The following is a 72,089-nucleotide window of genomic DNA, read 5'->3' on the forward strand; positions in this document are numbered from 1 at the left end:
ACACACAATGGAATGCTACACAGCCAGGAATAGGAATGAAGGTCAGAGGCAGGATGCAGCGTGGACGAACATTCAAGACCTCAGGCCTAGTGAGAGAAGAGACACACAATGGAATACTACACAGCCAGGGAAAGAAATGAGGGTCAGACACAGGCTGCAGTGTTAGTGAACCTGGAAGACATCAGGCCCAGTAAGAGAAGACACACACAATGGAATGCTATACAGCCAGTAAAAAGAATGACGGTCAGACACAGGCTGCAGTGTTAATGAACCTTGAAGACATCAGACCCAATGAGAGAAGAGACACATAATGGAATGCTATACAGCCAGGAAAAGGAAAGAGGTCCAGATGCAGGCTGCAGAGTGAAGGAAATTTGAATACATCAGGCCCAGTGAGAGAAGAGACACGCAATGGAATACTACACAGCCAGGAAAAAGAATGAGGGTCAGAAGCAGGCTGCGGCATGGGTGAACCTTGAAGACAAAAGGCCCAGTGAGAAAAGAGACATAAAAAGGAATACTATATGGCCAGCAAAAACGAATGAGGCTCAGATGCAGGCTGCAGTGTGAATGAACCTTTAAGATCTCAGGCCCAGTGAAGGAAGAGACACACAATGGAATACCATAGAGCAAGGAAAAGGAAAGAGGTTCAGAAGCAGGCTGCGGCATGGGTGAACATTGAAGACATTAGGCCCAGTGAGAGAAGAGACACACAATGGAATACTATACAGCCAGGAAAAGGAATGAGGGTCAGACGCCGGATGCAATGTGAATGAAACTTGAAGACATCAGGCCCTGTAAGAGAAGAGACACTCAATGGAATACTACAGATCCAGGAAAGGGAATGAGGGTCAGATGCAGGCTGCAGCATGGATGAACCTTCAAGACCTCAGGCCTAGTGAGAGAAGAGACACACAATGGAATACTAAACAGCCAGGAAAAGGAATGAGGGTCAGACTCAGGATGCAGTGTGAGTGAACCTGGAAGACATCAGGCCCAGTAAGAGAAGAGACACACAATGGAATACTATACAGCCAGGAAAAGGAATGAGGGTCAGATGCAGGCTGCGGCATGGGTGAACCTTGAAAACATCGGGCCCGGTGGGAGAAGAGACACACAATGGAATACTATATGGCCAGCTAAAACGAATGAGGGTCAGATGCAGGCTGCAGTGTGAATAAACCGGGAAGATCTCAGGCCCAGTGAAGGAAGAGACACACAATGGAATACCATACAGCCAGGAAAGGGAATGAGGGTCAGACGCAGGCTGCGGCATGGGTGAACCTTGAAGACATCAGGCCCAGTGGGAGAAGAGACACACAAAGGAATATCATATACGCAGGAAAAGGAATGAGGGTCAGACGCATGCTGCGGCACGTGTGAACCTTGAAGAAATCAGGCCCAGTGGGAGAAGAGACAAACAATGGAAAACTATACAGCCAGGAAAAGGAACAAGGGTCAGACACAGGCTGCAGTGTGGATGAACCTTGAAGAAAACAGGTCCAGTGAGAGAAAAGACACACAATGGAATACTATACAGCCAGGAAAAGGAATGTGTGTCAGATATAGGCTGCGGCATGGGTCAACTTTGAAGACATCAGGCCCAGTGGGAGAGGAGACACAGAGTGGAATATTATATGGCCAGCAAAAACGAATGAGGGTCAGATGTAGGCTGCAGTGTGAATGAACCTGGAAGATTTCAGGCCCAGTGAAGGAAGAGACACACAATGGAATACCATACAGCCAGGAAAAGGAATGAGTGTCAGATGCAGTCTGCAGTGTGAATGAACCTGGAAGACATGAGGCCCAGTGAGAGAAGAGACACAGAATGGAATACTATACAGGCAGGAAAAGGAATGAGGGTCAGACGCAGGCTGCTGTGTGAATGAACCTTGAAGACATCAGGCCCAGTGGTAGAAGAGACATAAAATGGAATACTATACAGCCAGGAAAAGGAATGAGGGTTACACCCAGGCTCAGCATGGGTGAACGGTGAAGATATCAGGCCCAGTGGGAGAAGAAACACACAGTGGAATACTATACAGCCAGGAAAAGGAATGAGGGTCAGATGCAGGCTGCAGTGTGAATGAACCTGGAAGATCTCAGGCCCAGTGAGAGAAGAGACACACAGTGTAATACCATACAGCCAGGAAAAGGAATGAGTGTCAGATGCAGGATGCAGTGTGAATGAACCTGGAAGACATAAGTCCCAGTGAGAGAAGAGACACACCATGGAATACTATATGGCCTGGAAAAGGAATGAGAGTCAGATACAGACTGCAGTGTGAATGAACGTTGAAGACATCAGGCCCATTATGAGAAGAGACACACAATGGATTTCTATACAGCCAGGAAAAGGAATGAGGGTCAGATGCAGGCTGCCGCATGGATGAAACTTCAAGACCTCATGCCTAGTGAGAGAAGAGACACACAATGGAATACTACCCAGCCAATAAAAGGAATGAGGGTCAGACACAGGCTGCAGTGTGAGTGAACCTGGAAGACACCAGGCCCATTAAGAGAAGAAACACACAAGGGAATACTATACAGCCAGGTAAAAGAATGAGGGTCAGACCCAAGCTACAGTGTGAATGAACCTTGAAGACATCCGGCCCAGTGAGAGAAGAGACACAAAATGGAATACTATACAGCCAGGATAAGGAATGAGGGTCAGATGAAGGCTGCAGCGTGAATGAACCTTGAATTCATCAGGCCCAGTGAGAGAAGAGACACACAATGGAATACTACGCAGTCAGGAAGAGGAATGAGGGTCAGACGCAGGCTGCGGCATGGGTGAACCTTGAAGACATCAGGCCCTGTGAGAGAAGATACACACAATGGAATACTATACAGCCAGGAAAAGGAATGAGGGTCAGACGCAGGCTGTGGCATAGGTGAACTTTGAAGGCATCAGGCCCAGTGAGAGAAGAGACGCACAGTGGAATACTATACAGCCAGGAAAAGGAATGAGGGTCAGATGCAGGCTGCAGGGTGAATGAACCTTGAAGACATCAGGCCCAGTGAGAGAAGAGGCACACAATGGAATACTACACAGCCAAGAAAAGGAATGAGGGTCAGATGCAGGCTGCAGTGTGAATGAACCTGGAAGATCTCAGGCCCAGTGAGAGAAGAGACACAGAGAGGAATACTATGCAGCCAAGAAAAGGAATGAGGGTCAGACGCACGTTGCGGCATGGGTGAAGTTTGAAGACATCAGGCCCAGTGGGAGAAGAGAGAAACAATGGAATACCATAAAGCCAGGAAAAGGAATGAAGGTCAGACGCAGGCTGCGGCATGGGTGAACCTTGAAGACATCAGGCCCAGTGGTAGAAGGGACACACAATGGAATACTATACATCCAGGAAAAGGAATGAAGGTCAGACGCAGGCTGCGGTATGGGTGAACTTTGAAGACATCAGGCCCAGTTAGAGAAGAGACACACAGTGGAATACTATACATCCAGGAAAAGGAATGAGGGTCAGATGCAGGCTGCAGTGTGAATGAACCTGGAAGACATCAGGCCCAGTAAGAGAACAGACACACAATGGAATACTATACAGACAGGAAAAGGAATGAGGGTCAGACGCAGGCTACAGTGTGAATGAAACTTGAAGTCATCAGGCCCAGTAAGAGAATAAACAGTCAATGGAATACTATACAGCCAGGAAAAGGAATGAGGGTCAGAGGCAGGCTGCGGCATGGGTGAAAAGTGAAGACATCATGCACAGTGGGAGAAGAGACACACAACGAAATAGCATATAGCCAGGAAAAGGAATGAGGGTCAGACACAGGCTGCAGTGTGGATGAACCTTGAAGGCATCAGGCCCAGTGAGACAAGAGACACACTATGGAATACTATAGAGCCAGGAAAAGGAATGAGGGTCAGACGCAGGCTACAGTGTGAATGAAACTTGAAGACATCAGGCCCAGTAAGAGAATACACACTCAATGGAATACTATACAGCCAGGAAAAGGAATGAGGGTCAGACGCAGGCTGCGGCATGGGTGAAAAGTGAAGACATCGCGCTCAGTGGCAGAAGAGACACACAACGAAATACCATATAGCCAGGAAAAGGAATGAGGGTCAGATGCAGGCTGCAGTGTGAATGAAACAGGAAGATCTCAGGCACAGTGAGAGAAGAGACACAAAGTGGAATACTATACAGCCAGGAAAAGGAATGAGGGTCAGATGCAGGCTGCAGTGTGAATGAAACAGGAAGATCTCAGGCACAGTGAGAAAAGAGACACACAGTGGAATACTATACAGCCAGGAAAAGGAATGAGGGTCAGATGCAGGCTGCAGTGTGAATGAACCTGGAAGACATCAGGCCCAGTAAGAGAAGAGACACACAATGGAATACTATATTGCCAGGAAAAGAAATGAATGTCAGATGCAGGCTGCAGTGTGAATGAAGGTTGAACACATCAGGCCCAGTGAGAGAAGAGACACACAATGGAATACTACACAGCCAGGAATAGGAATGAAGGTCAGAGGCAGGATGCAACGTGGACGAACATTCAAGACCTCAGGCCTAGTGAGAGAAGAGACACACAATGGAATACTACACAGCCAGGGAAAGAAATGAGGGTCAGACACAGGCTGCAGTGTTAGTGAACCTGGAAGACATCAGGCCCAGTAAGAGAAGACACACACAATGGAATGCTATACAGCCAGTAAAAAGAATGACGGTCAGACACAGGCTGCAGTGTTAATGAACCTTGAAGACATCAGACCCAATGAGAGAAGAGACACATAATGGAATGCTATACAGCCAGGAAAAGGAAAGAGGTCCAGATGCAGGCTGCAGAGTGAAGGAAATTTGAATACATCAGGCCCAGTGAGAGAAGAGACACGCAATGGAATACTACACAGCCAGGAAAAAGAATGAGGGTCAGAAGCAGGCTGCGGCATGGGTGAACCTTGAAGACAAAAGGCCCAGTGAGAAAAGAGACATACAATGGAATACTATACAGCCAGGAAAAGGAATGAGGGTCAGATGCAGGCTGCGGCATGGGTGAACCTTGCAGACATCAGGCCCGGTGGGAGAAGAGACACACAATGGAATACTATATGGCCAGCAAAAACGAATGAGGCTCAGATGCAGGCTGCAGTGTGAATGAACCTTTAAGATCTCAGGCCCAGTGAAGGAAGAGACACACAATGGAATACCATAGAGCAAGGAAAAGGAAAGAGGTTCAGAAGCAGGCTGCGGCATGGGTGAACATTGAAGACATTAGGCCCAGTGAGAGAAGAGACACACAATGGAATACTATACAGCCAGGAAAAGGAATGAGGGTCAGACGCCGGATGCAATGTGAATGAAACTTGAAGACATCAGGCCCTGTAAGAGAAGAGACACTCAATGGAATACTACAGATCCAGGAAAGGGAATGAGGGTCAGATGCAGGCTGCAGCATGGATGAACCTTCAAGACCTCAGGCCTAGTGAGAGAAGAGACACACAATGGAATACTAAACAGCCAGGAAAAGGAATGAGGGTCAGACTCAGGATGCAGTGTGAGTGAACCTGGAAGACATCAGGCCCAGTAAGAGAAGAGACACACAATGGAATACTATACAGCCAGGAAAAGGAATGAGGGTCAGATGCAGGCTGCGGCATGGGTGAACCTTGAAAACATCGGGCCCAGTGGGAGAAGAGACACACAATGGAATACTATATGGCCAGCTAAAACGAATGAGGGTCAGATGCAGGCTGCAGTGTGAATAAACCTGGAAGATCTCAGGCCCAGTGAAGGAAGAGACACACAATGGAATACCATACAGCCAGGAAAAGGAATGAGGGTCAGATGCAGGCTGCAGTGTGAATGAACCTGGAAGACATCAGGCCCAGTAAGAGAAGAGACACACAAAGGAATATCATATACGCAGGAAAAGGAATGAGGGTCAGACGCATGCTGCGGCACGTGTGAACGTTGAAGAAATCAGGCCCAGTGGGAGAAGAGACAAACAATGGAATACTATACAGCCAGGAAAAGGAACAAGGGTCAGACACAGGCTGCAGTGTGGATGAAACTGGAAGACAACAGGTCCAGTGAGAGAAGAGACACACAATGGAATACTATACAGCCAGGAAAAGGAATGTGTGTCAGATATAGGCTGCGGCATGTGTGAACTTTGAAGACATCAGGCCCAGTGGGAGAGGAGACACAGAGTGGAATACTATATGGCCAGCAAAAACGAATGAGGGTCAGATGTAGGCAGCAGTGTGAATGAACCTGGAAGATTTCAGGCCCAGTGAAGGAAGAGACACACAATGGAATACCATACAGCCAGGAAAAGGAATGAGTGTCAGATGCAGTCTGCAGTGTGAATGAACCTGGAAGACATGAGGCACAGTGAGAGAAGAGACACAGAATGGAATACTATACAGGCAGGAAAAGGAATGAGGGTCAGACAAAGGCTGCTGTGTGAATGAACCTTGAAGACATCAGGCCCAGTGGTAGAAGAGACATAGAATGGAATACTATACAGAAAGGAAAAGGAATGAGGGTTACACCCAGGCTGCAGCATGGGTGAACGGTGAAGTTATCAGGCCCAGTGGGAGAAGAAACACACAGTGGAATACTATACAGCCAGGAAAAGGAATCAGGGTCAGATGCAGGCTGCAGTGTGAATGAACCTGGAAAGTCTCAGTCCCAGTGAGAGAAGAGACACACAGTGTAATACCATACAGCCAGGAAAAGGAATGAGTGTCAGATGCAGGATGCAGTGTGAATGAACATGGAAGACATAAGTCCCAGTGAGAGAAGAGACACACAATGGAATAATATATGGCCAGGAAAAGGAATGAGAGTCAGATGCAGACTGCAGTGTGAATGAACGTTGAAGACATCAGGCCCATTGCGAGAAGAGACACACAATGGATTTCTATACAGCCAGGAAAAGGAATGAGGGTCAGATGCAGGCTGCCGCATGGATGAAACTTCAAGACCTCATGCCTAGTGAGAGAAGAGACACACAATGGAATACTACCCAGCCAATAAAAGGAATGAGGGTCAGACACAGGCTGCAGTGTGAGTGAACCTGGAAGACACCAGGCCCATTAAGAGAAGAAACACACAAGGGAATACTATACAGCCAGGTAAAAGAATGAGGGTCAGACCCAAGCTACAGTGTGAATGAACCTTGAAGACATCCGGCCCAGTGAGAGAAGAGACACAAAATGGAATACTATACAGCCAGGATAAGGAATGAGGGTCAGATGAAGGCTGCAGCGTGAATGAACCTTGAATTCATCAGGCCCAGTGAGAGAAGAGACACACAATGGAATACTACGCAGTCAGGAAGAGGAATGAGGGTCAGACGCAGGCTGCGGCATGGGTGAACCTTGAAGACATCAGGCCCAGTGAGAGAAGAGACACACAATGGAATACTATACAGCCAGGAAAAGGAATGAGGGTCAGACGCAGGCTGCGGCATAGGTGAACTTTGAAGGCATCAGGCCCAGTGAGAGAAGAGACGCACAGTGGAATACTATACAGCCAGGAAAAGGAATGAGGGTCAGATGCAGGCTGCAGTGTGAATGAACCTTGAAGACATCAGGCCCAGTGAGAGAAGAGGCACACAATGGAATACTACACAGCCAAGAAAAGGAATGAGTGTCAGATGCAGGCTGCAGTGTGAATGAACCTGGAAGACATCAGGCCCAGTAAGAGAACAGACACACAATGGAATACTATACAGACAGGAAAAGGAATGAGGGTCAGACGCAGGCTACAGTGTGAATGAAACTTGAAGTCATCAGGCCCAGTAAGAGAATAAACAGTCAATGGAATACTATACAGCCAGGAAAAGGAATGAGGGTCAGATGCAGGCTGCAGTGTGAATGAACCTTGAAGACATCAGGCCCAGTGAGAGAAGAGGCACACAATGGAATACTACACAGCCAAGAAAAGAATGAGGGTCAGATGCAGGCTACAGTGTGAATGAACCTGGAAGATCTCAGGCCCAGTGAGAGAAGAGACACAGAGAGGAATACTATACAGCCAAGAAAAGGAATGAGGGTCAGACGCACGTTGCGGCATGGGTGAAGTTTGAAGACATCAGGCCCAGTGGGAGAAGAGACAAACAATGGAATACCATAAAGCCAGGAAAAGGAATGAAGGTCAGACGCAGGCTGCGGCATGGGTGAACCTTGAAGACATCAGGCCCAGTGGTAGAAGAGACACACAATGGAATACTATACATCCAGGAAAAGGAATGAGGGTCAGACGCAGGCTGCGGCATGGGTGAACTTTGAAGACATCAGGCCCAGTTAGAGAAGAGACACACAATGGAATACTATACATCCAGGAAAAGGAATGAGGGTCAGATGCAGGCTGCAGTGTGAATGAACCTGGAAGACATCAGGCCCAGTAAGAGAACAGACACACAATGGAATACTATAGAGACAGGAAAAGGAATGAGGGTCAGACGCAGGCTACAGTGTGAATGAAACTTGAAGTCATCAGGCCCAGTAAGAGTATAAACAGCCAATGGAATGCTATACAGCCAGGAAAAGGAATGAGGGTCAGAGGCAGGCTGCGGTATGGGTGAAAAGTGAAGACATCATGCACAGTGGAAGAAGAGACACACAACGAAATAGCATATAGCCAGGAAAAGGAATGAGGGTCAGACACAGGCTGCAGTGTGGATGAACCTTGAAGGCATCAGGCCCAGTGAGACAAGAGACACACTATGGAATACTATAGAGCCAGGAAAAGGAATGAGGGTCAGACGCAGGCTACAGTGTGAATGAAACTTGAAGACATCAGGCCCAGTAAGAGAATACACACTCAATGGAATACTATACAGCCAGGAAAAGGAATGAGGGTCAGACGCAGGCTGCGGCATGGGTGAAAAGTGAAGACATCGCGCTCAGTGGCAGAAGAGACACACAACGAAATACCATATAGCCAGGAAAAGGAATGAGGGTCAGATGCAGGCTGCAGTGTGAATGAAACAGGAAGATCTCAGGCACAGTGAGAGAAGAGACACAAAGTGGAATACTATACAGCCAGGAAAAGGAATGAGGGTCAGATGCAGGCTGCAGTGTGAATGAAACAGGAAGATCTCAGGCACAGTGAGAAAAGAGACACACAGTGGAATACTATACAGCCAGGAAAAGGAATGAGGGTCAGATGCAGGCTGCAGTGTGAATGAACCTGGAAGACATCAGGCCCAGTAAGAGAAGAGACACACAATGGAATACTATATTGCCAGGAAAAGAAATGAATGTCAGATGCAGGCTGCAGTGTGAATGAAGGTTGAACACATCAGGCCCAGTGAGAGAAGAGACACACAATGGAATACTACACAGCCAGGAATAGGAATGAAGGTCAGAGGCAGGATGCAGCGTGGACGAACATTCAAGACCTCAGGCCTAGTGAGAGAAGAGACACACAATGGAATACTACACAGCCAGGGAAAGAAATGAGGGTCAGACACAGGCTGCAGTGTTAGTGAACCTGGAAGACATCAGGCCCAGTAAGAGAAGACACACACAATGGAATGCTATACAGCCAGTAAAAAGAATGACGGTCAGACACAGGCTGCAGTGCTAATGAACCTTGAAGACATCAGACCCAATGAGAGAAGAGACACATAATGGAATGCTATACAGCCAGGAAAAGGAAAGAGGTCCAGATGCAGGCTGCAGAGTGAAGGAAATTTGAATACATCAGGCCCAGTGAGAGAAGAGACACGCAATGGAATACTACACAGCCAGGAAAAAGAATGAGGGTCAGAAGCAGGCTGCGGCATGGGTGAACCTTGAAGACAAAAGGCCCAGTGAGAAAAGAGACATACAATGGAATACTATACAGCCAGGAAAAAGAATGAGGGTCAGAAGCAGGCTGCGGCATGGGTGAACCTTGAAGACAAAAGGCCCAGTGAGAAAAGAGACATACAAAGGAATACTATATGGCCAGCAAAAACGAATGAGGCTCAGATGCAGGCTGCAGTGTGAATGAACCTTTAAGATCTCAGGCCCAGTGAAGGAAGAGACACACAATGGAATACCATAGAGCAAGGAAAAGGAAAGAGGTTCAGAAGCAGGCTGCGGCATGGGTGAACATTGAAGACATTAGGCCCAGTGAGAGAAGAGACACAAAATGGAATACTATACAGCCAGGAAAAGGAATGAGGGTCAGACGCCGGATGCAATGTGAATGAAACTTGAAGACATCAGGCCCTGTAAGAGAAGAGACACTCAATGGAATACTACAGATCCAGGAAAGGGAATGAGGGTCAGATGCAGGCTGCAGCATGGATGAACCTTCAAGACCTCAGGCCTAGTGAGAGAAGAGACACACAATGGAATACTAAACAGCCAGGAAAAGGAATGAGGGTCAGACTCAGGATGCAGTGTGAGTGAACCTGGAAGACATCAGGCCCAGTAAGAGAAGAGACACACAATGGAATACTATACAGCCAGGAAAAGGAATGAGGGTCAGATGCAGGCTGCGGCATGGGTGAACCTTGAAAACATCGGGCCCGGTGGGAGAAGAGACACACAATGGAATACTATATGGCCAGCTAAAACGAATGAGGGTCAGATGCAGGCTGCAGTGTGAATAAACCTGGAAGATCTCAGGCCCAGTGAAGGAAGAGACACACAATGGAATACCATACAGCCAGGAAAAGGAATGAGGGTCAGATGCAGGCTGCAGTGTGAATGAACCTGGAAGACATCAGGCCCAGTAAGAGAAGAGACACACAAAGGAATATGATATACGCAGGAAAAGGAAAGAGGGTCAGACGCATGCTGCGGCACGTGTGAACGTTGAAGAAATCAGGCCCAGTGGGAGAAGAGACAAACAATGGAATACTATACAGCCAGGAAAAGGAACAAGGGTCAGACACAGGCTGCAGTGTGGATGAACCTTGAAGACAACAGGTCCAGTGAGAGAAGAGACAAACAATGGAATACTATACAGCCAGGAAAAGGAATGTGTGTCAGATATAGGCTGCGGCATGGGTGAACTTTGAAGACATCAGGCCCAGTGGGAGAGGAGACACAGAGTGGAATACTATATGGCCAGCAAAAACGAATGAGGGTCAGATGTAGGCTGCAGTGTGAATGAACCTGGAAGATTTCAGGCCCAGTGAAGGAAGAGACACACAATGGAATACCATACAGCCAGGAAAAGGAATGAGTGTAAGATGCAGTCTGCAGTGTGAATGAACCTGGAAGACATGAGGCCCAGTGAGAGAAGAGACACAGAATGGAATACTATACAGGCAGGAAAAGGAATGAGGGTCAGACAAAGGCTGCTGTGTGAATGAACCTTGAAGACATCAGGCCCAGTGGTAGAAGAGACATACAATGGAATACTATACAGCCAGGAAAAGGAATGAGGGTTACACCCAGGCTGCAGCATGGGTGAACGGTGAAGATATCAGGCCCAGTGGGAGAAGAAACACACAGTGGAATACTATACAGCCAGGAAAAGGAATGAGGGTCAGATGCAGGCTGCAGTGTGAATGAACCTGGAAGATCTCAGTCCCAGTGAGAGAAGAGACACACAGTGTAATACCATACAGCCAGGAAAAGGAATGAGTGTCAGATGCAGGATGCAGTGTGAATGAACCTGGAAGACATAAGTCCCAGTGAGAGAAGAGACACACAATGGAATACTATATGGCCAGGAAAAGGAATGAGAGTCAGATACAGACTGCAGTGTGAATGAACGTTGAAGACATCAGGCCCATTGCGAGAAGAGACACACAATGGATTTCTATACAGCCAGGAAAAGGAATGAGGGTCAGATGCAGGCTGCCGCATGGATGAAACTTCAAGACCTCATGCCTAGTGAGAGAAGAGACACACAATGGAATACTACCCAGCCAATAAAAGGAATGAGCGTCAGACACAGGCTGCAGTGTGAGTGAACCTGGAAGACACCAGGCCCATTAAGAGAAGAAACACACAAGGGAATACTATACAGCCAGGTAAAAGAATGAGGGTCAGACCCAAGCTACAGTGTGAATGAACCTTGAAGACATCCGGCCCAGTGAGAGAAGAGACACAAAATGGAATACTATACAGCCAGGATAAGGAATGAGGGTCAGATGAAGGCTGCAGCGTGAATGAACCTTGAATTCATCAGGCCCAGTGAGAGAAGAGACACACAATGGAATACTACGCAGTCAGGAAGAGGAATGAGGGTCAGACGCAGGCTGCGGCATGGGTGAACCTTGAAGACAACAGGCCCAGTGAGAGAAGAGACACACAATGGAATACTATACAGCCAGGAAAAGGAATGAGGGTCAGACGCAGGCTGCGGCATAGGTGAACTTTGAAGGCATCAGGCCCAGTGAGAGAAGAGACGCACAGTGGAATACTATACAGCCAGGAAAAGGAATGAGGGTCAGATGCAGGCTGCAGTGTGAATGAACCTTGAAGACATCAGGCCCAGTGAGAGAAGAGGCACACAATGGAATACTACACAGCTAAGAAAAGGAATGAGGGTCAGATGCAGGCTGCAGTGTGAATGAACCTGGAAGACATCAGGCCCAGTAAGAGAACAGACACACAATGGAATACTATACAGACAGGAAAAGGAATGAGGGTCAGACGCAGGCTACAGTGTGAATGAAACTTGAAGTCATCAGGCCCAGTAAGAGAATGAACAGTCAATGGAATACTATACAGCCAGGAAAAGGAATGAGGGTCAGATGCAGGCTGCAGTGTGAATGAACCTTGAAGACATCAGGCCTAGTGAGAGAAGAGGCACACAATGGAATACTACACAGCCAAGAAAAGAATGAGGGTCAGATGCAGGCTACAGTGTGAATGAACCTGGAAGATCTCAGGCCCAGTGAGAGAAGAGACACAGAGAGGAATACTATACAGCCAAGAAAAGGAATGAGGGTCAGACGCACGTTGCGGCATGGGTGAAGTTTGAAGATATCAGGCCCAGTGGGAGAAGAGACAAACAATGGAATACCATAAAGCCAGGAAAAGGAATGAAGGTCAGACGCAGGCTGCGGCATGGGTGAACCTTGAAGACATCAGGCCCAGTGGTAGAAGAGACACACAATGGAATACTATACATCCAGGAAAAGGAATGAGGGTCAGACGCAGGCTGCGGCATGGGTGAACTTTGAAGACATCAGGCCCAGTTAGAGAAGAGACACACAATGGAATACTATACATCCAGGAAAAGGAATGAGGGTCAGATGCAGGCTGCAGTGTGAATGAACCTGGAAGACATCAGGCCCAGTAAGAGAACAGACACACAATGGAATACTATAGAGACAGGAAAAGGAATGAGGGTCAGACGCAGGCTACAGTGTGAATGAAACTTGAAGTCATCAGGCCCAGTAAGAGTATAAACAGCCAATGGAATGCTATACAGCCAGGAAAAGGAATGAGGGTCAGAGGCAGGCTGCGGTATGGGTGAAAAGTGAAGACATCATGCACAGTGGGAGAAGAGACACACAACGAAATAGCATATAGCCAGGAAAAGGAATGAGGGTCAGACACAGGCTGCAGTGTGGATGAACCTTGAAGGCATCAGGCCCAGTGAGACAAGAGACACACTATGGAATACTATAGAGCCAGGAAAAGGAATGAGGGTCAGACGCAGGCTACAGTGTGAATGAAACTTGAAGACATCAGGCCCAGTAAGAGAATACACACTCAATGGAATACTATACAGCCAGGAAAAGGAATGAGGGTCAGACGCAGGCTGCGGCATGGGTGAAAAGTGAAGACATCGCGCTCAGTGGCAGAAGAGACACACAACGAAATACCATATAGCCAGGAAAAGGAATGAGGGTCAGATGCAGGCTGCAGTGTGAATGAAACAGGAAGATCTCAGGCACAGTGAGAGAAGAGACACAAAGTGGAATACTATACAGCCAGGAAAAGGAATGAGGGTCAGATGCAGGCTGCAGTGTGAATGAAACAGGAAGATCTCAGGCACAGTGAGAAAAGAGACACACAGTGGAATACTATACAGCCAGGAAAAGGAATGAGGGTCAGATGCAGGCTGCAGTGTGAATGAACCTGGAAGACATCAGGCCCAGTAAGAGAAGAGACACACAATGGAATACTATATTGCCAGGAAAAGAAATGAATGTCAGATGCAGGCTGCAGTGTGAATGAAGGTTGAACACATCAGGCCCAGTGAGAGAAGAGACACACAATGGAATACTACACAGCCAGGAATAGGAATGAAGGTCAGAGGCAGGATGCAGCGTGGACGAACATTCAAGACCTCAGGCCTAGTGAGAGAAGAGACACACAATGGAATACTACACAGCCAGGGAAAGAAATGAGGGTCAGACACAGGCTGCAGTGTTAGTGAACCTGGAAGACATCAGGCCCAGTAAGAGAAGACACACACAATGGAATGTTATACAGCCAGTAAAAAGAATGACGGTCAGACACAGGCTGCAGTGTTAATGAACCTTGAAGACATCAGACCCAATGAGAGAAGAGACACATAATGGAATGCTATACAGCCAGGAAAAGGAAAGAGGTCCAGATGCAGGCTGCAGAGTGAAGGAAATTTGAATACATCAGGCCCAGTGAGAGAAGAGACACGCAATGGAATACTACACAGCCAGGAAAAAGAATGATGGTCAGAAGCAGGCTGCGGCATGGGTGAACCTTGAAGACAAAAGGCCCAGTGAGAAAAGAGACATACAAAGGAATACTATATGGCCAGCAAAAACGAATGAGGCTCAGATGCAGGCTGCAGTGTGAATGAACCTTTAAGATCTCAGGCCCAGTGAAGGAAGAGACACACAATGGAATACCATAGAGCAAGGAAAAGGAAAGAGGTTCAGAAGCAGGCTGCGGCATGGGTGAACATTGAAGACATTAGCCCCAGTGAGAGAAGAGACACACAATGGAATACTATACAGCCAGGAAAAGGAATGAGGGTCAGACGCCGGATGCAATGTGAATGAAACTTGAAGACATCAGGCCCTGTAAGAGAAGAGACACTCAATGGAATACTACAGATCCAGGAAAGGGAATGAGGGTCAGATGCAGGCTGCGGCATGGGTGAACCTTGAAAACGTCAGGCCCGGTGGGAGGAGAGACACACAATGGAATACTATATGGCCAGCTAAAACGAATGAGGGTCAGATGCAGGCTGCAGTGTGAATAAACCTGGAAGATCTCAGGCCCAGTGAAGGAAGAGACACACAATCGAATACCATACAGCCAGAAAAAGGAATGAGGGTCAGACGCAGGCTGCGGCATGGGTGAACCTTGAAGACATCAGGCCCAGTGGGAGAAGAGACACACAAAGGAATATCATATACGCAGGAAAAGGAATGGGGGTCAGACGCATGCTGTGGCACGTGTGAACCTTGAAGAAATCAGGCCCAGTGGGAGAAGAGACAAACAATGGAATACTATACAGCCAGGAAAAGGAACAAGGGTCAGACACAGGCTGCAGTGTGGATGAACCTTGAAGACAACAGGTCCAGTGAGAGAAAAGACACACAATGGAATACTATACAGCCAGGAAAAGGAATGTGTGTCAGATATAGGCTGCGGCATGGGTGAACTTTGAAGACATCAGGCCCAGTGGGAGAGGAGACACAGAGTGGAATACTATATGGCCAGCAAAAACGAATGAGGGTCAGATGTAGGCTGCAGTGTGAATGAACCCGGAAGATTTCAGGCCCAGTGAAGGAAGAGACACACAATGGAATACCATACAGCCAGGAAAAGGAATGAGTGTCAGATGCAGTCTGCAGTGTGAATGAACCTGGAAGACATGAGGCCCAGTGAGAGAAGAGACACAGAATGGAATACTATACAGGCAGGAAAAGGAATGAGGGTCAGACGCAGGCTGCTGTGTGAATGAATCTTGAAGACATCAGGCCCAGTGGTAGAAGAGACATACAATGGAATACTATACAGCCAGGAAAAGGAATGAGGGTTACACCCAGGCTGCAGCATGGGTGAACGGTGAAGATATCAGGCCCAGTGGGAGAAGAAACACACAGTGGAATACTATACAGCCAGGAAAAGGAATGAGGGTCAGATGCAGGCTGCAGTGTGAATGAACCTGGAAGATCTCAGGCCCAGTGAGAGAAGAGACACACAGTGTAATACCATAGAGCCAGGAAAAGGAATGAGTGTCAGATGCAGGATGCAGTGTGAATGAACCTGGAAGACATAAGTCCCAGTGAGAGAAGAGACACACAATGGAATACTATATGGCCAGGAAAAGGAATGAGAGTCAGATACAGACTGCAGTGTGAATGAACGTTGAAGACATCAGGCCCATTGCGAGAAGAGACACACAATGGATTTCTATACAGCCAGGAAAAGGAATGAGGGTCAGATGCAGGCTGCCGCATGGATGAAACTTCAAGACCTCATGCCTAGTGAGAGAAGAGACACACAATGGAATACTACCCAGCCAGTAAAAGGAATGAGCGTCAGACACAGGCTGCAGTGTGAGTGAACCTGGAAGACACCAGGCCCATTAAGAGAAGAAACACACAAGGGAATACTATACAGCCAGGTAAAAGAATGAGGGTCAGACCCAAGCTACAGTGTGAATGAACCTTGAAGACATCCGGCCCAGTGAGAGAAGAGACACAAAATGGAATAATATACACCCAGGATAAGGAATGAGGGTCAGATGAAGGCTGCAGCGTGAATGAACCTTGAATTCATCAGGCCCAGTGAGAGAAGAGACACACAATGGAATACTACGCAGCCAGGAAGAGGAATGAGGGTAAGACGCAGGCTGCGGCATGGGTGAACCTTGAACACATCAGGCCCTGTGAGAGAAGAGACACACAATGGAATACTATACAGACAGGAAAAGGAATGAGGGTCAGACGCAGGCTACAGTGTGAATGAAACTTGAAGTCATCAGGCCCAGTAAGGGAATAAACAGTCAATGGAATACTATACAGCCAGGAAAAGGAATGAGGGTCAGATGCAGGCTGCAGTGTGAATGAACCTTGAAGACATCAGGCCCAGTGAGAGAAGAGGCACACAATGGAATACTACACAGCCAAGAAAAGAATGAGGGTCAGATGCAGGCTACAGTGTGAATGAACCTGGAAGATCTCAGGCCCAGTGAGAGAAGAGACACAGAGAGGAATACTATACAGCCAAGAAAAGGAATGAGGGTCAGACGCACGTTGCGGCATGGGTGAAGTTTGAAGACATCAGGCCCAGTGGGAGAAGAGACAAACAATGGAATACCATAAAGCCAGGAAAAGGAATGAAGGTCAGACGCAGGCTGCGGCATGGGTGAACCTTGAAGACATCAGGCCCAGTGGTAGAAGAGACACACAATGGAATACTATACATCCAGGAAAAGGAATGAGGGTCAGACGCAGGCTGCGGCATGGGTGAACTTTGAAGACATCAGGCCCAGTTAGAGAAGAGACACACAATGGAATACTATACATCCAGGAAAAGGAATGAGGGTCAGATGCAGGCTGCAGTGTGAATGAACCTGGAAGACATCAGGCCCAGTAAGAGAACAGACACACAATGGAATACTATAGAGACAGGAAAAGGAATGAGGGTCAGACGCAGGCTACAGTGTGAATGAAACTTGAAGTCATCAGGCCCAGTAAGAGTATAAACAGCCAATGGAATGCTATACAGCCAGGAAAAGGAATGAGGGTCAGAGGCAGGCTGCGGTATGGGTGAAAAGTGAAGACATCATGCACAGTGGAAGAAGAGACACACAACGAAATAGCATATAGCCAGGAAAAGGAATGAGGGTCAGACACAGGCTGCAGTGTGGATGAACCTTGAAGGCATCAGGCCCAGTGAGACAAGAGACACACTATGGAATACTATAGAGCCAGGAAAAGGAATGAGGGTCAGACGCAGGCTACAGTGTGAATGAAACTTGAAGACATCAGGCCCAGTAAGAGAATACACACTCAATGGAATACTATACAGCCAGGAAAAGGAATGAGGGTCAGACGCAGGCTGCGGCATGGGTGAAAAGTGAAGACATCGCGCTCAGTGGCAGAAGAGACACACAACGAAATACCATATAGCCAGGAAAAGGAATGAGGGTCAGATGCAGGCTGCAGTGTGAATGAAACAGGAAGATCTCAGGCACAGTGAGAGAAGAGACACAAAGTGGAATACTATACAGCCAGGAAAAGGAATGAGGGTCAGATGCAGGCTGCAGTGTGAATGAAACAGGAAGATCTCAGGCACAGTGAGAAAAGAGACACACAGTGGAATACTATACAGCCAGGAAAAGGAATGAGGGTCAGATGCAGGCTGCAGTGTGAATGAACCTGGAAGACATCAGGCCCAGTAAGAGAAGAGACACACAATGGAATACTATATTGCCAGGAAAAGAAATGAATGTCAGATGCAGGCTGCAGTGTGAATGAAGGTTGAACACATCAGGCCCAGTGAGAGAAGAGACACACAATGGAATACTACACAGCCAGGAATAGGAATGAAGGTCAGAGGCAGGATGCAGCGTGGACGAACATTCAAGACCTCAGGCCTAGTGAGAGAAGAGACACACAATGGAATACTACACAGCCAGGGAAAGAAATGAGGGTCAGACACAGGCTGCAGTGTTAGTGAACCTGGAAGACATCAGGCCCAGTAAGAGAAGACACACACAATGGAATGCTATACAGCCAGTAAAAAGAATGACGGTCAGACACAGGCTGCAGTGCTAATGAACCTTGAAGACATCAGACCCAATGAGAGAAGAGACACATAATGGAATGCTATACAGCCAGGAAAAGGAAAGAGGTCCAGATGCAGGCTGCAGAGTGAAGGAAATTTGAATACATCAGGCCCAGTGAGAGAAGAGACACGCAATGGAATACTACACAGCCAGGAAAAAGAATGAGGGTCAGAAGCAGGCTGCGGCATGGGTGAACCTTGAAGACAAAAGGCCCAGTGAGAAAAGAGACATACAAAGGAATACTATATGGCCAGCAAAAACGAATGAGGCTCAGATGCAGGCTGCAGTGTGAATGAACCTTTAAGATCTCAGGCCCAGTGAAGGAAGAGACACACAATGGAATACCATAGAGCAAGGAAAAGGAAAGAGGTTCAGAAGCAGGCTGCGGCATGGGTGAACATTGAAGACATTAGGCCCAGTGAGAGAAGAGACACAAAATGGAATACTATACAGCCAGGAAAAGGAATGAGGGTCAGACGCCGGATGCAATGTGAATGAAACTTGAAGACATCAGGCCCTGTAAGAGAAGAGACACTCAATGGAATACTACAGATCCAGGAAAGGGAATGAGGGTCAGATGCAGGCTGCAGCATGGATGAACCTTCAAGACCTCAGGCCTAGTGAGAGAAGAGACACACAATGGAATACTAAACAGCCAGGAAAAGGAATGAGGGTCAGACTCAGGATGCAGTGTGAGTGAACCTGGAAGACATCAGGCCCAGTAAGAGAAGAGACACACAATGGAATACTATACAGCCAGGAAAAGGAATGAGGGTCAGATGCAGGCTGCGGCATGGGTGAACCTTGAAAACATCGGGCCCGGTGGGAGAAGAGACACACAATGGAATACTATATGGCCAGCTAAAACGAATGAGGGTCAGATGCAGGCTGCAGTGTGAATAAACCTGGAAGATCTCAGGCCCAGTGAAGGAAGAGACACACAATGGAATACCATACAGCCAGGAAAAGGAATGAGGGTCAGATGCAGGCTGCAGTGTGAATGAACCTGGAAGACATCAGGCCCAGTAAGAGAAGAGACACACAAAGGAATATCATATACGCAGGAAAAGGAATGAGGGTCAGACGCATGCTGCGGCACGTGTGAACGTTGAAGAAATCAGGCCCAGTGGGAGAAGAGACAAACAATGGAATACTATACAGCCAGGAAAAGGAACAAGGGTCAGACACAGGCTGCAGTGTGGATGAACCTTGAAGACAACAGGTCCAGTGAGAGAAGAGACAAACAATGGAATACTATACAGCCAGGAAAAGGAATGTGTGTCAGATATAGGCTGCGGCATGGGTGAACTTTGAAGACATCAGGCCCAGTGGGAGAGGAGACACAGAGTGGAATACTATATGGCCAGCAAAAACGAATGAGGGTCAGATGTAGGCTGCAGTGTGAATGAACCTGGAAGATTTCAGGCCCAGTGAAGGAAGAGACACACAATGGAATACCATACAGCCAGGAAAAGGAATGAGTGTAAGATGCAGTCTGCAGTGTGAATGAACCTGGAAGACATGAGGCCCAGTGAGAGAAGAGACACAGAATGGAATACTATACAGGCAGGAAAAGGAATGAGGGTCAGACAAAAGCTGCTGTGTGAATGAACCTTGAAGACATCAGGCCCAGTGGTAGAAGAGACATACAATGGAATACTATACAGCCAGGAAAAGGAATGAGGGTTACACCCAGGCTGCAGCATGGGTGAACGGTGAAGATATCAGGCCCAGTGGGAGAAGAAACACACAGTGGAATACTATACAGCCAGGAAAAGGAATGAGGGTCAGATGCAGGCTGCAGTGTGAATGAACCTGGAAGATCTCAGTCCCAGTGAGAGAAGAGACACACAGTGTAATACCATACAGCCAGGAAAAGGAATGAGTGTCAGATGCAGGATGCAGTGTGAATGAACCTGGAAGACATAAGTCCCAGTGAGAGAAGAGACACACAATGGAATACTATATGGCCAGGAAAAGGAATGAGAGTCAGATACAGACTGCAGTGTGAATGAACGTTGAAGACATCAGGCCCATTGCGAGAAGAGACACACAATGGATTTCTATACAGCCAGGAAAAGGAATGAGGGTCAGATGCAGGCTGCCGCATGGATGAAACTTCAAGACCTCATGCCTAGTGAGAGAAGAGACACACAATGGAATACTACCCAGCCAATAAAAGGAATGAGCGTCAGACACAGGCTGCAGTGTGAGTGAACCTGGAAGACACCAGGCCCATTAAGAGAAGAAACACACAAGGGAATACTATACAGCCAGGTAAAAGAATGAGGGTCAGACCCAAGCTACAGTGTGAATGAACCTTGAAGACATCCGGCCCAGTGAGAGAAGAGACACAAAATGGAATACTATACAGCCAGGATAAGGAATGAGGGTCAGATGAAGGCTGCAGCGTGAATGAACCTTGAATTCATCAGGCCCAGTGAGAGAAGAGACACACAATGGAATACTACGCAGTCAGGAAGAGGAATGAGGGTCAGACGCAGGCTGCGGCATGGGTGAACCTTGAAGACATCAGGCCCAGTGAGAGAAGAGACACACAATGGAATACTATACAGCCAGGAAAAGGAATGAGGGTCAGACGCAGGCTGCGGCATAGGTGAACTTTGAAGGCATCAGGCCCAGTGAGAGAAGAGACGCACAGTGGAATACTATACAGCCAGGAAAAGGAATGAGGGTCAGATGCAGGCTGCAGTGTGAATGAACCTTGAAGACATCAGGCCCAGTGAGAGAAGAGGCACACAATGGAATACTACACAGCTAAGAAAAGGAATGAGGGTCAGATGCAGGCTGCAGTGTGAATGAACCTGGAAGACATCAGGCCCAGTAAGAGAACAGACACACAATGGAATACTATACAGACAGGAAAAGGAATGAGGGTCAGACGCAGGCTACAGTATGAATGAAACCTGAAGTCATCAGGCCCAGTAAGAGAATGAACAGTCAATGGAATACTATACAGCCAGGAAAAGGAATGAGGGTCAGATGCAGGCTGCAGTGTGAATGAACCTTGAAGACATCAGGCCTAGTGTGAGAAGAGGCACACAATGGAATACTACACAGCCAAGAAAAGAATGAGGGTCAGATGCAGGCTACAGTGTGAATGAACCTGGAAGATCTCAGGCCCAGTGAGAGAAGAGACACAGAGAGGAATACTATACAGCCAAGAAAAGGAATGAGGGTCAGACGCACGTTGCGGCATGGGTGAAGTTTGAAGACATCAGGCCCAGTGGGAGAAGAGACAAACAATGGAATACCATAAAGCCAGGAAAAGGAATGAAGGTCAGACGCAGGCTGCGGCATGGGTGAACCTTGAAGACATCAGGCCCAGTGGTAGAAGAGACACACAATGGAATACTATACATCCAGGAAAAGGAATGAGGGTCAGACGCAGGCTGCGGCATGGGTGAACTTTGAAGACATCAGGCCCAGTTAGAGAAGAGACACACAATGGAATACTATACATCCAGGAAAAGGAATGAGGGTCAGATGCAGGCTGCAGTGTGAATGAACCTGGAAGACATCAGGCCCAGTAAGAGAACAGACACACAATGGAATACTATAGAGACAGGAAAAGGAATGAGGGTCAGACGCAGGCTACAGTGTGAATGAAACTTGAAGTCATCAGGCCCAGTAAGAGTATAAACAGCCAATGGAATGCTATACAGCCAGGAAAAGGAATGAGGGTCAGAGGCAGGCTGCGGTATGGGTGAAAAGTGAAGACATCATGCACAGTGGGAGAAGAGACACACAACGAAATAGCATATAGCCAGGAAAAGGAATGAGGGTCAGACACAGGCTGCAGTGTGGATGAACCTTGAAGGCATCAGGCCCAGTGAGACAAGAGACACACTATGGAATACTATAGAGCCAGGAAAAGGAATGAGGGTCAGACGCAGGCTACAGTGTGAATGAAACTTGAAGACATCAGGCCCAGTAAGAGAATACACACTCAATGGAATACTATACAGCCAGGAAAAGGAATGAGGGTCAGACGCAGGCTGCGGCATGGGTGAAAAGTGAAGACATCGCGCTCAGTGGCAGAAGAGACACACAACGAAATACCATATAGCCAGGAAAAGGAATGAGGGTCAGATGCAGGCTGCAGTGTGAATGAAACAGGAAGATCTCAGGCACAGTGAGAGAAGAGACACAAAGTGGAATACTATACAGCCAGGAAAAGGAATGAGGGTCAGATGCAGGCTGCAGTGTGAATGAAACAGGAAGATCTCAGGCACAGTGAGAAAAGAGACACACAGTGGAATACTATACAGCCAGGAAAAGGAATGAGGGTCAGATGCAGGCTGCAGTGTGAATGAACCTGGAAGACATCAGGCCCAGTAAGAGAAGAGACACACAATGGAATACTATATTGCCAGGAAAAGAAATGAATGTCAGATGCAGGCTGCAGTGTGAATGAAGGTTGAACACATCAGGCCCAGTGAGAGAAGAGACACACAATGGAATACTACACAGCCAGGAATAGGAATGAAGGTCAGAGGCAGGATGCAGCGTGGACGAACATTCAAGACCTCAGGCCTAGTGAGAGAAGAGACACACAATGGAATACTACACAGCCAGGGAAAGAAATGAGGGTCAGACACAGGCTGCAGTGTTAGTGAACCTGGAAGACATCAGGCCCAGTAAGAGAAGACACACACAATGGAATGTTATACAGCCAGTAAAAAGAATGACGGTCAGACACAGGCTGCAGTGTTAATGAACCTTGAAGACATCAGACCCAATGAGAGAAGAGACACATAATGGAATGCTATACAGCCAGGAAAAGGAAAGAGGTCCAGATGCAGGCTGCAGAGTGAAGGAAATTTGAATACATCAGGCCCAGTGAGAGAAGAGACACGCAATGGAATACTACACAGCCAGGAAAAAGAATGATGGTCAGAAGCAGGCTGCGGCATGGGTGAACCTTGAAGACAAAAGGCCCAGTGAGAAAAGAGACATACAAAGGAATACTATATGGCCAGCAAAAACGAATGAGGCTCAGATGCAGGCTGCAGTGTGAATGAACCTTTAAGATCTCAGGCCCAGTGAAGGAAGAGACACACAATGGAATACCATAGAGCAAGGAAAAGGAAAGAGGTTCAGAAGCAGGCTGCGGCATGGGTGAACATTGAAGACATTAGGCCCAGTGAGAGAAGAGACACACAATGGAATACTATACAGCCAGGAAAAGGAATGAGGGTCAGACGCCGGATGCAATGTGAATGAAACTTGAAGACATCAGGCCCTGTAAGAGAAGAGACACTCAATGGAATACTACAGATCCAGGAAAGGGAATGAGGGTCAGATGCAGGCTGCGGCATGGGTGAACCTTGAAAACGTCAGGCCCGGTGGGAGGAGAGACACACAATGGAATACTATATGGCCAGCTAAAACGAATGAGGGTCAGATGCAGGCTGCAGTGTGAATAAACCTGGAAGATCTCAGGCCCAGTGAAGGAAGAGACACACAATGGAATACCATACAGCCAGGAAAAGGAATGAGGGTCAGACGCAGGCTGCGGCATGGGTGAACCTTGAAGACATCAGGCCCAGTGGGAGAAGAGACACACAAAGGAATATCATATACGCAGGAAAAGGAATGGGGGTCAGACGCATGCTGTGGCACGTGTGAACCTTGAAGAAATCAGGCCCAGTGGGAGAAGAGACAAACAATGGAATACTATACAGCCAGGAAAAGGAACAAGGGTCAGACACAGGCTGCAGTGTGGATGAACCTTGAAGACAACAGGTCCAGTGAGAGAAAAGACACACAATGGAATACTATACAGCCAGGAAAAGGAATGTGTGTCAGATATAGGCTGCGGCATGGGTGAACTTTGAAGACATCAGGCCCAGTGGGAGAGGAGACACAGAGTGGAATACTATATGGCCAGCAAAAACGAATGAGGGTCAGATGTAGGCTGCAGTGTGAATGAACCCGGAAGATTTCAGGCCCAGTGAAGGAAGAGACACACAATGGAATACCATACAGCCAGGAAAAGGAATGAGTGTCAGATGCAGTCTGCAGTGTGAATGAACCTGGAAGACATGAGGCCCAGTGAGAGAAGAGACACAGAATGGAATACTATACAGGCAGGAAAAGGAATGAGGGTCAGACGCAGGCTGCTGTGTGAATGAATCTTGAAGACATCAGGCCCAGTGGTAGAAGAGACATACAATGGAATACTATACAGCCAGGAAAAGGAATGAGGGTTACACCCAGGCTGCAGCATGGGTGAACGGTGAAGATATCAGGCCCAGTGGGAGAAGAAACACACAGTGGAATACTATACAGCCAGGAAAAGGAATGAGGGTCAGATGCAGGCTGCAGTGTGAATGAACCTGGAAGATCTCAGGCCCAGTGAGAGAAGAGACACACAGTGTAATACCATAGAGCCAGGAAAAGGAATGAGTGTCAGATGCAGGATGCAGTGTGAATGAACCTGGAAGACATAAGTCCCAGTGAGAGAAGAGACACACAATGGAATACTATATGGCCAGGAAAAGGAATGAGAGTCAGATACAGACTGCAGTGTGAATGAACGTTGAAGACATCAGGCCCATTGCGAGAAGAGACACACAATGGATTTCTATACAGCCAGGAAAAGGAATGAGGGTCAGATGCAGGCTGCCGCATGGATGAAACTTCAAGACCTCATGCCTAGTGAGAGAAGAGACACACAATGGAATACTACCCAGCCAGTAAAAGGAATGAGCGTCAGACACAGGCTGCAGTGTGAGTGAACCTGGAAGACACCAGGCCCATTAAGAGAAGAAACACACAAGGGAATACTATACAGCCAGGTAAAAGAATGAGGGTCAGACCCAAGCTACAGTGTGAATGAACCTTGAAGACATCCGGCCCAGTGAGAGAAGAGACACAAAATGGAATAATATACAGCCAGGATAAGGAATGAGGGTCAGATGAAGGCTGCAGCGTGAATGAACCTTGAATTCATCAGGCCCAGTGAGAGAAGAGACACACAATGGAATACTACGCAGCCAGGAAGAGGAATGAGGGTAAGACGCAGGCTGCGGCATGGGTGAACCTTGAACACATCAGGCCCTGTGAGAGAAGAGACACACAATGGAATACTATACAGCCAGGAAAAGGAATGAGGGTCAGACGCAGGCTGTGGCATAGGTGAACTTTGAAGGCATCAGGCCCAGTGAGAGAAGAGACGCACAGTGGAATACTATACAGCCAGGAAAAGGAATGAGGGTCAGATGCAGGCTGCAGTGTGAATGAACCTTGAAGACATCAGGCCCAGTGAGAGAAGAGGCACACAATGGAATACTACACTGCCAAGAAAAGGAATGAGGGTCAGATGCAGGCTGCAGTGTGAATGAACCTGGAAGATCTCAGGCCCAGTGAGAGAAGAGACACAGAGAGGAATACTATACAGCCAAGAAAAGGAATGAGGGTCAGACGCACGTTGCGGCATGGGTGAAGTTTGAAGACATCAGGCCCAGTGGGAGAAGAGACAAACAATGGAATACCATAAAGCCAGGAAAAGGAATGAAGTTCAGACGCAGGCTGCGGCATGGGTGAACCTTGAAGACATCAGGCCCAGTGGTAGAAGAGACACACAATGGAATACTATACATCCAGGAAAAGGAATGAGGGTCAGACGCAGGCTGCGGCATGGGTGAACTTTGAAGACATCAGGCCCAGTTAGAGAAGAGACACACAATGGAATACTATACATCCAGGAAAAGGAATGAGGGTCAGATGCAGGCTGCAGTGTGAATGAACCTGGAAGACATCAGGCCCAGTAAGAGAACAGACACACAATGGAATACTATACAGACAGGAAAAGGAATGAGGGTCAGACGCAGGCTACAGTGTGAATGAAACTTGAAGTCATCAGGCCCAGTAAGAGAATAAACAGTCAATGGAATACTATACAGCCAGGAAAAGGAATGAGGGTCAGATGCAGGCTGCGGCATGGGTGAAAATTGAAGACATCATGCACAGTGGGAGAAGAGACACACAACGAAATAGCATATAGCCAGGAAAAGGAATGAGGGTCAGACACAGGCTGCAGTGTGGATGAACCTTGAAGGCATCAGGCCCAGTGAGACAAGAGACACACTATGGAATACTATACAGCCAGGGAAAGGAATGAGGGTCAGACGCAGGCTACAGTGTGAATGAAACTTGAAGACATCAGGCCCAGTAAGAGAATACACACTCAATGGAATACTATACAGCCAGGAAAAGGAATGAGGGTCAGACGCAGGCTGCGGCATGGGTGAAAAGTGAAGACATCGCGCTCAGTGGCAGAAGAGACACACAACGAAATACCATATAGCCAGGAAAAGGAATGAGGGTCAGATGCAGGCTGCAGTGTGAATGAAACAGGAAGATCTCAGGCACAGTGAGAGAAGAGACACAAAGTGGAATACTATACAGCCAGGAAAAGGAATGAGGGTCAGATGCAGGCTGCAGTGTGAATGAAACAGGAAGATCTCAGGCACAGTGAGAAAAGAGACACACAGTGGAATACTATACAGCCAGGAAAAGGAATGAGGGTCAGATGCAGGCTGCAGTGTGAATAAACCTGGAAGACATCAGGCCCAGTAAGAGAAGAGACACACAATGGAATACTATATTGCCAGGAAAAGAAATGAATGTCAGATGCAGGCTGCAGTGTGAATGAAGGTTGAACACATCAGGCCCAGTGAGAGAAGAGACACACGATGGAATACTACACAGCCAGGAATAGGAATGAAGGTCAGAGGCAGGATGCAGCGTGGACGAACATTCAAGACCCCAGGCCTAGTGAGAGAAGAGACACACAATGGAATACTACACAGCCAGGGAAAGAAATGAGGGTCAGACACAGGCTGCAGTGTTAGTGAACCTGGAAGACATCAGGCCCAGTAAGAGAAGACACACACAATGGAATGCTATACAGCCAGTAAAAAGAATGACGGTCAGACACAGGCTGCAGTGTTAATGAACCTTGAAGACATCAGACCCAATGAGAGAAGAGACACATAATGGAATGCTATACAGCCAGGAAAAGGAAAGAGGTCCAGATGCAGGCTGCAGAGTGAAGGAAATTTGAATACATCAGGCCCAGTGAGAGAAGAGACACGCAATGGAATACTACACAGCCAGGAAAAAGAATGAGGGTCAGAAGCAGGCTGCGGCATGGGTGAACCTTGAAGACAAAAGGCCCAGTGAGAAAAGAGACATACAATGGAATACTATACAGCCAGGAAAAGGAATGAGGGTCAGATGCAGGCTGCGGCATGGGTGAACCTTGAAGACATCAGGCCCGGTGGGAGAAGAGACACACAATGGAATACTATATGGCCAGCAAAAACGAATGAGGCTCAGATGCAGGCTGCAGTGTGAATGAACCTTTAAGATCTCAGGCCCAGTGAAGGAAGAGACACACAATGGAATACCATAGAGCAAGGAAAAGGAAAGAGGTTCAGAAGCAGGCTGCGGCATGGGTGAACATTGAAGACATTAGGCCCAGTGAGAGAAGAGACACACAATGGAATACTATACAGCCAGGAAAAGGAATGAGGGTCAGACGCCGGATGCAATGTGAATGAAACTTGAAGACATCAGGCCCTGTAAGAGAAGAGACACTCAATGGAATACTACAGATCCAGGAAAGGGAATGAGGGTCAGATGCAGGCTGCAGCATGGATGAACCTTCAAGACCTCAGGCCTAGTGAGAGAAGAGACACACAATGGAATACTAAACAGCCAGGAAAAGGAATGAGGGTCAGACTCAGGATGCAGTGTGAGTGAACCTGGAAGACATCAGGCCCAGTAAGAGAAGAGACACACAATGGAATACTATACAGCCAGGAAAAGGAATGAGGGTCAGATGCAGGCTGCGGCATGGGTGAAGCTTGAAAACATCGGGCCCGGTGGGAGAAGAGACACACAATGGAATACTATATGGCCAGCTAAAACGAATGAGGGTCAGATGCAGGCTGCAGTGTGAATAAACCTGGAAGATCTCAGGCCCAGTGAAGGAAGAGACACACAATGGAATACCATACAGCCAGGAAAAGGAATGAGGGTCAGATGCAGGCTGCAGTGTGAATGAACCTGGAAGACATCAGGCCCAGTAAGAGAAGAGACACACAAAGGAATATCATATACGCAGGAAAAGGAATGAGGGTCAGACGCATGCTGCGGCACGTGTGAACGTTGAAGAAATCAGGCCCAGTGGGAGAAGAGACAAACAATGGAATACTATACAGCCAGGAAAAGGAACAAGGGTCAGACACAGGCTGCAGTGTGGATGAACCTTGAAGACAACAGGTCCAGTGAGAGAAGAGACACACAATGGAATACTATACAGCCAGGAAAAGGAATGTGTGTCAGATATAGGCTGCGGCATGTGTGAACTTTGAAGACATCAGGCCCAGTGGGAGAGGAGACACAGAGTGGAATACTATATGGCCAGCAAAAACGAATGAGGGTCAGATGTAGGCTGCAGTGTGAATGAATCTGGAAGATTTCAGGCCCAGTGAAGGAAGAGACACACAATGGAATACCATACAGCCAGGAAAAGGAATGAGTGTCAGATGCAGTCTGCAGTGTGAATGAACCTGGAAGACATGAGGCACAGTGAGAGAAGAGACACAGAATGGAATACTATACAGGCAGGAAAAGGAATGAGGGTCAGACAAAGGCTGCTGTGTGAATGAACCTTGAAGACATCAGGCCCAGTGGTAGAAGAGACATAGAATGGAATACTATACAGCCAGGAAAAGGAATGAGGGTTACACCCAGGCTGCAGCATGGGTGAACGGTGAAGATATCAGGCCCAGTGGGAGAAGAAACACACAGTGGAATACTATACAGCCAGGAAAAGGAATGAGGGTCAGATGCAGGCTGCAGTGTGAATGAACCTGGAAGATCTCAGTCCCAGTGAGAGAAGAGACACACAGTGTAATACCATACAGCCAGGAAAAGGAATGAGTGTCAGATGCAGGATGCAGTGTGAATGAACATGGAAGACATAAGTCCCAGTGAGAGAAGAGACACACAATGGAATAATATATGGCCAGGAAAAGGAATGAGAGTCAGATGCAGACTGCAGTGTGAATGAACGTTGAAGACATCAGGCCCATTGCGAGAAGAGACACACAATGGATTTCTATACAGCCAGGAAAAGGAATGAGGGTCAGATGCAGGCTGCCGCATGGATGAAACTTCAAGACCTCATTCCTAGTGAGAGAAGAGACACACAATGGAATACTACCCAGCCAATAAAAGGAATGAGGGTCAGACACAGGCTGCAGTGTGAGTGAACCTGGAAGACACCAGGCCCATTAAGAGAAGAAACACACAAGGGAATACTATACAGCCAGGTAAAAGAATGAGGGTCAGACCCAAGCTACAGTGTGAATGAACCTTGAAGACATCCGGCCCAGTGAGAGAAGAGACACAAAATGGAATACTATACAGCCAGGATAAGGAATGAGGGTCAGATGAAGGCTGCAGCGTGAATGAACCTTGAATTCATCAGGCCCAGTGAGAGAAGAGACACACAATGGAATACTACGCAGTCAGGAAGAGGAATGAGGGTCAGACGCAGGCTGCGGCATGGGTGAACCTTGAAGACATCAGGCCCAGTGAGAGAAGAGACACACAATGGAATACTATACAGCCAGGAAAAGGAATGAGGGTCAGACTCAGGCTGCGGCATAGGTGAACTTTGAAGGCATCAGGCCCAGTGAGAGAAGAGACGCACAGTGGAATACTATACAGCCAGGAAAAGGAATGAGGGTCAGATGCAGGCTGCAGTGTGAATGAACCTTGAAGACATCAGGCCCAGTGAGAGAAGAGGCACACAATGGAATACTACACAGCCAAGAAAAGGAATGAGTGTCAGATGCAGGCTGCAGTGTGAATGAACCTGGAAGACATCAGGCCCAGTAAGAGAACAGACACACAATGGAATACTATACAGACAGGAAAAGGAATGAGGGTCAGACGCAGGCTACAGTGTGAATGAAACTTGAAGTCATCAGGCCCAGTAAGAGAATAAACAGTCAATGGAATACTATACAGCCAGGAAAAGGAATGAGGGTCAGATGCAGGCTGCAGTGTGAATGAACCTTGAAGACATCAGGCCCAGTGAGAGAAGAGGCACACAATGGAATACTACACAGCCAAGATAAGAATGAGGGTCAGATGCAGGCTACAGTGTGAATGAACCTGGAAGATCTCAGGCCCAGTGAGAGAAGAGACACAGAGAGGAATACTATACAGCCAAGAAAAGGAATGAGGGTCAGACGCACGTTGCGGCATGGGTGAAGTTTGAAGACATCAGGCCCAGTGGGAGAAGAGACAAACAATGGAATACCATAAAGCCAGGAAAAGGAATGAAGGTCAGACGCAGGCTGCGGCATGGGTGAACCTTGAAGACATCAGGCCCAGTGGTAGAAGAGACACACAATGGAATACTATACATCCAGGAAAAGGAATGAGGGTCAGACGCAGGCTGCGGCATGGGTGAACTTTGAAGACATCAGGCCCAGTTAGAGAAGAGACACACAATGGAATACTATACATCCAGGAAAAGGAATGAGGGTCAGATGCAGGCTGCAGTGTGAATGAACCTGGAAGACATCAGGCCCAGTAAGAGAACAGACACACAATGGAATACTATACAGACAGGAAAAGGAATGAGGGTCAGACGCAGGCTACAGTGTGAATGAAACTTGAAGTCATCAGGCCCAGTAAGAGTATAAACAGCCAATGGAATGCTATACAGCCAGGAAAAGGAATGAGGGTCAGAGGCAGGCTGCGGTATGGGTGAAAAGTGAAGACATCATGCACAGTGGGAGAAGAGACACACAACGAAATAGCATATAGCCAGGAAAAGGAATGAGGGTCAGACACAGGCTGCAGTGTGGATGAACCTTGAAGGCATCAGGCCCAGTGAGACAAGAGACACACTATGGAATACTATAGAGCCAGGAAAAGGAATGAGGGTCAGACGCAGGCTACAGTGTGAATAAAACTTGAAGACATCAGGCCCAGTAAGAGAATACACACTCAATGGAATACTATACAGCCAGGAGAAGGAATGAGGGTCAGACGCAGGCTGCGGCATGGGTGAAAAGTGAAGACATCGCGCTCAGTGGCAGAAGAGACACACAACGAAATACCATATAGCCAGGAAATGGAATGAGGGTCAGATGCAGGCTGCAGTGTGAATGAAACAGGAAGATCTCAGGCACAGTGAGAGAAGAGACACAAAGTGGAATACTATACAACCAGGAAAAGGAATGAGGGTCAGATGCAGGCTGCAGTGTGAATGAAACAGGAAGATCTCAGGCACAGTGAGAAAAGAGACACACGGTGGAATACTATACAGCCAGGAAAAGGAATGAGGGTCAGATGCAGGCTGCAGTGTGAATGAACCTGGAAGACATCAGGCCCAGTAAGAGAAGAGACACACAATGGAATACTATATTGCCAGGAAAAGAAATGAATGTCAGATGCAGGCTGCAGTGTGAATGAAGGTTGAACACATCAGGCCCAGTGAGAGAAGAGACACACAATGGAATACTACACAGCCAGGAATAGGAATGAAGGTCAGAGGCAGGATGCAGCGTGGACGAACATTCAAGACCTCAGGCCTAGTGAGAGAAGAGACACACAATGGAATACTACACAGCCAGGGAAAGAAATGAGGGTCAGACACAGGCTGCAGTGTTAGTGAACCTGGAAGACATCAGGCCCAGTAAGAGAAGACACACACAATGGAATGTTATACAGCCAGTAAAAAGAATGACGGTCAGACACAGGCTGCAGTGTTAATGAACCTTGAAGACATCAGACCCAATGAGAGAAGAGACACATAATGGAATGCTATACAGCCAGGAAAAGGAAAGAGGTCCAGATGCAGGCTGCAGAGTGAAGGAAATTTGAATTCATCAGGCCCAGTGAGAGAAGAGACACGCAATGGAATACTACACAGCCAGGAAAAAGAATGAGGGTCAGATGCAGGCTGCAGTGTGAATGAACCTGGAAGACATCAGGCCCAGTAAGAGAAGAGACACACAATGGAATACTATATTGCCAGGAAAAGAAATGAATGTCAGATGCAGGCTGCAGTGTGAATGAAGGTTGAACACATCAGGCCCAGTGAGAGAAGAGACACACAATGGAATACTACACAGCCAGGAATAGGAATGAAGGTCAGAGGCAGGATGCAGCGTGGACGAACATTCAAGACCTCAGGCCTAGTGAGAGAAGAGACACACAATGGAATACTACACAGCCAGGGAAAGAAATGAGGGTCAGACACAGGCTGCAGTGTTAGTGAACCTGGAAGACATCAGGCCCAGTAAGAGAAGACACACACAATGGAATGCTATACAGCCAGTAAAAAGAATGACGGTCAGACACAGGCTGCAGTGTTAATGAACCTTGAAGACATCAGACCCAATGAGAGAAGAGACACATAATGGAATGCTATACAGCCAGGAAAAGGAAAGAGGTCCAGATGCAGGCTGCAGAGTGAAGGAAATTTGAATTCATCAGGCCCAGTGAGAGAAGAGACACGCAATGGAATACTACACAGCCAGGAAAAAGAATGAGGGTCAGAAGCAGGCTGCGGCATGGGTGAACCTTGAAGACAAAAGGCCCAGTGAGAAAAGAGACATACAAAGGAATACTATATGGCCAGCAAAAACGAATGAGGCTCAGATGCAGGCTGCAGTGTGAATGAACCTTTAAGATCTCAGGCCCAGTGAAGGAAGAGACACACAATGGAATACCATAGAGCAAGGAAAAGGAAAGAGGTTCAGAAGCAGGCTGCGGCATGGGTGAACATTGAAGACATTAGGCCCAGTGAGAGAAGAGACACACAATGGAATACTATACAGCCAGGAAAAGGAATGAGGGTCAGACGCCGGATGCAATGTGAATGAAACTTGAAGACATCAGGCCCTGTAAGAGAAGAGACACTCAATGGAATACTACAGATCCAGGAAAGGGAATGAGGGTCAGATGCAGGCTGCAGCATGGATGAACCTTCAAGACCTCAGGCCTAGTGAGAGAAGAGACACACAATGGAATACTAAACAGCCAGGAAAAGGAATGAGGGTCAGACTCAGGATGCAGTGTGAGTGAACCTGGAAGACATCAGGCCCAGTAAGAGAAGAGACACACAATGGAATACTATACAGCCAGGAAAAGGAATGAGGGTCAGATGCAGGCTGCGGCATGGGTGAAGCTTGAAAACATCGGGCCCAGTGGGAGAAGAGACACACAATGGAATACTATATGGCCAGCTAAAACGAATGAGGGTCAGATGCAGGCTGCAGTGTGAATAAACCTGGAAGATCTCAGGCCCAGTGAAGGAAGAGACACACAATGGAATACCATACAGCCAGGAAAAGGAATGAGGGTCAGATGCAGGCTGCAGTGTGAATGAACCTGGAAGACATCAGGCCCAGTAAGAGAAGAGACACACAAAGGAATATCATATACGCAGGAAAAGGAATGAGGGTCAGACGCATGCTGCGGCACGTGTGAACGTTGAAGAAATCAGGCCCAGTGGGAGAAGAGACAAACAATGGAATACTATACAGCCAGGAAAAGGAACAAGGGTCAGACACAGGCTGCAGTGTGGATGAACCTTGAAGACAACAGGTCCAGTGAGAGAAGAGACACACAATGGAATACTATACAGCCAGGAAAAGGAATGTGTGTCAGATATAGGCTGCGGCATGGGTGAACTTTGAAGACATCAGGCCCAGTGGGAGAGGAGACACAGAGTGGAATACTATATGGCCAGCAAAAACGAATGAGGGTCAGATGTAGGCTGCAGTGTGAATGAATCTGGAAGATTTCAGGCCCAGTGAAGGAAGAGACACACAATGGAATACCATACAGCCAGGAAAAGGAATGAGTGTCAGATGCAGTCTGCAGTGTGAATGAACCTGGAAGACATGAGGCACAGTGAGAGAAGAGACACAGAATGGAATACTATACAGGCAGGAAAAGGAATGAGGGTCAGACAAAGGCTGCTGTGTGAATGAACCTTGAAGACATCAGGCCCAGTGGTAGAAGAGACATAGAATGGAATACTATACAGCCAGGAAAAGGAATGAGGGTTACACCCAGGCTGCAGCATGGGTGAACGGTGAAGATATCAGGCCCAGTGGGAGAAGAAACACACAGTGGAATACTATACAGCCAGGAAAAGGAATGAGGGTCAGATGCAGGCTGCAGTGTGAATGAACCTGGAAGATCTCAGTCCCAGTGAGAGAAGAGACACACAGTGTAATACCATACAGCCAGGAAAAGGAATGAGTGTCAGATGCAGGATGCAGTGTGAATGAACATGGAAGACATAAGTCCCAGTGAGAGAAGAGACACACAATGGAATAATATATGGCCAGGAAAAGGAATGAGAGTCAGATGCAGACTGCAGTGTGAATGAACGTTGAAGACATCAGGCCCATTGCAAGAAGAGACACACAATGGATTTCTATACAGCCAGGAAAAGGAATGAGGGTCAGATGCAGGCTGCCGCATGGATGAAACTTCAAGACCTCATTCCTAGTGAGAGAAGAGACACACAATGGAATACTACCCAGCCAATAAAAGGAATGAGGGTCAGACACAGGCTGCAGTGTGAGTGAACCTGGAAGACACCAGGCCCATTAAGAGAAGAAACACACAAGGGAATACTATACAGCCAGGTAAAAGAATGAGGGTCAGACCCAAGCTACAGTGTGAATGAACCTTGAAGACATCCGGCCCAGTGAGATAAGAGACAGAAAATGGAATACTATAGAGCCAGGATAAGGAATGAGGGTCAGATGAAGGCTGCAGCGTGAATGAACCTTGAATTCATCAGGCCCAGTGAGAGAAGAGACACACAATGGAATACTACGCAGTCAGGAAGAGGAATGAGGGTCAGACGCAGGCTGCGGCATGGGTGAACCTTGAAGACATCAGGCCCAGTGAGAGAAGAGACACACAATGGAATACTATACAGCCAGGAAAAGGAATGAGGGTCAGACTCAGGCTGCGGCATAGGTGAACTTTGAAGGCATCAGGCCCAGTGAGAGAAGAGACGCACAGTGGAATACTATACAGCCAGGAAAAGGAATGAGGGTCAGATGCAGGCTGCAGTGTGAATGAACCTTGAAGACATCAGGCCCAGTGAGAGAAGAGGCACACAATGGAATACTACACAGCCAAGAAAAGGAATGAGTGTCAGATGCAGGCTGCAGTGTGAATGAACCTGGAAGACATCAGGCCCAGTAAGAGAACAGACACACAATGGAATACTATACAGACAGGAAAAGGAATGAGGGTCAGACGCAGGCTACAGTGTGAATGAAACTTGAAGTCATCAGGCCCAGTAAGAGAATAAACAGTCAATGGAATACTATACAGCCAGGAAAAGGAATGAGGGTCAGATGCAGGCTGCAGTGTGAATGAACCTTGAAGACATCAGGCCCAGTGAGAGAAGAGGCACACAATGGAATACTACACAGCCAAGATAAGAATGAGGGTCAGATGCAGGCTACAGTGTGAATGAACCTGGAAGATCTCAGGCCCAGTGAGAGAAGAGACACAGAGAGGAATACTATACAGCCAAGAAAAGGAATGAGGGTCAGACGCACGTTGCGGCATGGGTGAAGTTTGAAGACATCAGGCCCAGTGGGAGAAGAGACAAACAATGGAATACCATAAAGCCAGGAAAAGGAATGAAGGTCAGACGCAGGCTGCGGCATGGGTGAACCTTGAAGACATCAGGCCCAGTGGTAGAAGAGACACACAATGGAATACTATACATCCAGGAAAAGGAATGAGGGTCAGACGCAGGCTGCGGCATGGGTGAACTTTGAAGACATCAGGCCCAGTTAGAGAAGAGACACACAATGGAATACTATACATCCAGGAAAAGGAATGAGGGTCAGATGCAGGCTGCAGTGTGAATGAACCTGGAAGACATCAGGCCCAGTAAGAGAACAGACACACAATGGAATACTATACAGACAGGAAAAGGAATGAGGGTCAGACGCAGGCTACAGTGTGAATGAAACTTGAAGTCATCAGGCCCAGTAAGAGTATAAACAGCCAATGGAATGCTATACAGCCAGGAAAAGGAATGAGGGTCAGAGGCAGGCTGCGGTATGGGTGAAAAGTGAAGACATCATGCACAGTGGGAGAAGAGACACACAACGAAATAGCATATAGCCAGGAAAAGGAATGAGGGTCAGACACAGGCTGCAGTGTGGATGAACCTTGAAGGCATCAGGCCCAGTGAGACAAGAGACACACTATGGAATACTATAGAGCCAGGAAAAGGAATGAGGGTCAGACGCAGGCTACAGTGTGAATAAAACTTGAAGACATCAGGCCCAGTAAGAGAATACACACTCAATGGAATACTATACAGCCAGGAGAAGGAATGAGGGTCAGACGCAGGCTGCGGCATGGGTGAAAAGTGAAGACATCGCGCTCAGTGGCAGAAGAGACACACAACGAAATACCATATAGCCAGGAAATGGAATGAGGGTCAGATGCAGGCTGCAGTGTGAATGAAACAGGAAGATCTCAGGCACAGTGAGAGAAGAGACACAAAGTGGAATACTATACAACCAGGAAAAGGAATGAGGGTCAGATGCAGGCTGCAGTGTGAATGAAACAGGAAGATCTCAGGCACAGTGAGAAAAGAGACACACGGTGGAATACTATACAGCCAGGAAAAGGAATGAGGGTCAGATGCAGGCTGCAGTGTGAATGAACCTGGAAGACATCAGGCCCAGTAAGAGAAGAGACACACAATGGAATACTATATTGCCAGGAAAAGAAATGAATGTCAGATGCAGGCTGCAGTGTGAATGAAGGTTGAACACATCAGGCCCAGTGAGAGAAGAGACACACAATGGAATACTACACAGCCAGGAATAGGAATGAAGGTCAGAGGCAGGATGCAGCGTGGACGAACATTCAAGACCTCAGGCCTAGTGAGAGAAGAGACACACAATGGAATACTACACAGCCAGGGAAAGAAATGAGGGTCAGACACAGGCTGCAGTGTTAGTGAACCTGGAAGACATCAGGCCCAGTAAGAGAAGACACACACAATGGAATGTTATACAGCCAGTAAAAAGAATGACGGTCAGACACAGGCTGCAGTGTTAATGAACCTTGAAGACATCAGACCCAATGAGAGAAGAGACACATAATGGAATGCTATACAGCCAGGAAAAGGAAAGAGGTCCAGATGCAGGCTGCAGAGTGAAGGAAATTTGAATTCATCAGGCCCAGTGAGAGAAGAGACACGCAATGGAATACTACACAGCCAGGAAAAAGAATGAGGGTCAGAAGCAGGCTGCGGCATGGGTGAACCTTGAAGACAAAAGGCCCAGTGAGAAAAGAGACATACAAAGGAATACTATATGGCCAGCAAAAACGAATGAGGCTCAGATGCAGGCTGCAGTGTGAATGAACCTTTAAGATCTAAGGCCCAGTGAAGGAAGAGACACACAATGGAATACCATAGAGCAAGGAAAAGGAAAGAGGTTCAGAAGCAGGCTGCGGCATGGGTGAACATTGAAGACATTAGGCCCAGTGAGAGAAGAGACACACAATGGAATACTATACAGCCAGGAAAAGGAATGAGGGTCAGACGCCGGATGCAATGTGAATGAAACTTGAAGACATCAGGCCCTGTAAGAGAAGAGACACTCAATGGAATACTACAGATCCAGGAAAGGGAATGAGGGTCAGATGCAGGCTGCAGCATGGATGAACCTTCAAGACCTCAGGCCTAGTGAGAGAAGAGACACACAATGGAATACTAAACAGCCAGGAAAAGGAATGAGGGTCAGACTCAGGATGCAGTGTGAGTGAACCTGGAAGACATCAGGCCCAGTAAGAGAAGAGACACACAATGGAATACTATACAGCCAGGAAAAGGAATGAGGGTCAGATGCAGGCTGCGGCATGGGTGAACCTTGAAAACATCGGGCCCGGTGGGAGAAGAGACACACAATGGAATACTATATGGCCAGCTAAAACGAATGAGGGTCAGATGCAGGCTGCAGTGTGAATAAACCTGGAAGATTTCAGGCCCAGTGAAGGAAGAGACACACAATGGAATACCATACAGCCAGGAAAAGGAATGAGGGTCAGACGCAGGCTGCGGCATGGGTGAACCTTGAAGACATCAGGCCCAGTGGGAGAAGAGACACACAAAGGAATATCATATACGCAGGAAAAGGAATGAGGGTCAGACGCATGCTGTGGCACGTGTGAACCTTGAAGAAATCAGGCCTAGTGGGAGAAGAGACAAACAATGGAATACTATACAGCCAGGAAAAGGAACAAGGGTCAGACACAGGCTGCAGTGTGGATGAACCTTGAAGACAACAGGTCCAGTGAGAGAAAAGACACACAATGGAATACTATACAGCCAGGAAAAGGAATGTGTGTCAGATATAGGCTGCGGCATGGGTGAACTTTGAAGACATCAGGCCCAGTGGGAGAGGAGACACAGAGTGGAATACTATATGGCCAGCAAAAACGAATGAGGGTCAGATGTAGGCTGCAGTGTGAATGAACCCGGAAGATTTCAGGCCCAGTGAAGGAAGAGACACACAATGGAATACCATACAGCCAGGAAAAGGAATGAGTGTCAGATGCAGTCTGCAGTGTGAATGAACCTGGAAGACATGAGGCCCAGTGAGAGAAGAGACACAGAATGGAATACTATACAGGCAGGAAAAGGAATGAGGGTCAGACGCAGGCTGCTGTGTGAATGAACCTTGAAGACATCAGGCCCAGTGGTAGAAGAGACATACAATGGAATACTATACAGCCAGGAAAAGGAATGAGGGTTACACCCAGGCTGCAGCATGGGTGAACGGTGAAGATATCAGGCCCAGTGGGAGAAGAAACACACAGTGGAATACTATACAGCCAGGAAAAGGAATGAGGGTCAGATGCAGGCTGCAGTGTGAATGAACCTGGAAGATCTCAGGCCCAGTGAGAGAAGAGACACACAGTGTAATACCATAGAGCCAGGAAAAGGAATGAGTGTCAGATGCAGGATGCAGTGTGAATGAACCTGGAAGACATAAGTCCCAGTGAGAGAAGAGACACACAATGGAATACTATATGGCCAGGAAAAGGAATGAGAGTCAGATACAGACTGCAGTGTGAATGAACGTTGAAGACATCAGGCCCATTGCGAGAAGAGACACACAATGGATTTCTATACAGCCAGGAAAAGGAATGAGGGTCAGATGCAGGCTGCCGCATGGATGAAACTTCAAGACCTCATGCCTAGTGAGAGAAGAGACACACAATGGAATACTACCCAGCCAATAAAAGGAATGAGGGTCAGACACAGGCTGCAGTGTGAGTGAACCTGGAAGACACCAGGCCCATTAAGAGAAGAAACACACAAGGGAATACTATACAGCCAGGTAAAAGAATGAGGGTCAGACCCAAGCTACAGTGTGAATGAACCTTGAAGACATCCGGCCCAGTGAGAGAAGAGACACAAAATGGAATAATATACAGCCAGGATAAGGAATGAGGGTCAGATGAAGGCTGCAGCGTGAATGAACCCTGAATTCATCAGGCCCAGTGAGAGAAGAGACACACAATGGAATACTACGCAGTCAGGAAGAGGAATGAGGGTCAGACGCAGGCTGCGGCATGGGTGAACCTTGAAGACATCAGGCCCTGTGAGAGAAGAGACACACAATGGAATACTATACAGCCAGGAAAAGGAATGAGGGTCAGACGCAGGCTGTGGCATAGGTGAACTTTGAAGGCATCAGGCCCAGTGAGAGAAGAGACGCACAGTGGAATACTATACAGCCAGGAAAAGGAATGAGGGTCAGATGCAGGCTGCAGTGTGAATGAACCTTGAAGACATCATGCCCAGTGAGAGAAGAGGCACACAATGGAATACTACACAGCCAAGAAAAGGAATGAGGGTCAGATGCAGGCTGCAGTGTGAATGAACCTGGAAGATCTCAGGCCCAGTGAGAGAAGAGACACAGAGAGGAATACTATACAGCCAAGAAAAGGAATGAGGGTCAGATGCACGTTGCGGCATGGGTGAAGTTTGAAGACATCAGGCCCAGTGGGAGAAGAGACAAACAATGGAATACCATAAAGCCAGGAAAAGGAATGAAGGTCAGACGCAGGCTGCGGCATGGGTGAACCTTGAAGACATCAGGCCCAGTGGTAGAAGAGACACACAATGGAATACTATACATCCAGGAAAAGGAATGAGGGTCAGACGCAGGCTGCGGCATGGGTGAACTTTGAAGACATCAGGCCCAGTTAGAGAAGAGACGCACAGTGGAATACTATACATCCAGGAAAAGGAATGAGGGTCAGATGCAGGCTGCAGTGTGAATGTACCTGGAAGACATCAGGCCCAGTGAGAGAACAGACACACAATGGAATACTACACAGACAGGAAAAGGAATGAGGGTCAGACGCAGGCTACAGTGTGAATAAAACTTGAAGTCATCAGGCCCAGTAAGAGAATAGACAGTCAATGGAATACTATACAGCCAGGAAAAGGAATGAGGGTCAGAGGCAGGCTGCGGCATGGGTGAAAAGTGAAGACATCATGCACAGTGGGAGAAGAGACACACAACGAAATAGCATATAGCCAGGAAAAGGAATGAGGGTCAGACACAGGCTGCAGTGTGGATGAACCTTGAAGGCATCAGGCCCAGTGAGACAAGAGACACACTATGGAATACTATACAGCCAGGAAAAGGAATGAGGGTCAGACGCAGGCTACAGTGTGAATGAAACTTGAAGACATCAGGCCCAGTAAGAGAATACACACTCAATGGAATACTATACAGCCAGGAAAAGGAATGAGGGTCAGACGCAGGCTGCGGCATGGGTGAAAAGGGAAGACATCGCGCTCAGTGGCAGAAGAGACACACAACGAAATACCATATAGCCAGGAAAAGGAATGAGGGTCAGATGCAGGCTGCAGTGTGAATGAAACAGGAAGATCTCAGGCACAGTGAGAGAAGAGACACAAAGTGGAATACTATACAGCCAGGAAAAGGAATGAGGGTCAGATGCAGGCTGCAGTGTGAATGAAACAGGAAGATCTCAGGCACAGTGAGAAAAGAGACACACAGTGGAATACTATACAGCCAGGAAAAGGAATGAGGGTCAGATGCAGGCTGCAGTGTGAATAAACCTGGAAGACATCAGGCCCAGTAAGAGAAGAGACACACAATGGAATACTATATTGCCAGGAAAAGAAATGAATGTCAGATGCAGGCTGCAGTGTGAATGAAGGTTGAACACATCAGGCCCAGTGAGAGAAGAGACACACGATGGAATACTACACAGCCAGGAATAGGAATGAAGGTCAGAGGCAGGATGCAGCGTGGACGAACATTCAAGACCTCAGGCCTAGTGAGAGAAGAGACACACAATGGAATACTACACAGCCAGGGAAAGAAATGAGGGTCAGACACAGGCTGCAGTGTTAGTGAACCTGGAAGACATCAGGCCCAGTAAGAGAAGACACACACAATGGAATGCTATACAGCCAGTATAAAGAATGACGGTCAGACACAGGCTGCAGTGTTAATGAACCTTGAAGACATCAGACCCAATGAGAGAAGAGACACATAATGGAATGCTATACAGCCAGGAAAAGGAAAGAGGTCCAGATGCAGGCTGCAGAGTGAAGGAAATTTGAATACATCAGGCCCAGTGAGAGAAGAGACACGCAATGGAATACTACACAGCCAGGAAAAAGAATGAGGGTCAGAAGCAGGCTGCGGCATGGGTGAACCTTGAAGACAAAAGGCCCAGTGAGAAAAGAGACATACAATGGAATACTATACAGCCAGGAAAAGGAATGAGGGTCAGATGCAGGCTGCGGCATGGGTGAACCTTGAAGACATCAGGCCCGGTGGGAGAAGAGACACACAATGGAATACTATATGGCCAGCAAAAACGAATGAGGCTCAGATGCAGGCTGCAGTGTGAATGAACCTTTAAGATCTCAGGCCCAGTGAAGGAAGAGACACACAATGGAATACCATAGAGCAAGGAAAAGGAAAGAGGTTCAGAAGCAGGCTGCGGCATGGGTGAACATTGAAGACATTAGGCCCAGTGAGAGAAGAGACACACAATGGAATACTATACAGCCAGGAAAAGGAATGAGGGTCAGACGCCGGATGCAATGTGAATGAAACTTGAAGACATCAGGCCCTGTAAGAGAAGAGACACTCAATGGAATACTACAGATCCAGGAAAGGGAATGAGGGTCAGATGCAGGCTGCAGCATGGATGAACCTTCAAGACCTCAGGCCTAGTGAGAGAAGAGACACACAATGGAATACTAAACAGCCAGGAAAAGGAATGAGGGTCAGACTCAGGATGCAGTGTGAGTGAACCTGGAAGACATCAGGCCCAGTAAGAGAAGAGACACACAATGGAATACTATACAGCCAGGAAAAGGAATGAGGGTCAGATGCAGGCTGCGGCATGGGTGAACCTTGAAAACATCGGGCCCAGTGGGAGAAGAGACACACAATGGAATACTATATGGCCAGCTAAAACGAATGAGGGTCAGATGCAGGCTGCAGTGTGAATAAACCTGGAAGATCTCAGGCCCAGTGAAGGAAGAGACACACAATGGAATACCATACAGCCAGGAAAAGGAATGAGGGTCAGATGCAGGCTGCAGTGTGAATGAACCTGGAAGACATCAGGCCCAGTAAGAGAAGAGACACACAAAGGAATATCATATACGCAGGAAAAGGAATGAGGGTCAGACGCATGCTGCGGCACGTGTGAACGTTGAAGAAATCAGGCCCAGTGGGAGAAGAGACAAACAATGGAATATTATACAGCCAGGAAAAGGAACAAGGGTCAGACACAGGCTGCAGTGTGGATGAACCTTGAAGACAACAGGTCCAGTGAGAGAAGAGACAAACAATGGAATACTATACAGCCAGGAAAAGGAATGTGTGTCAGATATAGGCTGCGGCATGGGTGAACTTTGAAGACATCAGGCCCAGTGGGAGAGGAGACACAGAGTGGAATACTATATGGAGAGCAAAAACGAATGAGGGTCAGATGTAGGCTGCAGTGTGAATGAACCTGGAAGATTTCAGGCCCAGTGAAGGAAGAGACACACAATGGAATACCATACAGCCAGGAAAAGGAATGAGTGTCAGATGCAGTCTGCAGTGTGAATGAACCTGGAAGACATGAGGCCCAGTGAGAGAAGAGGCACAGAATGGAATACTATACAGGCAGGAAAAGGAATGAGGGTCAGACAAAGGCTGCTGTGTGAATGAACCTTGAAGACATCAGGCCCAGTGGTAGAAGAGACATAGAATGGAATACTATACAGCCAGGAAAAGGAATGAGGGTTACACCCAGGCTGCAGCATGGGTGAACGGTGAAGATATCAGGCCCAGTGGGAGAAGAAACACACAGTGGAATACTATACAGCCAGGAAAAGGAATGAGGGTCAGATGCAGGCTGCAGTGTGAATGAACCTGGAAGATCTCAGGCCCAGTGAGAGAAGAGACACACAGTGTAATACCATACAGCCAGGAAAAGGAATGAGTGTCAGATGCAGGATGCAGTGTGAATGAACCTGGAAGACATAAGTCCCAGTGAGAGAAGAGACACACAATGGAATACTATATGGCCAGGAAAAGGAATGAGAGTCAGATGCAGACTGCAGTGTGAATGAACGTTGAAGACATCAGGCCCATTGCGAGAAGAGACACACAATGGATTTCTATACAGCCAGGAAAAGGAATGAGGGTCAGATGCAGGCTGCCGCATGGATGAAACTTCAAGACCTCATGCCTAGTGAGAGAAGAGACACACAATGGAATACTACCCAGCCAATAAAAGGAATGAGCGTCAGACAGAGGCTGCAGTGTGAGTGAACCTGGAAGACACCAGGCCCATTAAGAGAAGAAACACACAAGGGAATACTATACAGCGAGGTAAAAGAATGAGGGTCAGACCCAAGCTACAGTGTGAATGAACCTTGAAGACATCCGGCCCAGTGAGAGAAGAGACACAAAATGGAATACTATACAGCCAGGATAAGGAATGAGGGTCCGATGAAGGCTGCAGCGTGAATGAACCTTGAATTCATCAGGCCCAGTGAGAGAAGAGACACACAATGGAATACTACGCAGTCAGGAAGAGGAATGAGGGTCAGACGCAGGCTGCGGCATGGGTGAACCTTGAAGACATCAGGCCCAGTGAGAGAAGAGACACACAATGGAATACTATACAGCCAGGAAAAAGAATGAGGGTCAGACGCAGGCTGCGGCATAGGTGAACTTTGAAGGCATCAGGCCCAGTGAGAGAAGAGACGCACAGTGGAATACTATACAGCCAGGAAAAGGAATGAGGGTCAGATGCAGGCTGCAGTGTGAATGAACCTTGAAGACATCAGGCCCAGTGAGAGAAGAGGCACACAATGGAATACTACACAGCCAAGAAAAGGAATGAGTGTCAGATGCAGGCTGCAGTGTGAATGAACCTGGAAGACATCAGGCCCAGTAAGAGAACAGACACACAATGGAATACTATACAGACAGGAAAAGGAATGAGGGTCAGACGCAGGCTACAGTGTGAATGAAACTTGAAGTCATCAGGCCCAGTAAGAGAATAAACAGTCAATGGAATACTATACAGCCAGGAAAAGGAATGAGGGTCAGATGCAGGCTGCAGTGTGAATGAACCTTGAAGACATCAGGCCCAGTGAGAGAAGAGGCACACAATGGAATACTACACAGCCAAGAAAAGAATGAGGGTCAGATGCAGGCTACAGTGTGAATGAACCTGGAAGATCTCAGGCCCAGTGAGAGAAGAGACACAGAGAGGAATACTATACAGCCAAGAAAAGGAATGAGGGTCAGACGCACGTTGCGGCATGGGTGAAGTTTGAAGACATCAGGCCCAGTGGGAGAAGAGACAAACAATGGAATACCATAAAGCCAGGAAAAGGAATGAAGGTCAGACGCAGGCTGCGGCATGGGTGAACCTTGAAGACATCAGGCCCAGTGGTAGAAGAGACACACAATGGAATACTATACATCCAGGAAAAGGAATGAGGGTCAGACGCAGGCTGCGGCATGGGTGAACTTTGAAGACATCAGGCCCAGTTAGAGAAGAGACACACAATGGAATACTATACATCCAGGAAAAGGAATGAGGGTCAGATGCAGGCTGCAGTGTGAATGAACCTGGAAGACATCAGGCCCAGTAAGAGAACAGACACACAATGGAATACTATACAGACAGGAAAAGGAATGAGGGTCAGACGCAGGCTACAGTGTGAATGAAACTTGAAGTCATCAGGCCCAGTAAGAGAATAAACAGTCAATGGAATACTATACAGCCAGGAAAAGGAATGTGTGTCAGATATAGGCTGCGGCATGGGTGAACTTTGAAGACATCAGGCCCAGTGGGAGAGGAGACACAGAGTGGAATACTATATGGCCAGCAAAAACGAATGAGGGTCAGATGTAGGCTGCAGTGTGAATGAACCCGGAAGATTTCAGGCCCAGTGAAGGAAGAGACACACAATGGAATACCATACAGCCAGGAAAAGGAATGAGTGTCAGATGCAGTCTGCAGTGTGAATGAACCTGGAAGACATGAGGCCCAGTGAGAGAAGAGACACAGAATGGAATACTATACAGGCAGGAAAAGGAATGAGGGTCAGACGCAGGCTGCTGTGTGAATGAACCTTGAAGACATCAGGCCCAGTGGTAGAAGAGACATACAATGGAATACTATACAGCCAGGAAAAGGAATGAGGGTTACACCCAGGCTGCAGCATGGGTGAACGGTGAAGATATCAGGCCCAGTGGGAGAAGAAACACACAGTGGAATACTATACAGCCAGGAAAAGGAATGAGGGTCAGATGCAGGCTGCAGTGTGAATGAACCTGGAAGATCTCAGGCCCAGTGAGAGAAGAGACACACAGTGTAATACCATACAGCCAGGAAAAGGAATGAGTGTCAGATGCAGGATGCAGTGTGAATGAACCTGGAAGACATAAGTCCCAGTGAGAGAAGAGACACACAATGGAATACTATATGGCCAGGAAAAGGAATGAGAGTCAGATACAGACTGCAGTGTGAATGAACGTTGAAGACATCAGGCCCATTGCGAGAAGAGACACACAATGGATTTCTATACAGCCAGGAAAAGGAATGAGGGTCAGATGCAGGCTGCCGCATGGATGAAACTTCAAGACCTCATGCCTAGTGAGAGAAGAGACACACAATGGAATACTACCCAGCCAATAAAAGGAATGAGGGTCAGACACAGGCTGCAGTGTGAGTGAACCTGGAAGACACCAGGCCCATTAAGAGAAGAAACACACAAGGGAATAGTATACAGCCAGGTAAAAGAATGAGGGTCAGACCCAAGCTACAGTGTGAATGAACCTTGAAGACATCCGGCCCAGTGAGAGAAGAGACACAAAATGGAATAATATACAGCCAGGATAAGGAATGAGGGTCAGATGAAGGCTGCAGCGTGAATGAACCTTGAATTCATCAGGCCCAGTGAGAGAAGAGACACACAATGGAATACTACGCAGTCAGGAAGAGGAATGAGGGTCAGACGCAGGCTGCGGCATGGGTGAACCTTGAAGACATCAGGCCCTGTGAGAGAAGAGACACACAATGGAATACTATACAGCCAGGAAAAGGAATGAGGGTCAGACGCAGGCTGTGGCATGGGTGAACTTTGAAGGCATCAGGCCCAGTGAGAGAAGAGACGCACAGTGGAATACTATACAGCCAGGAAAAGGAATGAGGGTCAGATGCAGGCTGCAGTGTGAATGAACCTTGAAGACATCAGGCCCAGTGAGAGAAGAGGCTCACAATGGAATACTACACAGCCAGGAAAAGGAATGAGGGTCAGACGCAGGCTACAGTGTGAATGAAACTTGAAGTCATCAGGCCCAGTAAGAGAATAGACAGTCAATGGAATACTATACAGCCAGGAAAAGGAATGAGGGTCAGAGGCAGGCTGCGGCATGGGTGAAAAGTGAAGACATCATGCACAGTGGGAGAAGAGACACACAACGAAATAGCATATAGCCAGGAAAAGGAATGAGGGTCAGACACAGGCTGCAGTGTGGATGAACCTTGAAGGCATCAGGCCCAGTGAGACAAGAGACACACTATGGAATACTATACAGCCAGGAAAAGGAATGAGGGTCAGACGCAGGCTACAGTGTGAATGAAACTTGAAGACATCAGGCCCAGTAAGAGAATACACACTCAATGGAATACTATACAGCCAGGAAAAGGAATGAGGGTCAGACGCAGGCTGCGGCATGGGTGAAAAGGGAAGACATCGCGCTCAGTGGCAGAAGAGACACACAACGAAATACCATATAGCCAGGAAAAGGAATGAGGGTCAGATGCAGGCTGCAGTGTGAATGAAACAGGAAGATCTCAGGCACAGTGAGAGAAGAGACACAAAGTGGAATACTATACAGCCAGGAAAAGGAATGAGGGTCAGATGCAGGCTGCAGTGTGAATGAAACAGGAAGATCTCAGGCACAGTGAGAAAAGAGACACACAGTGGAATACTATACAGCCAGGAAAAGGAATGAGGGTCAGATGCAGGCTGCAGTGTGAATAAACCTGGAAGACATCAGGCCCAGTAAGAGAAGAGACACACAATGGAATACTATATTGCCAGGAAAAGAAATGAATGTCAGATGCAGGCTGCAGTGTGAATGAAGGTTGAACACATCAGGCCCAGTGAGAGAAGAGACACACGATGGAATACTACACAGCCAGGAATAGGAATGAAGGTCAGAGGCAGGATGCAGCGTGGACGAACATTCAAGACCTCAGGCCTAGTGAGAGAAGAGACACACAATGGAATACTACACAGCCAGGGAAAGAAATGAGGGTCAGACACAGGCTGCAGTGTTAGTGAACCTGGAAGACATCAGGCCCAGTAAGAGAAGACACACACAATGGAATGCTATACAGCCAGTATAAAGAATGACGGTCAGACACAGGCTGCAGTGTTAATGAACCTTGAAGACATCAGACCCAATGAGAGAAGAGACACATAATGGAATGCTATACAGCCAGGAAAAGGAAAGAGGTCCAGATGCAGGCTGCAGAGTGAAGGAAATTTGAATACATCAGGCCCAGTGAGAGAAGAGACACGCAATGGAATACTACACAGCCAGGAAAAAGAATGAGGGTCAGAAGCAGGCTGCGGCATGGGTGAACCTTGAAGACAAAAGGCCCAGTGAGAAAAGAGACATACAATGGAATACTATACAGCCAGGAAAAGGAATGAGGGTCAGATGCAGGCTGCGGCATGGGTGAACCTTGAAGACATCAGGCCCGGTGGGAGAAGAGACACACAATGGAATACTATATGGCCAGCAAAAACGAATGAGGCTCAGATGCAGGCTGCAGTGTGAATGAACCTTTAAGATCTCAGGCCCAGTGAAGGAAGAGACACACAATGGAATACCATAGAGCAAGGAAAAGGAAAGAGGTTCAGAAGCAGGCTGCGGCATGGGTGAACATTGAAGACATTAGGCCCAGTGAGAGAAGAGACACACAATGGAATACTATACAGCCAGGAAAAGGAATGAGGGTCAGACGCCGGATGCAATGTGAATGAAACTTGAAGACATCAGGCCCTGTAAGAGAAGAGACACTCAATGGAATACTACAGATCCAGGAAAGGGAATGAGGGTCAGATGCAGGCTGCAGCATGGATGAACCTTCAAGACCTCAGGCCTAGTGAGAGAAGAGACACACAATGGAATACTAAACAGCCAGGAAAAGGAATGAGGGTCAGACTCAGGATGCAGTGTGAGTGAACCTGGAAGACATCAGGCCCAGTAAGAGAAGAGACACACAATGGAATACTATACAGCCAGGAAAAGGAATGAGGGTCAGATGCAGGCTGCGGCATGGGTGAACCTTGAAAACATCGGGCCCAGTGGGAGAAGAGACACACAATGGAATACTATATGGCCAGCTAAAACGAATGAGGGTCAGATGCAGGCTGCAGTGTGAATAAACCTGGAAGATCTCAGGCCCAGTGAAGGAAGAGACACACAATGGAATACCATACAGCCAGGAAAAGGAATGAGGGTCAGATGCAGGCTGCAGTGTGAATGTACCTGGAAGACATCAGGCCCAGTAAGAGAAGAGACACAAAAAGGAATATCATACACGCAGGAAAAGGAATGAGGGTCAGACGCATGCTGCGGCACGTGTGAACGTTGAAGAAATCAGGCCCAGTGGGAGAAGAGAAAAACAATGGAATATTATACAGCCAGGAAAAGGAACAAGGGTCAGACACAGGCTGCAGTGTGGATGAACCTTGAAAACAACAGGTCCAGTGAGAGAAGAGACAAACAATGGAATACTATACAGCCAGGAAAAGGAATGTGTGTCAGATATAGGCTGCGGCATGGGTGAACTTTGAAGACATCAGGCCCAGTGGGAGAGGAGACACAGAGTGGAATACTATATGGCCAGCAAAAACGAATGAGGGTCAGATGTAGGCTGCAGTGTGAATGAACCTGGAAGATTTCAGGCCCAGTGAAGGAAGAGACACACAATGGAATACCATACAGCCAGGAAAAGGAATGAGTGTCAGATGCAGTCTGCAGTGTGAATGAACCTGGAAGACATGAGGCCCAGTGAGAGAAGAGGCACAGAATGGAATACTATACAGGCAGGAAAAGGAATGAGGGTCAGACAAAGGCTGCTGTGTGAATGAACCTTGAAGACATCAGGCCCAGTGGTAGAAGAGACATAGAATGGAATACTATACAGCCAGGAAAAGGAATGAGGGTTACACCCAGGCTGCAGCATGGGTGAACGGTGAAGATATCAGGCCCAGTGGGAGAAGAAACACACAGTGGAATACTATACAGCCAGGAAAAGGAATGAGGGTCAGATGCAGGCTGCAGTGTGAATGAACCTGGAAGATCTCAGGCCCAGTGAGAGAAGAGACACACAGTGTAATACCATACAGCCAGGAAAAGGAATGAGTGTCAGATGCAGGATGCAGTGTGAATGAACCTGGAAGACATAAGTCCCAGTGAGAGAAGAGACACACAATGGAATACTATATGGCCAGGAAAAGGAATGAGAGTCAGATGCAGACTGCAGTGTGAATGAACGTTGAAGACATCAGGCCCATTGCGAGAAGAGACACACAATGGATTTCTATACAGCCAGGAAAAGGAATGAGGGTCAGATGCAGGCTGCCGCATGGATGAAACTTCAAGACCTCATGCCTAGTGAGAGAAGAGACACACAATGGAATACTACCCAGCCAATAAAAGGAATGAGCGTCAGACAGAGGCTGCAGTGTGAGTGAACCTGGAAGACACCAGGCCCATTAAGAGAAGAAACACACAAGGGAATACTATACAGCGAGGTAAAAGAATGAGGGTCAGACCCAAGCTACAGTGTGAATGAACCTTGAAGACATCCGGCCCAGTGAGAGAAGAGACACAAAATGGAATACTATACAGCCAGGATAAGGAATGAGGGTCCGATGAAGGCTGCAGCGTGAATGAACCTTGAATTCATCAGGCCCAGTGAGAGAAGAGACACACAATGGAATACTACGCAGTCAGGAAGAGGAATGAGGGTCAGACGCAGGCTGCGGCATGGGTGAACCTTGAAGACATCAGGCCCAGTGAGAGAAGAGACACACAATGGAATACTATACAGCCAGGAAAAGGAATGAGGGTCAGACGCAGGCTGCGGCATAGGTGAACTTTGAAGGCATCAGGCCCAGTGAGAGAAGAGACGCACAGTGGAATACTATACAGCCAGGAAAAGGAATGAGGGTCAGATGCAGGCTGCAGTGTGAATGAACCTTGAAGACATCAGGCCCAGTGAGAGAAGAGGCACACAATGGAATACTACACAGCCAAGAAAAGGAATGAGTGTCAGATGCAGGCTGCAGTGTGAATGAACCTGGAAGACATCAGGCCCAGTAAGAGAACAGACACACAATGGAATACTATACAGACAGGAAAAGGAATGAGGGTCAGACGCAGGCTACAGTGTGAATGAAACTTGAAGTCATCAGGCCCAGTAAGAGAATAAACAGTCAATGGAATACTATACAGCCAGGAAAAGGAATGAGGGTCAGATGCAGGCTGCAGTGTGAATGAACCTTGAAGACATCAGGCCCAGTGAGAGAAGAGGCACACAATGGAATACTACACAGCCAAGAAAAGAATGAGGGTCAGATGCAGGCTACAGTGTGAATGAACCTGGAAGATCTCAGGCCCAGTGAGAGAAGAGACACAGAGAGGAATACTATACAGCCAAGAAAAGGAATGAGGGTCAGACGCACGTTGCGGCATGGGTGAAGTTTGAAGACATCAGGCCCAGTGGGAGAAGAGACAAACAATGGAATACCATAAAGCCAGGAAAAGGAATGAAGGTCAGACGCAGGCTGCGGCATGGGTGAACCTTGAAGACATCAGGCCCAGTGGTAGAAGAGACACACAATGGAATACTATACATCCAGGAAAAGGAATGAGGGTCAGACGCAGGCTGCGGCATGGGTGAACTTTGAAGACATCAGGCCCAGTTAGAGAAGAGACACACAATGGAATACTATACATCCAGGAAAAGGAATGAGGGTCAGATGCAGGCTGCAGTGTGAATGAACCTGGAAGACATCAGGCCCAGTAAGAGAACAGACACACAATGGAATACTATACAGACAGGAAAAGGAATGAGGGTCAGACGCAGGCTACAGTGTGAATGAAACTTGAAGTCATCAGGCCCAGTAAGAGTATAAACAGCCAATGGAATGCTATACAGCCAGGAAAAGGAATGAGGGTCAGAGGCAGGCTGCGGTATGGGTGAAAAGTGAAGACATCATGCACAGTGGGAGAAGAGACACACAACGAAATAGCATATAGCCAGGAAAAGGAATGAGGGTCAGACACAGGCTGCAGTGTGAATGAAACTGGAAGATCTCAGGCACAGTGAGAGAAGAGGCACAAAGTGGAATACTATACAGCCAGGAAAAGGAATGAGGGTCAGATGCAGGCTGCAGTGTGAATGAAACAGGAAGATCTCAGGCACAGTGAGAAAAGAGACACACAGTGGAATACTATACAGCCAGGAAAAGAAATGAGGGTCAGATGCAGGCTGCAGTGTGAATGAACCTGGAAGACATCAGGCCCAGTAAGAGAAGAGACACACAATGGAATACTATATTGCCAGGAAAAGAAATGAATGTCAGATGCAGGCTGCAGTGTGAATGAAGGTTGAACACATCAGGCCCAGTGAGAGAAGAGACACACAATGGAATACTACACAGCCAGGAATAGGAATGAAGGTCAGAGGCAGGATGCAGCGTGGACGAACATTCAAGACCTCAGGCCTAGTGAGAGAAGAGACACACAATGGAATACTACACAGCCAGGGAAAGAAATGAGGGTCAGACACATGCTGCAGTGTTAGTGAACCTGGAAGACATCAGGCCCAGTAAGAGAAGACACACACAATGGAATGTTATACAGCCAGTAAAAAGAATGACGGTCAGACACAGGCTGCAGTGTTAATGAACCTCGAAGACATCAGACCCAATGAGAGAAGAGACACATAATGGAATGCTATACAGCCAGGAAAAGGAAAGAGGTCCAGATGCAGGCTGCAGAGTGAAGGAAATTTGAATACATCAGGCCCAGTGAGAGAAGAGACACGCAATGGAATACTACACAGCCAGGAAAAAGAATGAGGGTCAGAAGCAGGCTGCGGCATGGGTGAACCTTGAAGACAAAAGGCCCAGTGAGAAAAGAGACATACAAAGGAATACTATATGGCCAGCAAAAACGAATGAGGCTCAGATGCAGGCTGCAGTGTGAATGAATCTTTAAGATCTCAGGCCCAGTGAAGGAAGAGACACACAATGGAATACCATAGAGCAAGGAAAAGGAAAGAGGTTCAGAAGCAGGCTGCGGCATGGGTGAACATTGAAGACATTAGGCCCAGTGAGAGAAGAGACACACAATGGAATACTATACAGCCAGGAAAAGGAATGAGGGTCAGACGCCGGATGCAATGTGAATGAAACTTGAAGACATCAGGCCCTGTAAGAGAAGAGACACTCAATGGAATACTACAGATCCAGGAAAGGGAATGAGGGTCAGATGCAGGCTGCAGCATGGATGAACCTTCAAGACCTCAGGCCTAGTGACAGAAGAGACACACAATGGAATACTAAACAGCCAGGAAAAGGAATGAGGGTCAGACTCAGGATGCAGTGTGAGTGAACCTGGAAGACATCAGGCCCAGTAAGAGAAGAGACACACAATGGAATACTATACAGCCAGGAAAAGGAATGAGGGTCAGATGCAGGCTGCGGCATGGGTGAACCTTGAAAACATCAGGCCCGGTGGGAGAAGAGACACACAATGGAATACTATATGGCCAGCTAAAACGAATGAGGGTCAGATGCAGGCTGCAGTGTGAATAAACCTGGAAGATCTCAGGCCCAGTGAAGGAAGAGACACACAATGGAATACCATACAGCCAGGAAAAGGAATGAGGGTCAGACGCAGGCTGCGGCATGGGTGAACATTGAAGACATCAGGCCCAGTGGGAGAAGAGACACACAAAGGAATATCATATACGCAGGAAAAGGAATGAGGGTCAGACGCATGCTGTGGCACGTGTGAACCTTGAAGAAATCAGGCCCAGTGGGAGAAGAGACAAACAATGGAATACTATACAGCCAGGAAAAGGAACAAGGGTCAGACACAGGCTGCAGTGTGGATGAACCTTGAAGACAACAGGTCCAGTGAGAGAAAAGACACACAATGGAATACTATACAGCCAGGAAAAGGAATGTGTGTCAGATATAGGCTGCGGCATGGGTGAACTTTGAAGACATCAGGCCCAGTGGGAGAGGAGACACAGAGTGGAATACTATATGGCCAGCAAAAACGAATGAGGGTCAGATGTAGGCTGCAGTGTGAATGAACCCGGAAGATTTCAGGCCCAGTGAAGGAAGAGACACACAATGGAATACCATACAGCCAGGAAAAGGAATGAGTGTCAGATGCAGTCTGCAGTGTGAATGAACCTGGAAGACATGAGGCCCAGTGAGAGAAGAGACACAGAATGGAATACTATACAGGCAGGAAAAGGAATGAGGGTCAGACGCAGGCTGCTGTGTGAATGAACCTTGAAGACATCAGGCCCAGTGGTAGAAGAGACATACAATGGAATACTATACAGCCAGGAAAAGGAATGAGGGTTACACCCAGGCTGCAGCATGGGTGAACGGTGAAGATATCAGGCCCAGTGGGAGAAGAAACACACAGTGGAATACTATACAGCCAGGAAAAGGAATGAGGGTCAGATGCAGGCTGCAGTGTGAATGAACCTGGAAGATCTCAGGCCCAGTGAGAGAAGAGACACACAGTGTAATACCATACAGCCAGGAAAAGGAATGAGTGTCAGATGCAGGATGCAGTGTGAATGAACCTGGAAGACATAAGTCCCAGTGAGAGAAGAGACACACAATGGAATACTATATGGCCAGGAAAAGGAATGAGAGTCAGATACAGACTGCAGTGTGAATGAACGTTGAAGACATCAGGCCCATTGCGAGAAGAGACACACAATGGATTTCTATACAGCCAGGAAAAGGAATGAGGGTCAGATGCAGGCTGCCGCATGGATGAAACTTCAAGACCTCATGCCTAGTGAGAGAAGAGACACACAATGGAATACTACCCAGCCAATAAAAGGAATGAGGGTCAGACACAGGCTGCAGTGTGAGTGAACCTGGAAGACACCAGGCCCATTAAGAGAAGAAACACACAAGGGAATACTATACAGCTAGGTAAAAGAATGAGGGTCAGACCCAATCTACAGTGTGAATGAACCTTGAAGACATCCGGCCCAGTGAGAGAAGAGACACAAAATGGAATACTATACAGCCAGGATAAGGAATGAGGGTCAGATGAAGGCTGCAGCGTGAATGAACCTTGAATTCATCAGGCCCAGTGAGAGAAGAGACACACAATGGAATACTACGCAGTCAGGAAGAGGAATGAGGGTCAGACGCAGGCTGCGGCATGGGTGAACCTTGAAGACATCAGGCCCTGTGAGAGAAGAGACACACAATGGAATACTATACAGCCAGGAAAAGGAATGAGGGTCAGACGCAGGCTGTGGCATAGGTGAACTTTGAAGGCATCAGGCCCAGTGAGAGAAGAGACGCACAGTGGAATACTATACAGCCAGGAAAAGGAATGAGGGTCAGATGCAGGCTGCAGTGTGAATGAACCTTGAAGACATCAGGCCCAGTGAGAGAAGAGGCTCACAATGGAATACTACACAGCCAAGAAAAGGAATGAGGGTCAGACGCAGGCTACAGTGTGAATGAAACTTGAAGTCATCAGGCCCAGTAAGAGAATAGACAGTCAATGGAATACTATACAGCCAGGAAAAGGAATGAGGGTCAGAGGCAGGCTGCGGCATGGGTGAAAAGTGAAGACATCATGCACAGTGGGAGAAGAGACACACAACGAAATAGCATATAGCCAGGAAAAGGAATGAGGGTCAGACACAGGCTGCAGTGTGGATGAACCTTGAAGGCATCAGGCCCAGTGAGACAAGAGACACACTATGGAATACTATACAGCCAGGAAAAGGAATGAGGGTCAGACGCAGGCTACAGTGTGAATGAAACTTGAAGACATCAGGCCCAGTAAGAGAATACACACTCAATGGAATACTATACAGCCAGGAAAAGGAATGAGGGTCAGACGCAGGCTGCGGCATGGGTGAAAAGGGAAGACATCGCGCTCAGTGGCAGAAGAGACACACAACGAAATACCATATAGCCAGGAAAAGGAATGAGGGTCAGATGCAGGCTGCAGTGTGAATGAAACAGGAAGATCTCAGGCACAGTGAGAGAAGAGACACAAAGTGGAATACTATACAGCCAGGAAAAGGAATGAGGGTCAGATGCAGGCTGCAGTGTGAATGAAACAGGAAGATCTCAGGCACAGTGAGAAAAGAGACACACAGTGGAATACTATACAGCCAGGAAAAGGAATGAGGGTCAGATGCAGGCTGCAGTGTGAATAAACCTGGAAGACATCAGGCCCAGTAAGAGAAGAGACACACAATGGAATACTATATTGCCAGGAAAAGAAATGAATGTCAGATGCAGGCTGCAGTGTGAATGAAGGTTGAACACATCAGGCCCAGTGAGAGAAGAGACACACGATGGAATACTACACAGCCAGGAATAGGAATGAAGGTCAGAGGCAGGATGCAGCGTGGACGAACATTCAAGACCTCAGGCCTAGTGAGAGAAGAGACACACAATGGAATACTACACAGCCAGGGAAAGAAATGAGGGTCAGACACAGGCTGCAGTGTTAGTGAACCTGGAAGACATCAGGCCCAGTAAGAGAAGACACACACAATGGAATGCTATACAGCCAGTATAAAGAATGACGGTCAGACACAGGCTGCAGTGTTAATGAACCTTGAAGACATCAGACCCAATGAGAGAAGAGACACATAATGGAATGCTATACAGCCAGGAAAAGGAAAGAGGTCCAGATGCAGGCTGCAGAGTGAAGGAAATTTGAATACATCAGGCCCAGTGAGAGAAGAGACACGCAATGGAATACTACACAGCCAGGAAAAAGAATGAGGGTCAGAAGCAGGCTGCGGCATGGGTGAACCTTGAAGACAAAAGGCCCAGTGAGAAAAGAGACATACAATGGAATACTATACAGCCAGGAAAAGGAATGAGGGTCAGATGCAGGCTGCGGCATGGGTGAACCTTGAAGACATCAGGCCCGGTGGGAGAAGAGACACACAATGGAATACTATATGGCCAGCAAAAACGAATGAGGCTCAGATGCAGGCTGCAGTGTGAATGAACCTTTAAGATCTCAGGCCCAGTGAAGGAAGAGACACACAATGGAATACCATAGAGCAAGGAAAAGGAAAGAGGTTCAGAAGCAGGCTGCGGCATGGGTGAACATTGAAGACATTAGGCCCAGTGAGAGAAGAGACACACAATGGAATACTATACAGCCAGGAAAAGGAATGAGGGTCAGACGCCGGATGCAATGTGAATGAAACTTGAAGACATCAGGCCCTGTAAGAGAAGAGACACTCAATGGAATACTACAGATCCAGGAAAGGGAATGAGGGTCAGATGCAGGCTGCAGCATGGATGAACCTTCAAGACCTCAGGCCTAGTGAGAGAAGAGACACACAATGGAATACTAAACAGCCAGGAAAAGGAATGAGGGTCAGACTCAGGATGCAGTGTGAGTGAACCTGGAAGACATCAGGCCCAGTAAGAGAAGAGACACACAATGGAATACTATACAGCCAGGAAAAGGAATGAGGGTCAGATGCAGGCTGCGGCATGGGTGAACCTTGAAAACATCGGGCCCAGTGGGAGAAGAGACACACAATGGAATACTATATGGCCAGCTAAAACGAATGAGGGTCAGATGCAGGCTGCAGTGTGAATAAACCTGGAAGATCTCAGGCCCAGTGAAGGAAGAGACACACAATGGAATACCATACAGCCAGGAAAAGGAATGAGGGTCAGATGCAGGCTGCAGTGTGAATGAACCTGGAAGACATCAGGCCCAGTAAGAGAAGAGACACACAAAGGAATATCATATACGCAGGAAAAGGAATGAGGGTCAGACGCATGCTGCGGCACGTGTGAACGTTGAAGAAATCAGGCCCAGTGGGAGAAGAGACAAACAATGGAATATTATACAGCCAGGAAAAGGAACAAGGGTCAGACACAGGCTGCAGTGTGGATGAACCTTGAAGACAACAGGTCCAGTGAGAGAAGAGACAAACAATGGAATACTATACAGCCAGGAAAAGGAATGTGTGTCAGATATAGGCTGCGGCATGGGTGAACTTTGAAGACATCAGGCCCAGTGGGAGAGGAGACACAGAGTGGAATACTATATGGAGAGCAAAAACGAATGAGGGTCAGATGTAGGCTGCAGTGTGAATGAACCTGGAAGATTTCAGGCCCAGTGAAGGAAGAGACACACAATGGAATACCATACAGCCAGGAAAAGGAATGAGTGTCAGATGCAGTCTGCAGTGTGAATGAACCTGGAAGACATGAGGCCCAGTGAGAGAAGAGGCACAGAATGGAATACTATACAGGCAGGAAAAGGAATGAGGGTCAGACAAAGGCTGCTGTGTGAATGAACCTTGAAGACATCAGGCCCAGTGGTAGAAGAGACATAGAATGGAATACTATACAGCCAGGAAAAGGAATGAGGGTTACACCCAGGCTGCAGCATGGGTGAACGGTGAAGATATCAGGCCCAGTGGGAGAAGAAACACACAGTGGAATACTATACAGCCAGGAAAAGGAATGAGGGTCAGATGCAGGCTGCAGTGTGAATGAACCTGGAAGATCTCAGGCCCAGTGAGAGAAGAGACACACAGTGTAATACCATACAGCCAGGAAAAGGAATGAGTGTCAGATGCAGGATGCAGTGTGAATGAACCTGGAAGACATAAGTCCCAGTGAGAGAAGAGACACACAATGGAATACTATATGGCCAGGAAAAGGAATGAGAGTCAGATACAGACTGCAGTGTGAATGAACGTTGAAGACATCAGGCCCATTGCGAGAAGAGACACACAATGGATTTCTATACAGCCAGGAAAAGGAATGAGGGTCAGATGCAGGCTGCCGCATGGATGAAACTTCAAGACCTCATGCCTAGTGAGAGAAGAGACACACAATGGAATACTACCCAGCCAATAAAAGGAATGAGGGTCAGACACAGGCTGCAGTGTGAGTGAACCTGGAAGACACCAGGCCCATTAAGAGAAGAAACACACAAGGGAATACTATACAGCCAGGTAAAAGAATGAGGGTCAGACCCAAGCTACAGTGTGAATGAACCTTGAAGACATCCGGCCCAGTGAGAGAAGAGACACAAAATGGAATAATATACAGCCAGGATAAGGAATGAGGGTCAGATGAAGGCTGCAGCGTGAATGAACCTTGAATTCATCAGGTCCAGTGAGAGAAGAGACACACAATGGAATACTACGCAGTCAGGAAGAGGAATGAGGGTCAGACGCAGGCTGCGGCATGGGTGAACCTTGAAGACATCAGGCCCTGTGAGAGAAGAGACACACAATGGAATACTATACAGCCAGGAAAAGGAATGAGGGTCAGACGCAGGCTGTGGCATAGGTGAACTTTGAAGGCATCAGGCCCAGTGAGAGAAGAGACGCACAGTGGAATACTATACAGCCAGGAAAAGGAATGAGGGTCAGATGCAGGCTGCAGTGTGAATGAACCTTGAAGACATCAGGCCCAGTGAGAGAAGAGGCACACAATGGAATACTACACAGCCAAGAAAAGGAATGAGGGTCAGATGCAGGCTGCAGTGTGAATGAACCTGGAAGATCTCAGGCCCAGTGAGAGAAGAGACACAGAGAGGAATACTATACAGCCAAGAAAAGGAATGAGGGTCAGACGCACGTTGCGGCATGGGTGAAGTTTGAAGACATCAGGCCCAGTGGGAGAAGAGACAAACAATGGAATACCATAAAGCCAGGAAAAGGAATGAAGGTCAGACGCAGGCTGCGGCATGGGTGAACCTTGAAGACATCAGGCCCAGTGGTAGAAGAGACACACAATGGAATACTATACATCCAGGAAAAGGAATGAGGGTCAGACGCAGGCTGCGGCATGGGTGAACTTTGAAGACATCAGGCCCAGTTAGAGAAGAGACACACAATGGAATACTATACATCCAGGAAAAGGAATGAGGGTCAGATGCAGGCTGCAGTGTGAATGTACCTGGAAGACATCAGGCCCAGTAAGAGAACAGACACACAATGGAATACTATAGAGACAGGAAAAGGAATGAGGGTCAGACGCAGGCTACAGTGTGAATGAAACTTGAAGTCATCAGGCCCAGTAAGAGAATAAACAGTCAATGGAATACTATACAGCCAGGAAAAGGAATGAGGGTCAGATGCAGGCTGCGGCATGGGTGAAAAGTGAAGACATCATGCACAGTGGGAGAAGAGACACACAACGAAATAGCATATAGCCAGGAAAAGGAATGAGGGTCAGACACAGGCTGCAGTGTGGATGAACCTTGAAGGCATCAGGCCCAGTGAGACAAGAGACACACTATGGAATACTATACAGCCAGGAAAAGGAATGAGGGTCAGACGCAGGCTACAGTGTGAATGAAACTTGAAGACATCAGGCCCAGTAAGAGAATACACACTCAATGGAATACTATACAGCCAGGAAAAGGAATGAGGGTCAGACGCAGGCTGCGGCATGGGTGAAAAGTGAAGACATCGCGCTCAGTGGCAGAAGAGACACACAACGAAATACCATATAGCCAGGAAAAGGAATGAGGGTCAGATGCAGGCTGCAGTGTGAATGAAACAGGAAGATCTCAGGCACAGTGAGAGAAGAGACACAAAGTGGAATACTATACAGCCAGGAAAAGGAATGAGGGTCAGATGCAGGCTGCAGTGTGAATGAAACAGGAAGATCTCAGGCACAGTGAGAAAAGAGACACACAGTGGAATACTATACAGCCAGGAAAAGGAATGAGGGTCAGATGCAGGCTGCAGTGTGAATAAACCTGGAAGACATCAGGCCCAGTAAGAGAAGAGACACACAATGGAATACTATATTGCCAGGAAAAGAAATGAATGTCAGATGCAGGCTGCAGTGTGAATGAAGGTTGAACACATCAGGCCCAGTGAGAGAAGAGACACACGATGGAATACTACACAGCCAGGAATAGGAATGAAGGTCAGAGGCAGGATGCAGCGTGGACGAACATTCAAGACCTCAGGCCTAGTGAGAGAAGAGACACACAATGGAATACTACACAGCCAGGGAAAGAAATGAGGGTCAGACACAGGCTGCAGTGTTAGTGAACCTGGAAGACATCAGGCCCAGTAAGAGAAGACACACACAATGGAATGCTATACAGCCAGTAAAAAGAATGACGGTCAGACACAGGCTGCAGTGTTAATGAACCTTGAAGACATCAGACCCAATGAGAGAAGAGACACATAATGGAATGCTATACAGCCAGGAAAAGGAAAGAGGTCCAGATGCAGGCTGCAGAGTGAAGGAAATTTGAATACATCAGGCCCAGTGAGAGAAGAGACACGCAATGGAATACTACACAGCCAGGAAAAAGAATGAGGGTCAGAAGCAGGCTGCGGCATGGGTGAACCTTGAAGACAAAAGGCCCAGTGAGAAAAGAGACATACAATGGAATACTATACAGCCAGGAAAAGGAATGAGGGTCAGATGCAGGCTGCGGCATGGGTGAACCTTGAAGACATCAGGCCCGGTGGGAGAAGAGACACACAATGGAATACTATATGGCCAGCAAAAACGAATGAGGCTCAGATGCAGGCTGCAGTGTGAATGAACCTTTAAGATCTCAGGCCCAGTGAAGGAAGAGACACACAATGGAATACCATAGAGCAAGGAAAAGGAAAGAGGTTCAGAAGCAGGCTGCGGCATGGGTGAACATTGAAGACATTAGGCCCAGTGAGAGAAGAGACACACAATGGAATACTATACAGCCAGGAAAAGGAATGAGGGTCAGACGCCGGATGCAATGTGAATGAAACTTGAAGACATCAGGCCCTGTAAGAGAAGAGACACTCAATGGAATACTACAGATCCAGGAAAGGGAATGAGGGTCAGATGCAGGCTGCAGCATGGATGAACCTTCAAGACCTCAGGCCTAGTGAGAGAAGAGACACACAATGGAATACTAAACAGCCAGGAAAAGGAATGAGGGTCAGACTCAGGATGCAGTGTGAGTGAACCTGGAAGACATCAGGCCCAGTAAGAGAAGAGACACACAATGGAATACTATACAGCCAGGAAAAGGAATGAGGGTCAGATGCAGGCTGCGGCATGGGTGAACCTTGAAAACATCGGGCCCAGTGGGAGAAGAGACACACAATGGAATACTATATGGCCAGCTAAAACGAATGAGGGTCAGATGCAGGCTGCAGTGTGAATAAACCTGGAAGATCTCAGGCCCAGTGAAGGAAGAGACACACAATGGAATACCATACAGCCAGGAAAAGGAATGAGGGTCAGATGCAGGCTGCAGTGTGAATGTACCTGGAAGACATCAGGCCCAGTAAGAGAAGAGACACAAAAAGGAATATCATACACGCAGGAAAAGGAATGAGGGTCAGACGCATGCTGCGGCACGTGTGAACGTTGAAGAAATCAGGCCCAGTGGGAGAAGAGAAAAACAATGGAATATTATACAGCCAGGAAAAGGAACAAGGGTCAGACACAGGCTGCAGTGTGGATGAACCTTGAAAACAACAGGTCCAGTGAGAGAAGAGACAAACAATGGAATACTATACAGCCAGGAAAAGGAATGTGTGTCAGATATAGGCTGCGGCATGGGTGAACTTTGAAGACATCAGGCCCAGTGGGAGAGGAGACACAGAGTGGAATACTATATGGCCAGCAAAAACGAATGAGGGTCAGATGTAGGCTGCAGTGTGAATGAACCTGGAAGATTTCAGGCCCAGTGAAGGAAGAGACACACAATGGAATACCATACAGCCAGGAAAAGGAATGAGTGTCAGATGCAGTCTGCAGTGTGAATGAACCTGGAAGACATGAGGCCCAGTGAGAGAAGAGGCACAGAATGGAATACTATACAGGCAGGAAAAGGAATGAGGGTCAGACAAAGGCTGCTGTGTGAATGAACCTTGAAGACATCAGGCCCAGTGGTAGAAGAGACATAGAATGGAATACTATACAGCCAGGAAAAGGAATGAGGGTTACACCCAGGCTGCAGCATGGGTGAACGGTGAAGATATCAGGCCCAGTGGGAGAAGAAACACACAGTGGAATACTATACAGCCAGGAAAAGGAATGAGGGTCAGATGCAGGCTGCAGTGTGAATGAACCTGGAAGATCTCAGGCCCAGTGAGAGAAGAGACACACAGTGTAATACCATACAGCCAGGAAAAGGAATGAGTGTCAGATGCAGGATGCAGTGTGAATGAACCTGGAAGACATAAGTCCCAGTGAGAGAAGAGACACACAATGGAATACTATATGGCCCGGAAAAGGAATGAGAGTCAGATGCAGACTGCAGTGTGAATGAACGTTGAAGACATCAGGCCCATTGCGAGAAGAGACACACAATGGATTTCTATACAGCCAGGAAAAGGAATGAGGGTCAGATGCAGGCTGCCGCATGGATGAAACTTCAAGACCTCATGCCTAGTGAGAGAAGAGACACACAATGGAATACTACCCAGCCAATAAAAGGAATGAGCGTCAGACAGAGGCTGCAGTGTGAGTGAACCTGGAAGACACCAGGCCCATTAAGAGAAGAAACACACAAGGGAATACTATACAGCGAGGTAAAAGAATGAGGGTCAGACCCAAGCTACAGTGTGAATGAACCTTGAAGACATCCGGCCCAGTGAGAGAAGAGACACAAAATGGAATACTATACAGCCAGGATAAGGAATGAGGGTCCGATGAAGGCTGCAGCGTGAATGAACCTTGAATTCATCAGGCCCAGTGAGAGAAGAGACACACAATGGAATACTACGCAGTCAGGAAGAGGAATGAGGGTCAGACGCAGGCTGCGGCATGGGTGAACCTTGAAGACATCAGGCCCAGTGAGAGAAGAGACACACAATGGAATACTATACAGCCAGGAAAAGGAATGAGTGTCAGACGCAGGCTGCGGCATAGGTGAACTTTGAAGGCATCAGGCCCAGTGAGAGAAGAGACGCACAGTGGAATACTATACAGCCAGGAAAAGGAATGAGGGTCAGATGCAGGCTGCAGTGTGAATGAACCTTGAAGACATCAGGCCCAGTGAGAGAAGAGGCACACAATGGAATACTACACAGCCAAGAAAAGGAATGAGTGTCAGATGCAGGCTGCAGTGTGAATGAACCTGGAAGACATCAGGCCCAGTAAGAGAACAGACACACAATGGAATACTATACAGACAGGAAAAGGAATGAGGGTCAGACGCAGGCTACAGTGTGAATGAAACTTGAAGTCATCAGGCCCAGTAAGAGAATAAACAGTCAATGGAATACTATACAGCCAGGAAAAGGAATGAGGGTCAGATGCAGGCTGCAGTGTGAATGAACCTTGAAGACATCAGGCCCAGTGAGAGAAGAGGCACACAATGGAATACTACACAGCCAAGAAAAGAATGAGGGTCAGATGCAGGCTACAGTGTGAATGAACCTGGAAGATCTCAGGCCCAGTGAGAGAAGAGACACAGAGAGGAATACTATACAGCCAAGAAAAGGAATGAGGGTCAGACGCACGTTGCGGCATGGGTGAAGTTTGAAGACATCAGGCCCAGTGGGAGAAGAGACAAACAATGGAATACCATAAAGCCAGGAAAAGGAATGAAGGTCAGACGCAGGCTGCGGCATGGGTGAACCTTGAAGACATCAGGCCCAGTGGTAGAAGAGACACACAATGGAATACTATACATCCAGGAAAAGGAATGAGGGTCAGACGCAGGCTGCGGCATGGGTGAACTTTGAAGACATCAGGCCCAGTTAGAGAAGAGACACACAATGGAATACTATACATCCAGGAAAAGGAATGAGGGTCAGATGCAGGCTGCAGTGTGAATGAACCTGGAAGACATCAGGCCCAGTAAGAGAACAGACACACAATGGAATACTATACAGACAGGAAAAGGAATGAGGGTCAGACGCAGGCTACAGTGTGAATGAAACTTGAAGTCATCAGGCCCAGTAAGAGTATAAACAGCCAATGGAATGCTATACAGCCAGGAAAAGGAATGAGGGTCAGAGGCAGGCTGCGGTATGGGTGAAAAGTGAAGACATCATGCACAGTGGGAGAAGAGACACACAACGAAATAGCATATAGCCAGGAAAAGGAATGAGGGTCAGACACAGGCTGCAGTGTGAATGAAACTGGAAGATCTCAGGCACAGTGAGAGAAGAGGCACAAAGTGGAATACTATACAGCCAGGAAAAGGAATGAGGGTCAGATGCAGGCTGCAGTGTGAATGAAACAGGAAGATCTCAGGCACAGTGAGAAAAGAGACACACAGTGGAATACTATACAGCCAGGAAAAGAAATGAGGGTCAGATGCAGGCTGCAGTGTGAATGAACCTGGAAGACATCAGGCCCAGTAAGAGAAGAGACACACAATGGAATACTATATTGCCAGGAAAAGAAATGAATGTCAGATGCAGGCTGCAGTGTGAATGAAGGTTGAACACATCAGGCCCAGTGAGAGAAGAGACACACAATGGAATACTACACAGCCAGGAATAGGAATGAAGGTCAGAGGCAGGATGCAGCGTGGACGAACATTCAAGACCTCAGGCCTAGTGAGAGAAGAGACACACAATGGAATACTACACAGCCAGGGAAAGAAATGAGGGTCAGACACATGCTGCAGTGTTAGTGAACCTGGAAGACATCAGGCCCAGTAAGAGAAGACACACACAATGGAATGTTATACAGCCAGTAAAAAGAATGACGGTCAGACACAGGCTGCAGTGTTAATGAACCTCGAAGACATCAGACCCAATGAGAGAAGAGACACATAATGGAATGCTATACAGCCAGGAAAAGGAAAGAGGTCCAGATGCAGGCTGCAGAGTGAAGGAAATTTGAATACATCAGGCCCAGTGAGAGAAGAGACACGCAATGGAATACTACACAGCCAGGAAAAAGAATGAGGGTCAGAAGCAGGCTGCGGCATGGGTGAACCTTGAAGACAAAAGGCCCAGTGAGAAAAGAGACATACAAAGGAATACTATATGGCCAGCAAAAACGAATGAGGCTCAGATGCAGGCTGCAGTGTGAATGAACCTTTAAGATCTCAGGCCCAGTGAAGGAAGAGACACACAATGGAATACCATAGAGCAAGGAAAAGGAAAGAGGTTCAGAAGCAGGCTGCGGCATGGGTGAACATTGAAGACATTAGGCCCAGTGAGAGAAGAGACACACAATGGAATACTATACAGCCAGGAAAAGGAATGAGGGTCAGACGCCGGATGCAATGTGAATGAAACTTGAAGACATCAGGCCCTGTAAGAGAAGAGACACTCAATGGAATACTACAGATCCAGGAAAGGGAATGAGGGTCAGATGCAGGCTGCAGCATGGATGAACCTTCAAGACCTCAGGCCTAGTGACAGAAGAGACACACAATGGAATACTAAACAGCCAGGAAAAGGAATGAGGGTCAGACTCAGGATGCAGTGTGAGTGAACCTGGAAGACATCAGGCCCAGTAAGAGAAGAGACACACAATGGAATACTATACAGCCAGGAAAAGGAATGAGGGTCAGATGCAGGCTGCGGCATGGGTGAACCTTGAAAACATCAGGCCCGGTGGGAGAAGAGACACACAATGGAATACTATATGGCCAGCTAAAACGAATGAGGGTCAGATGCAGGCTGCAGTGTGAATAAACCTGGAAGATCTCAGGCCCAGTGAAGGAAGAGACACACAATGGAATACCATACAGCCAGGAAAAGGAATGAGGGTCAGACGCAGGCTGCGGCATGGGTGAACATTGAAGACATCAGGCCCAGTGGGAGAAGAGACACACAAAGGAATATCATATACGCAGGAAAAGGAATGAGGGTCAGACGCATGCTGTGGCACGTGTGAACCTTGAAGAAATCAGGCCCAGTGGGAGAAGAGACAAACAATGGAATACTATACAGCCAGGAAAAGGAACAAGGGTCAGACACAGGCTGCAGTGTGGATGAACCTTGAAGACAACAGGTCCAGTGAGAGAAAAGACACACAATGGAATACTATACAGCCAGGAAAAGGAATGTGTGTCAGATATAGGCTGCGGCATGTGTGAACTTTGAAGACATCAGGCCCAGTGGGAGAGGAGACACAGAGTGGAATACTATATGGCCAGCAAAAACGAATGAGGGTCAGATGTAGGCTGCAGTGTGAATGAACCCGGAAGATTTCAGGCCCAGTGAAGGAAGAGACACACAATGGAATACCATACAGCCAGGAAAAGGAATGAGTGTCAGATGCAGTCTGCAGTGTGAATGAACCTGGAAGACATGAGGCCCAGTGAGAGAAGAGACACAGAATGGAATACTATACAGGCAGGAAAAGGAATGAGGGTCAGACGCAGGCTGCTGTGTGAATGAACCTTGAAGACATCAGGCCCAGTGGTAGAAGAGACATACAATGGAATACTATACAGCCAGGAAAAGGAATGAGGGTTACACCCAGGCTGCAGCATGGGTGAACGGTGAAGATATCAGGCCCAGTGGGAGAAGAAACACACAGTGGAATACTATACAGCCAGGAAAAGGAATGAGGGTCAGATGCAGGCTGCAGTGTGAATGAACCTGGAAGATCTCAGGCCCAGTGAGAGAAGAGACACACAGTGTAATACCATACAGCCAGGAAAAGGAATGAGTGTCAGATGCAGGATGCAGTGTGAATGAACCTGGAAGACATAAGTCCCAGTGAGAGAAGAGACACACAATGGAATACTATATGGCCAGGAAAAGGAATGAGAGTCAGATACAGACTGCAGTGTGAATGAACGTTGAAGACATCAGGCCCATTGCGAGAAGAGACACACAATGGATTTCTATACAGCCAGGAAAAGGAATGAGGGTCAGATGCAGGCTGCCGCATGGATGAAACTTCAAGACCTCATGCCTAGTGAGAGAAGAGACACACAATGGAATACTACCCAGCCAATAAAAGGAATGAGGGTCAGACACAGGCTGCAGTGTGAGTGAACCTGGAAGACACCAGGCCCATTAAGAGAAGAAACACACAAGGGAATACTATACAGCTAGGTAAAAGAATGAGGGTCAGACCCAATCTACAGTGTGAATGAACCTTGAAGACATCCGGCCCAGTGAGAGAAGAGACACAAAATGGAATACTATACAGCCAGGATAAGGAATGAGGGTCAGATGAAGGCTGCAGCGTGAATGAACCTTGAATTCATCAGGCCCAGTGAGAGAAGAGACACACAATGGAATACTACGCAGTCAGGAAGAGGAATGAGGGTCAGACGCAGGCTGCGGCATGGGTGAACCTTGAAGACATCAGGCCCTGTGAGAGAAGAGACACACAATGGAATACTATACAGCCAGGAAAAGGAATGAGGGTCAGACGCAGGCTGTGGCATAGGTGAACTTTGAAGGCATCAGGCCCAGTGAGAGAAGAGACGCACAGTGGAATACTATACAGCCAGGAAAAGGAATGAGGGTCAGATGCAGGCTGCAGTGTGAATGAACCTTGAAGACATCAGGCCCAGTGAGAGAAGAGGCACACAATTGAATACTACACAGCCAAGAAAAGGAATGAGGGTCAGATGCAGGCTGCAGTGTGAATGAACCTGGAAGATCTCAGGCCCAGTGAGAGAAGAGACACAGAGAGGAATACTATACAGCCAAGAAAAGGAATGAGGGTCAGACGCACGTTGCGGCATGGGTGAAGTTTGAAGACATCAGGCCCAGTGGGAGAAGAGACAAACAATGGAATACCATAAAGCCAGGAAAAGGAATGAAGTTCAGACGCAGGCTTCGGCATGGGTGAACCTTGAAGACATCAGGCCCAGTGGTAGAAGAGACACACAATGGAATACTATACATCCAGGAAAAGGAATGAGGGTCAGACACAGGCTGCGGCATGGGTGAACTTTGAAGACATCAGGCCCAGTTAGAGAAGAGACACACAATGGAATACTATACATCCAGGAAAAGGAATGAGGGTCAGATGCAGGCTGCAGTGTGAATGAACCTGGAAGACATCAGGCCCAGTAAGAGAACAGACACACAATGGAATACTATACAGACAGGAAAAGGAATGAGGGTCAGAGGCAGGCTACAGTGTGAATGAAACTTGAAGTCATCAGGCCCAGTAAGAGAATAAACAGTCAATGGAATACTATACAGCCAGGAAAAGGAATGAGGGTCAGAGGCAGGCTGCGGCATGGGTGAAAAGTGAAGACATCATGCACAGTGGGAGAAGAGACACACAACGAAATAGCATATAGCCAGGAAAAGGAATGAGGGTCAGACACAGGCTGCAGTGTGGATGAACATTGAAGGCATCAGGCCCAGTGAGACAAGAGACACACTATGGAATACTATACAGCCAGGAAAAGGAATGAGGGTCAGACGCAGGCTACAGTGTGAATGAAACTTGAAGACATCAGGCCCAGTAAGAGAATACACACTCAATGGAATACTATACAGCCAGGAAAAGGAATGAGGGTCAGACGCAGGCTGCGGCATGGGTGAAAAGTGAAGACATCGCGCTCAGTGGCAGAAGAGACACACAACGAAATACCATATAGCCAGGAAAAGGAATGAGGGTCAGATGCAGGCTGCAGTGTGAATGAAACAGGAAGATCTCAGGCACAGTGAGAGAAGAGACACAAAGTGGAATACTATACAGCCAGGAAAAGGAATGAGGGTCAGATGCAGGCTGCAGTGTGAATGAAACAGGAAGATCTCAGGCACAGTGAGAAAAGAGACACACAGTGGAATACTATACAGCCAGGAAAAGGAATGAGGGTCAGATGCAGGCTGCAGTGTGAATAAACCTGGAAGACATCAGGCCCAGTAAGAGAAGAGACACACAATGGAATACTATATTGCCAGGAAAAGAAATGAATGTCAGATGCAGGCTGCAGTGTGAATGAAGGTTGAACACATCAGGCCCAGTGAGAGAAGAGACACACAATGGAATACTACACAGCCAGGAATAGGAATGAATGTCAGAGGCAGGATGCAGCGTGGACGAACATTCAAGACCTCAGGCCTAGTGAGAGAAGAGACACACAATGGAATACTACACAGCCAGGGAAAGAAATGAGGGTCAGACACAGGCAGCAGTGTTAGTGAACCTGGAAGACATCAGGCCCAGTAAGAGAAGACACACACAATGGAATGCTATACAGCCAGTAAAAAGAATGACGGTCAGACACAGGCTGCAGTGTTAATGAACCTTGAAGACATCAGACCCAATGAGAGAAGAGACACATAATGGAATGCTATACAGCCAGGAAAAGGAAAGAGGTCCAGATGCAGGCTGCAGAGTGAAGGAAATTTGAATACATCAGGCCCAGTGAGAGAAGAGACACGCAATGGAATACTACACAGCCAGGAAAAAGAATGAGGGTCAGAAGCAGGCTGCGGCATGGGTGAACCTTGAAGACAAAAGGCCCAGTGAGAAAAGAGACATACAATGGAATACTATACAGCCAGGAAAAGGAATGAGGGTCAGATGCAGGCTGCGGCATGGGTGAACCTTGAAGACATCAGGCCCGGTGGGAGAAGAGACACACAATGGAATACTATATGGCCAGCAAAAACGAATGAGGCTCAGATGCAGGCTGCAGTGTGAATGAACCTTTAAGATCTCAGGCCCAGTGAAGGAAGAGACACACAATGGAATACCATAGAGCAAGGAAAAGGAAAGAGGTTCAGAAGCAGGCTGCGGCATGGGTGAACATTGAAGACATTAGGCCCAGTGAGAGAAGAGACACACAATGGAATACTATACAGCCAGGAAAAGGAATGAGGGTCAGACGCCGGATGCAATGTGAATGAAACTTGAAGACATCAGGCCCTGTAAGAGAAGAGACACTCAATGGAATACTACAGATCCAGGAAAGGGAATGAGGGTCAGATGCAGGCTGCAGCATGGATGAACCTTCAAGACCTCAGGCCTAGTGAGAGAAGAGACACACAATGGAATACTAAACAGCCAGGAAAAGGAATGAGGGTCAGACTCAGGATGCAGTGTGAGTGAACCTGGAAGACATCAGGGCCAGTAAGAGAAGAGACACACAATGGAATACTATACAGCCAGGAAAAGGAATGAGGGTCAGATGCAGGCTGCGGCATGGGTGAACCTTGAAAACATCGGGCCCAGTGGGAGAAGAGACACACAATGGAATACTATATGGCCAGCTAAAACGAATGAGGGTCAGATGCAGGCTGCAGTGTGAATAAACCTGGAAGATCTCAGGCCCAGTGAAGGAAGAGACACACAATGGAATACCATACAGCCAGGAAAAGGAATGAGGGTCAGATGCAGGCTGCAGTGTGAATGAACCTGGAAGACATCAGGCCCAGTAAGAGAAGAGACACAAAAAGGAATATCATACACGCAGGAAAAGGAATGAGGGTCAGACGCATGCTGCGGCACGTGTGAACGTTGAAGAAATCAGGCCCAGTGGGAGAAGAGAAAAACAATGGAATATTATACAGCCAGGAAAAGGAACA

This window comes from Pongo pygmaeus, chromosome 14 (genome assembly GCF_028885625.2).
Source record: "Pongo pygmaeus isolate AG05252 chromosome 14, NHGRI_mPonPyg2-v2.0_pri, whole genome shotgun sequence".
In the NCBI taxonomy this organism is placed as follows: Eukaryota; Metazoa; Chordata; class Mammalia; order Primates; family Hominidae; genus Pongo; species Pongo pygmaeus.